Source organism: Rhyacophila brunnea, unplaced genomic scaffold (genome assembly GCF_057557595.1).
Source record: "Rhyacophila brunnea isolate RB1 unplaced genomic scaffold, BYU_Rbru_1.0 scaffold_12, whole genome shotgun sequence".
Classification (NCBI taxonomy): Eukaryota; Metazoa; Arthropoda; class Insecta; order Trichoptera; family Rhyacophilidae; genus Rhyacophila; species Rhyacophila brunnea.
The window spans coordinates 25,671,570-25,743,658 of record NW_028232774.1 but is presented as its reverse complement, the minus strand read 5'-3'; the positions used below and the strand labels follow the sequence as shown (position 1 = coordinate 25,743,658).

Sequence of the window (72,089 nt, the reverse complement as noted above, 5' to 3'; positions counted from 1 at the left end):
TGACCATTATATAGTCTGCTCATATTAAAGCTCTTAATGCAACAGCAGATTTTTTGCTTTGAGTGTAATGAAATCCAAATTTCGAAATAAAATAGACTGCAGCCAGAAAAATACCTATCTAAGATGCAGCCTGTCTAATATAACACCAAATTTTGATGAGCTCTCAAAGCCGGAGTAAAAGTTCACATTAATAAGATCAAATGCTGTTTACCAAAACTGTATTAATAAAATAAAATAAATTTTATTTAATAATATAATATTTTATTAATTTTATCTTGGGTCGCGAACCAAAATTATTACCTAAAATTCTCAGATCAAAAAGGTTAAGAAACGCTGACTTAAGCCTCCCCCAAACCAAAGCGAATATTCGCAGCGAATTCGCAACGCCCTCGCTATCGCTGTCGCTACCGCTTGGATTTGATGCGAATTTCGCGTTTGGCCCCACACCAAAGCGTCAGCGACGCAGCCATAGACTAAATAATTTTATTTACGCGCCAGATTTAAAATTGTAAATATTATTAATATTTTACGCCAATTATTCTATAATTTTTATGAATTAAATATAAAAAATACACGTACACTATAGCGCTTTCAGAATTGCTACAACTTTTACCCACTTTGCGTAAAGTGTATTTTAATTATCTGAAACAAGGTGGCAGCATTGGATGCAGCCATAGACTAAATACATATACGAATGTCAAAGTGACAGTTGTGTGTTGACAAAATGTACACGTCTTCTGAATGCTTATTACACGCTGAAGATATAATGAGATGGCGTGCGACAAATTACATCGACATTTAATATAACCTTACTTTATGACAGGGCAAGATTGCCATGGCTCATAGGTAAGATAGATTTACTCAGTTTCATAACTGCACATATTATAAATAAGCATTTACCATGAAGGGTTAACAGGATTTGAAGGTAATATGCTATTGAAATAACATGTCTCCGTTATTTGAATTGTAGGTTTTGACTATTTTGCGTTTCTACGCAGAGGGAGCGTACCAAAAACGGGTAGGCCAAGTCTTCTGCGCAATGAGCCAGGCATCAGTAAGCAGATGCATAGGAAACGTGTCCGATGCTATGATAGCAGTGCTTAGTAATACTTACATACAGTCGCCATACAGCGCTGACAGTCTTTAGTGTTGTGTTGATACCCTCTGATCAATTTATACAATATTACAATGTACATGTCATGTAACTAGAGTAACTGCGCATAGACACAACAAGTAAATTACCTACTCAATAAGAATTTAACGGGAATATTATTTTGTGTCGGTAAAAATATTTTTTAATTTCAGACTTCAAGAAAGGGCAGGTTTCCCGAAAATCATTGGGTGCATTAACTGCACCCATGTGCGAATATACCCGTCATACTTGGAGACTTTCAAAAATGAGCGCAGAAAATTTTCTGTAAATGTGAAATTCGTAATAAATATCATAACATGACATTTATTTTTATGCAGGTATCTGACATGTCTGACATGGACATTCTGGCAGTGAGTGCCAGATTTCCTTTGAGTGTTTATGACCAATTCATATTTAGTGGATCGTTGGTAAAAACTGAAATGAAACATCTACAGAACGACAAGAATTGGGAATTTTGTTTTATTAGGGAAGTATGTTAAACTTTACTTTACTATGGCAGTACCAGTAACAAATATTTTTGTTTGGTTTATATTCATCCGTATTTTGTACAGGTACTTCAAAGGAATCAAAATTTTGCATAGGTATGAATATGATATTTAATGAAACAGTTTTTTAATTATTTAAATCCTGATTTCTAATATTTTTACAACTTTCAGTCGAAAACATATTCAAATTAACAGACTGTGTATATTGAAATCATTCTAGTGCCACCATAGGCCAGCCAGACTCACTACACGGCTGCCCGCTGTTTGACCAGGGATGTGATTGAGTGTTTTTGGATAATGGACCACACCAGATCGCATAGCTACAGCAACAAGTGCAAGACCAACCGTGGCTATACATACAGTATACATGTATATATTAAATATAATTTATGTATATTTATTTATGGCTTATACACTGAAACAAAATATGTCACTTAACTGTACTTGAATTTTTTGCAGGATCATTCAATAAAAAATACTTGGCTTAGGTTAAGAAAGTTTTAATAATCATTTTTGCACAGAATACAAGAAAAATATTTATATAATTATTAGAATTACAATGAGCTTTAAAAGTAACACGATATTGTAATAAAATGGACAAATATGAAAAAAAATAACAATAAATTGTATATAGATAGGTGACAGGGTTCAGATGATTCTGGCAGTGCAGGCGACTCATTTAGGTGTCAGTATTGTTACTTTCAAATGACAATAACACCGTTCCAATGTGATTCGGTCGTGCCAGAAGACTCTGTCCTTCCTCTATTTAGTAACCGGGCGTTTTACAACTTTAAATGAAAATTAAGTGGGTATATAGATAGTATATTTTTTCTAGTATAATATTATTTAATTAGGTGACTTTTTATTTCTTTATTACTTGAAATGGTGTTTATATGGTAGATGGATTATAATGGTTTTGAAATATAGTTATTTTTGTTAATGAGTCATTTACCTTGACAGCTGTTTCGGCACATAAACTCATTTTCGGAACATTCAACAATAATTTGTGATTATAAAAGAGCTACAGGTCACGTAGCAAATTAAATACGCTTAGTTAAATAATAAATACATACCAAATATTTTACAAAATACACCACATACATCCATCGAATATGGTATATAAAATACAGATTCAAGTATCAAATAATTCTTGGATAAATAGATGTTTATGTAAGTATATGTTTTTTTAAATACTTACATGATACTGTGTTGTATAACATTTAAATTTATATTTTTGATTTTGATTTACATACTTAAATGTACCTACATAAATTTGTAATGTACAGTAGGTACTTAATTACATTTTTAACATAAGGAAATTACCATTATTCGATTCTATCCACCCGCCATGTCTATAATCACCCCAACGCTGGATAGAAAGAGACATCACACAAAATTGGCTGTTTGATAATAAATGGTAGTTGAAAAATATTTTAGAGTATGATTATGTCCATAGAAACAGGTTTTAAGTCATTCATATTTGTCCGAATAATGTGTAGCAGAAAAATAGAAATTTTAAAAAGGGTCTATTCAGTATTCACCCCATTCTACGGCAAACATTTTTCTTAATAAAAATAGGTACATCAATAGAGGAATCATAAAATGGACCTTGGCCCTCGCCCACGCCTTATTCATCCTTGTATATTATATTATCACACTTAATGTTTTGGAAAATTCATTAACATTGTGCACAAATGCCACTTTTGTTGATTGACACTTCACTTAGTTGATCTCTTTGTTCACGTGAAGTACAATAAAAGTATGTAGCAGCGAAGAACTAGAGACCGAAAATAGTAGAAGGAGCTAGAAGAGGCTTTCATCTAGCAGTGGAATGACCCCGACTGATGTTGATGATGAAATATTATTTTATTCCTGTTAATGCCGGGGATTTCATTTTTAATTTCTTCTGGTGCTTTGTACCTACGTTGAAAGGTTGAAGATCTTTGCTAAAATTAAATTCATCACAAAGCATTAGTATATCTCCAACATCATTCAGGTAGGTATCCATGATGATAATATAATATTATGTACTTAGAGGAGGTACCTGACCTTTATATTTACATGCACATAAAATTATTAATCTTATTGCCTAATGCAGACCAAGATATACCTACCTACATAATATTACATGAACAGAAGTTTAAGAACATCTCAATTAAGTTTAAAATGTTTGTAGGTAGGTATACAAATTAATGTGAAACAGAAAACATTGGTTATGTTAGGTAGGTATATGGAACATGTAGATATTATCTTGGTTCGCGGTCGGCACTGGGCAAAACCAGTTTATTAGCTCAATATACCTATACATAATGAAGGAAATATATACCTAGTAGGTATATAGGTACATAATATCGTTTTTGTGATTGAGGTCTCTTGAGATCAAAAAACAAACAACCTAGGTACCTATGTCCTACTGTAAATAACCCGATAGTAAGTAGTATGTAAGGTTTTTGGTCTAAAACCTTACAAAATACCACAATGACGACATGGAGTACCTACTTATCTACCTATATGTATATTATATCTTTAGCTACAATAGAAATGCTATGCTGCATAATGTTAGATGCAAAAAAATAATCTTAAAGACTACCTATCTAACCTAAAAAAATATTATCAACGAATATAAAATGGGTATTTACGTGACCGATACCGAATATGATTGAAGTAGGTATTGTAAATGATACCTAATTATAACATTATTGATATGACTGCTCGAAAGTCGAAACCAAAACGTCAAACGATCGCAATAAGTTAGAACTGTCAGTGCCCTAACAATCAAAGTTATAAAGTTTCTGTTATTAAAGGCTGTGCATGACGCAAATTAATAATATGTATTTTTTAAATATCGGGACCTTAGATTAAAGTTATTTATTTATAATAGCGTATTCATCCTGTCAAAAAACTTTACATACTTTGGTTAGACAAAGATAAAAGATATTATTATGACGACCTTCATACCATTTTCAACAATTTCCCTGCCAATTTCATCCCATATCTTATCTTTCTTTCTCATGTTTTGTAGTCACTGTCAGAGAAATTATAAAGGATTGGATATTTCCGGACCAACTCGATCAGCTGCTCAATGTCTTCGCCATTTTGATTTTACTAATTCCCTTGGCGAAATTGTCCGCCGCGAATAAATTCGCTGTCGACAGAGTTCCCGAAAATCGCAGCGAATATTCGCTGCAAATTCGCACTCAAGACGCAAGGCGGTCGCGCAAGCGTGCTCTGTCCCGTAAGCCAATACGAGCTTGATTGGCGAATAATTCGCGGCGAATATTCGCAGCGAATTATTCGCCAATCAAGCTCGTATTGGCTTACGGGACAGAGCACGCTTGCGCGACCGCCTTGCGTCTTGAGTGCGAATTTGCAGCGAATATTCGCTGCGATTTTCGGGAACTCTGTCGACAGCGAATTTATTCGCGGCGGACAATTTCGCCAAGGGAATTAGTAAAATCAAAATGGCGACGATTCGGACGATTGAAAAGCTGATAGAGTTGGTCCGGAAATATCGAATTCTTTACGATTTGTCTGACAAGGAGTATAAAAATATACGAAAGAAAGATAAAATATGGGATGAGATTGGCATCGAAATTGGTGAAAGTGGTAAGGATGTCGTCATAATATGTAAAAAAAAGTATTTGATTACCGTCGCTGCCTAACCTATCTACATTTATTTTGACAGCATGGATACGATAAAAAATACAATAATTATTGTTTCCCGATATTTATAAAATACACATTAATATTAATGTGCGTCATAACGTTATAGCTTTGTTAGTGCACTAACAGTTATTTATCTTATAAAGTTCAATATGGAGCGCTGCGATTGTTAACATTTCGGTATCGAGCATTCAAATATAACAATAATTTTATATCATTGATGCAATTTGTGTCCAATACTGCCATCTTCTTCGGTATCGGTAACGTAAGTACCTATTGTCATTTTATATTTGTCAATAATATCGTGATTTGATAGTATTCAAGAATATTTTCTTTAGGTTATGTAGGTATCTTTAAGATTTTTTTGCAGGTGCCCAACATACAGCTTTGCATTTTTATTGTATTGTATGTTACGCCGAATGTGCGAAATTGACTATTACATGAAATGGGCTAAATTTTGGCTAATTCATGTAATAGTCAAGCCTGTTGCCTTATTCATGAATTAGGTAAATTTTCTGCCCGAGTACTTACGTGAATTCGCCAGGGCATGGAATTCTTAAACTATCAACATGACAGTAGAAAAAGTAAATTTAATACGGATTGGATGGTTTTATTAGTTATAATTGGACATAATATAATATTATTCGGGGTCAATCCACTGCTAGATGAAGGCCTCTGCTAGCTCCTTCCTTCTTCGCTGCTACGTACTTCTATTGAACTTCACGTGAACTAAGAGACTAGCTAAGTGAAAGTGTCATAATATACGAGGATGAATAAGGCAAGGGTGAGGGCCAAGGCCCATTTTATGATTCCTCTGTTGATATACCCACAGAACAGATAATAAATAGAATACCGATATGCTATATTCAATTCGCCGCATGTTGAATGTGTGAGTGTCCTACGAAAATGAAGCACGCATTATCCACGTGCAATAGTGTGTGTGTAATACACCAACATTAAATGAGCGTAAATGCATAAACCGAGAGCCGTTTTCAGTATTCGACGTACAACGTATTCTTGACACGAGTGTAAGTTTAACCCGGATTCTTCCTTACTCTAGTCGGTTACCTGCTATCGTCTTACCCGTTATGCATTTCAGTTCCCATTATTTCTGAGTTCCCTGGATGTACCTATATTTATTAAGAAAAACGACTACCGTGGAATGGGGTGAATACTGGATAGACCCGTTTTTCCATTTCTATCTTCCTGGTCCACATTATTCAGACAAACATGAATGACTTAAAACCTGTTTCTATGGACATAAACATACTACATACCTGAATATCACCCCGCGCTCTCAATAGATTTGCCATTAAATTTTTTACAGTTCACAAATATTCGTATTCAACATCATAATTTTGGAAATGGAGACAGTGAATGCACTGAATCGAAGTATATTAATAATAATTTGTGGAACTTCTTTAAGGGCGACCTATTGCACATGTATTATGAATTTCGGAATGTTGACTGGGAAATTTTATACTCGATTAGTGACATCAATGCTGTAGTGAAGGTATTTTACCAATATATATAAGTATATATAATTTATTTGACAAGTCATTTTTTTTTAAAAAATCATCGGGCTCTTCGCGCAGCTACCCAAGATGGTTCAATTTTGATTTAATTAAAAACATACGACTAAACCACTTGCATCACAAAAAATGGAAGAAAACAAAGACATAGGTACATTGATAGTATTGGGGGGAAGTTAACGTCAGATCCTAAATCATTTTGGAATTACGTTAGAAGTACGCGTGACTCTTCTCCACAATTATCATCTATGTCTCTGGAAGGTAGTGTTTTGTGAACTTCTTGAATTAATAATTTGTTATGTACTCAACATGTCTTTTAAATAATTAAATAAACATTTTTCAACTACCCTTTACGGTATTAGCAGTAAAACAGCCAATTTTGTGTGATTTCTCTTCCTAAGCGTTGGGGCGAATATAGACATGGCGAATGAATAGAATCAAAACAACTTTCTTAGTGGTAAAAATGTAATTACTGTAAAATTATAAATTTACGTACATTTTAGTATGGAATTTAATAAATCAATGTATACATTTTACAAGTGCGGTGGCAAAAACATAACAAAATTAGGTATATATAAAAAGTTAGGTACCCACAAAATAAGCTTTATCATATTAGGAATAATTGTGTTTTGTATGTAGGATAATAATTAGTGAAGTTGTGTTAAACGATGCGATTTAGCCACCATATTTCAACATCGCCCATACAGATTACTGCACCAAACCTTTCTCGGATGTCAGTACCTTCGGCACAAACGGTTCAAGTCCTGCTCAGTGTCATATTTTAGTATCTATAGTAAAGATGTTTTCTAGTAGGTCGATATATTTCTGAGGTATTTTCAAATAGTGTACATTAGTGAATTCATTTTGTTTTTAATTTTTATAACAGTAATTCTAGTAATTAACAGGAGTATCCAAAATACTACGGTTATTAGTTTATTTCGGAATAAATAATTGGTCATGACCATAAATAACACAACAGGTAGGTAAAAAAAAACAAAATATCTATTTACATAATATTGAAATATATTTGCCAAAAATAGAAATGTACATGTTATACCAAGTTATAATATATATATATATATATATATATCATGTAAGTATATAAAAATAAATATACATAGACAAATTATAAAATATGATATAATTATAAGGTAGTAATAATTGTCAAATCACAATGAGATGGGGATGCTTTTGAAAATTCTTCTGGCAGACGAAGACTAATAATTCTACCTAGGTATATAAATAAAATTTATTCTGCTGTAATTTTTTTTCATATTTGTCCATTTTATTACAATATCTTATAATATAAATCTTATTATATAAATATTTTCTTGTATTCTGTGCAAAAATAATTAAAAAAACTTTATTAACCTACACAAGTATTTTTTATTGAATGATCCTGCAAAAATATTGAAGTAATAGTTATGTGACATATTTTGTTTTGGTGTAAGCCATAACGAAATATACATAAATTATATTACAACAATTATATCAGACACAATTTTAGACACTATTAATTATTGTTAAATTAATTGTTTTACTGGTAGGTACTTAGTATGAATCTATTTTAATATTGATTCCAAATTATTGTCAGTTTTAAATAGACGTTATGTGCACAAACTATTAATCATATTGAGTACCTATTGAAATATTATGATATATTATGTTGAATTTATTAGATATAGGTATGCCATATGAGAATGATATTCAATATGTAGTGACAGTAAGTTTTATTAAAGGCACTGCAATGCAGCATAACAGCACAGGATTAATCTCAATTTAACTTAAGATTTAAGGAGCTTTTTGGCTATACCTGTAATTTATTTTAGTATTCATTCATTAAAATAGTTTACAAACTTTTCTCGAGTAGAAAATGCTAATCTCGCTGCACGTCTTGGATCGTTGTTTAAATTAGTAAAAGCTCTAAGCTCAGGCTCCGGTGGCTCTAAAAATTCAAAAAACCGATCATTGCAATTTTTTGTTCGCACAAAATTATGTAAAACACATGTCGTTTTCACAATGAGAATTGTGGTGGATACTTTTGTTTCTATTGGTCTATAAAATATTCGCCATTTCTGAGCCAATATGCCAAAGGCATTTTCAACTACTCTTCTTGCACCGCAGAGTTTTAAATTGTAATTTTCTTTCAAAGGATCTGTCCTCGATTGCCTATATGGGAAGGGTCTCATTATATATGTTTTCAGACCAAAAGCTTCATCTCCGATTAAGACGTGCTCGCAAGGTTGATTCTGTCCAGGGAGATTTTCAGGTCCCGGAACATTCATTTTATTTGCTTCAAATCGTCTTCCCATGATGGAAGTCTCGAAAATTCCTCCATCGCTGTTCTTGCCAAAACCACCAATGTCGACGCATATGAATTTATAATCTGGTCCAACGATAGCCATAAGCACGATTGAAAATTTATTTAAATAGCACCAGTAGTTGGAGCCAGTTTTGCCTGGACACTTGATGGTGACGTGCTTACCGTCTACACTGCCGATACAGTTAGGAAATTTCCATAAATTCTTAAACCCTTCAGCAGATTGTTTCCAAGTTTCTGTTGTAGGTTGGGGTAAATATTCACTTTCTAATTTTCTGCATATAGCTTCACAAACTTGTGTCACGATTGCACTCACTGTCGAAAATCCAACTCGAAAACTATGGCCAATTGTGTAGAAAGTATCACCGGTCGCAAGAAATCTGTAAAATAATTATTTTTGTTTAGGTGAACAAGCCAAAAAACGATGGAAAAATTTACGGGACACATATGCAAAGGATCTCCGGTCCAGAAAAACAAAAACCGGCCAAGAAAACATATGTAAGAAGAAATGGATGTGGGCCGACCAAATGTTGTCGTTCCGACCATTTCTGACGTTCGCCAAAACATCATCCAACATATGCGAAGAAGTATGCGAAGAAGTATGCGAAGAAGTATGCGAAGAAATATGCGAAGAACCTGATGACATACAAAGTTTTGATTGGATGGCCACGTATCACGAAGATACGGAGATTGAAAAAATTGTTTTATCACAAGCAGGAACATCGATAACGTCATCAATCAGTGATCACCAGGCAACAGCCACAACACCGAAGACGTCGGCCGGTAAACATAAAAAGGATAATTCAAATCTGGAAAAAATGATACATTATCTCCAAGGGAAAAAAAGTAATAAAATGGACTCAGTGGATATGATTATGTTGGCTCATGCTGCAACAATTAAAACATTTTCCCGTAAGTTGCAGCTGAGTACAAAAAAAAAAATAGGGCTGTTAATGATAGAACAAGAACATCTTCACCTTGAAGAACAGGAGAAGCAAGCTGAGACTGACAATTTTTCGCTTGATCCTGCCTCTGGCATTTTAACAATTGAGTAAAATTTGATACATAGTAGAGCCGTGGCAGAGGGTGCAGGTAGGCGGTAGAGATCTGGCATAAATAGTACAAAGTCATATTTATTTTGTTATTTATTTAACTAAGAATACAAATTGCAGATGGTACTGCTTAGTTTTTCAGTTTTTAAAATTCAATTAAACCCCTCCTAATCAATTCATAATAGATGGAAGAATATTTTTATCTAATATCTATTATGGTCTACTTTAGGTAGGGCTTAACAAAATTAATTGAATCTTAAAACTAATCCACACCATGTGTAATTTGTATTCTTAGTTTAATGAAAACAAAATAATATTTATATGACTGACAAAGTTTAGTGTGCACCATTTATGTCAGATATCACAGACCACCTCCACCCTTCGCCACTGCAGTAGAGCTGTTCCATGTTTTTATGTTAGAATTTTTTGCATTTTCACACTAATTTCATCTCATAATTTATGTTCGCACATTAACTCATTAGGTGCTAACACCGCGACTGGCGCGTTTGCGTAAGTTGGCCATTACATATAATTAACATGATATTTAAATGTGGTAATTAAATTTTAATTAACAGGTCAGCAGTGATTAAACAGTGTGTTAAAGTGATTGTAGAGTTGAACTCGATTATATAGACTAATTTAATAGATTGGATCTAAACTAATAAAGTAATCTGTTTTACTATTTTTCATTACCTAGTACTTACCTACCTATATAATTTTTAAATCGCATCAACTTCTTACGAAACCGATGATCATATAGAATTCTGAATAATCGAGATTCTACCTTAGGTACCTATCTATGTATGTTGTAATAATTGTTGGGTGGGAATTAATCGCACATTGCAATAATCAAAATTCACAAAACTAACATTTGAAAAGTAGTTTTCACATAATATATTAAACGATTTCACAAAATAAAAATCATAAATCACTCATTGTAAAATATAAGTTAACTAAATTATACTGGCAATAATGTCACTATGTATTCTACATTTTATTCAACCGCCATTTTTTTGTTGATTATTCGTGTTGTGTTCCAACTTCCAACCTCATTTGTAACATAAATACACCGCCGTCACCTTCTTTTTTAATTCAAAATAATTATTGTTGAAACACAATCGTGATCGTGCATCTACGATGGCTTCATTACAATATGTGGACGTATACAAATGAGAGAGTAATTCCGACTCGATCCGAACTCTTTCTACAATCTGTTACTATGTACCTAGCGTTATTTTTGATTTTGTAGTAAATATTAATTTTGAATTGTTTTATTTTAGAAATCTATTGAACTAAAAATATGTCCAGATATTATTGTGCCCTATTATATTATGTTCTTCATCATGGAATTGCTTATTGTAATAGTCAAGAATTACTGTACACGCATGAGTTGCCATCATCTTTTTTCATAGTTAATGTTATGTATGTAATTAAACCCAATTCTCTAAACGTCTATACTGAATAGTATCTTCTACTTTGCTGTATATACCTAACTGCCTTTTTCAATCTGGATCAGTAGGTATTTATTTATAATTTCTTATAGTAATACTGTTCATAAATTTGCAATAATATAATATAATGATTATCAAAACGATCATTCAGTATTAATGTATTTAAAAAGAATAATGTAAGTAAGTACATAAATAAATTTTGTTTTCAATGTTATCATAATATTACATAATATACCTAAATGCTATGTTCACTTTCATGTGTGAAAACGTGTAATGTGTAATAACTTGACCGAGAGATGATGAGAAAAATGTGTGATCTTATAATGATTTATTTTATTGATTTACATAGATGCATGTTTAATATCTGTTATGCCAGGAAGTTGTATGTGTGTTTTTACTATTTACTGTTTCCTTGCCTTTTAATCTTTACTTAAATTACTTTTTTTTCATTTTACTATTTTTATTTCCAAAGTTTTGTGTTTATGTTCCGGAATTATTGTGTTGAATAAATTTATTATAAATTTTCAAGATATTTTATTACATATCTTCCCATCCATACACCTAAAACACACTATAATTTTTATTGATTAAATATTGTAATTTGCTAAAATGCAATGCCAACTGGTAAAGTAGTACAGTGAGTAGGTATAGACGGTACTGGCAAAGGGTGACTTTTGGAAAGAGGTAGGCTGTGGAGATCAAAGAAAAAGAGCATACTTGTCAGGTATACTCATGGGAAATAAGACGATATTACTACTGATGAATAGGTACACGCTAATGTCAACATCACACTAAATCGATGAAATTTTAATAGCTCACTGACAATATAGAATTGGGCAATGAATATAAATTATGTATTTTGCAAATCGATCATTTGACAGTTGTAGTTGATTTGTGAATATCATCCATTTCCGATGTGATAAACATCTTTTTAAATGTCAGTGCTTTGTGAAAACAGTCTATTGAATTATGCGAATATATATTCCCCATAATCTTTGTGATTCTATTTAGACATGTTGATAATAAAACTTAATTATATCATTATACATCATCTTTTTTTACCTCAATGCAATGCTTAGCCGTTCTTCAGGCGAGATGGCTTCTCGATAGTTGGTATCACATTTTCGAATATCATGCGTGATGGCGTTCAATATGTCATCAAAACATTCGAAGTTCATTCGAAAATAAATGTAGAACCGCTTTTCGTCTTTGCGCAATTGAGGCATCAGAGTGTGGTATTCTCCATACCTTCTTCTCTCTACATTGATATCGTGAACCCATTTTCTTTTTTCCCTGAGAAGAAATTAGAAAGAAGGTAAATTAGTCGAAAATAGTTTATGAATTGGATGAAAATAAATAAAACACGTAATGGTGTGAATAGTCAAACCTGGCATTATCATCCTCTTCCAAGCATAGTAACAAAAACGCTTCTTCGTCATCCGATGATGAATACATTTTGTTTGTTTGTCAAGACTTGTCACTTTGACATTAGTATTTAGTCTATGGCTGCATCCAATGCTGACATCTTGTTTTCAGATAATTAAAATACACTTTACGCGAAGTGGGTAAAAGTTGTAGCAATTCTGAAAGCGCTATAGTGTACGTGTATTTTTCATATTTAATTCATAAAAATTATAGAATAATTGTCGTAAAATATTAATATTATTTACAATTTTTAAATCTGGCGCGTAAATAAAATTATTTAGTCTATGGCTGCGTCGCTGACGCTTTGGTGTGGGGCCAAGCGCGAAATTCGCATCAAATCCAAGCGGTAGCGACAGCGACAGCGAGGGCGTTGCGAATTCGCTGCGAATATTCGCTTTGGTTTGGGGGAGGCTTTAAGGAGTATCCTCGCAGTCTAACACGCAAAGCACTGGGTCTGGGTTCCATTCGCTAGTGATACCACAATACATAATTTATGTAAGTAATGTATTTGTGTAGTCTGGGCGTTTCTGTGATTTTTATACTATTCTCTACTACCACACTAGTGTTATTTGGCCTCATGACATGTTATAGTATAGTGTTTAAAATGAAAGACTGGGGATACTTACCATTAAGATATCCTGCGCAAAGTTTGCCACTGATAATGTACTTTTCAAACTCGGGTGGAGAATTCTCTCTGCAATCTTTACTGGAGATGATCGGCATCGTAGTTGTCATTAATGTGTCTGATTCTTTTTGCACGTCTGCCTGCACCAGACCAAATCCTGCTACCTATAATTGAATATTTAATGGTCATTAAGCAAAATAGTTATAAAATCTATCATTCCTTATGAAAAGGATTGCTCGCGAAAAGACATGGAAATGTGTGTAGGTGTTAAAAGGATCTTCAGACAGAGTGTACTTTTTTTAGTTTGCATCTTAAGTTTGTTTTAATACCGTAAAACTATGTTACGTTGTAAAACTAATATTTTTCTTTTGTATATTAATTAATAACCATGTCTTTGCTTTTTCGTATAAGGTGGTTGTTAGTAATTTTGAACAATCACAAACACCCAGGCTTTGAGAAAAACACATAAATATTGTGTGTCCCGACCGGGAATCGAACCCAGGAACTCTCGGGTGGAAGGCAAGCGCCTTAAGCCGGAGCTCCATTGGCACGCAAGTCAGACGATTTACAGTCTTCGGACTTTTTTTTCGCGTGGAGCACCCCAGGTCTGCGGACTTTTTAATACGCAGACCAGGCTCGTTGGATTTCAAACATGTTTGATATTTTACTCTCCGAGTTGCTAGACTTCGTCCGTCGATCGCAATGCAAATTCGATTTGCCATTAATACGCAATCATTCGGACCGCAAAAAAATCTGTAATTGTTTTAAACATTTTCATTGATTTATTTGTTAATTTACACATTATAAAATGAGAGATTTACCAATTATTTTTTTATTTGTATTTATGAAATTCATAAAAGAAAACGTAAATCTTATGTTGTTTTCACTGCTATATTATTTTACGCAAGTCTACATATAAATAACACAAAATTATAGGGTTATCAGAAGACATTACGATAATCGCAATTTTTGACTTTTGACAGCTCGACTTTTTTATTCTTTCATTGATCAGTAGCAGGGCATAGACAAATCGGACGATTTATTGTCCTCGGACTTTTGGCTCGCCAATTGAGCGCTGGCATAAAAGCAAACGATAGTGAAGTCAGTGCTGCCAACTAAAATTTTCAAAATTAAGTAGATTTTTTGATTTTTTCTTCAAAATATCAGTAGATTGACAAAAATGTATGAAATTCAACGATTGTATTTGGTGAAAGCGTGCAAATTGACATAATCTCACAAGTGTCTTTTAAAAAATCATGTAAAAAGTGACTATTATTCATCACAAATATCATAATTTCTTCTTTACCCGACAAAAATTTCAGTAGACATGGCAACACTGAGTGAAGTAGCCGCTTACAGTAGTACCAACAGACTTTTTTCTGTTTCGTATTGCTTCGTATGAAAATTATGATATTAATATGTTCACTCTCCACAATCTAATCTCTTTGGCTAACATTTTTACGATTGTGGAATACAATTTATTATTATTTTGTCAGAGTCAATCAAAGAGATTAGACTGTGTGCAATGTCAATAAATAATTATTTTGAAAAAGTTTTTTAATAGATGAAGAAGAAGACAACATTTCACAGCTGTCATAAGTTCAGTGTTCTGAGCATAGATAATATACATAAAATATTAGTCTATGATTGCAATTTTATCCGTTTTCTGTCGGAAAGACTTGTTTCGTTAATAAAATGAAGAGAAGTATTGCATTTATAACCAGAAAAACTAACACCACTTTCAATGAGTGCTTGGGTGCTCAAAATCTTCACAAAAGTAAGACTTATAATTATTATGTTAAAGTAATGTGAACAAATTTTAGGTTAGATCATGAAAAGTAATTGGTATATTTCAACAGTACTTCAAGGTACCCGTATGAATAAAAATATTACGTTACTCTTCCAATATACATTTTCTGTTTCCCATATTAGTTTATATTGACAACATTTCATAAATTTTACATGTCAAAATGTTGTATAGGTACCTACATATTAAATATCTAGTATAAGGCATATTTTTTCAGCTAAGCCCCAAATAATATAATATACATTCCAACTTGGTTATTACGAGGAAGATGGGACTGACTCTGAATTTGCTCGTTATAAGCGTTACTCGTTATATCAGAGAATAGGTATTTTTAAATGAGCGATCACCATTACAAAAAAAGTCGAAAATAAAAATCTGAAAACCATCGTAAAAATCCCCGAAACAAGTATGGCATTCATAAACTACAAAAGAAGTTGTTTATTGTAATGAACGCTGGTAGGTACCTACGAACTTCACAAACCTTGGATTTTTCAACCATATGCGTGGATACTTTTTATTATTGTCGGCTAAACACCAATTAGGTAGGTACTTAGACACTTAACTAGTGTCATAAACGTAATCCGACCCTGGCGGCATCCTGTCTGATCTGATTTTATTGCTTAGGGTCGAAATGTTTTTAAACGATCGACACATTAACAGTATTTTAGCTCGCTATATCCGATAAGTTGCTCATTTATAACAGTAAATAAATGTATGGAGAAAATCATATACCCAAATGTCAATGAATGTTTCCTTATTACATCTGAGATTTCGCTATGTCCGAGATCATAATAACCGAGTTCAACTGTAATGATTTCTTAATAATTCTGTATGTTTATTATAGAGGTATTTACTTTCAGGATATTCAAGCTCAAATGAAGCAATCGAAAGAAGAAACCATCTTTTTAGCTTGGAACAAAAGAGACAAACGGAGGCTGTAGGAAGAATAGAGAAAATAGAAGTAAAATATGTAGGACTCCCTAAAGAAACAACTTTAATCATGAATAAAGACATGTCGACACCCTTTGACTGTGCGAGACGTAAGTATCTACCATTACTGGATGTCCAAAATTAAAATATTATACTTGGTATTTTTACTGGCTCAAACACAAAATGCCAAACAAAACAATATCGTATTAAGTAACTGAAAATGCTTATTTGTCATTGAAACTGCTCTCGGTCTGTAAATTAAAAATGGAAAACTTACTTATGACATAATTATGAACAACTATTTTATCAGCTCAATAGCTGTCCATACACGGCGAGTTCAAACCTCCCAGGTTGAGCATACTTCTGTCAAAAACTGTACGTCAGCGGCCACACCTTGGATCAGTTCAAACTGCAGTATTAAAATGTTTCAAACTGTCATCGAACGTATCTATGTAAGTACATAGAGTTTGTGCCAAGCGTCAGAAACGGTAAAGGTTAGGTTCGCGGAGATAATACACCGATAGTGTTTAAATTGTTTTTAAGTAGGGTATACTTGAACGATATTGATACACTAATACTTGAGTAGTTTGGTATCAAAGCCGGACAAATGCCACCCCCCTACTCCCTACTGGCCACTAAATTCATGTTTTAATTGATTATAGTTACAGTAGTGCAAGTGATACTCTTTTCAAAAATCTATCAAAGTATCAGGAACGGTGACCGGACATAACAGAACATGACAAAACAGAACAGCCAGGAGAAAAATGAAACATTAATTTTTGTGGAATCTATTTATTAATTAAATTTTAAACAAAATACATTTACTTATATATAAATATTTAATAATTAAAAAAAAAACAATTTTTAAGTGAAATCATCAAGGTATAATATGAGGCGTGTAGTTTCAAAAACAACTTACTCCACTACTTGACGAAAATGAGTTATGAATGCCAAAATCTAAAGGAGAAGTTTTTGAACAAGTATTTTTTGTATATAACGACCTAATAGCATTCAATCTAGTAGAAAAATCAATTTCAAAATCGCTATTGGTTACAAAAGAAACTTATTCCAGGAGTGTCGCAAACCATTTTTCACTTATTCCAAATTTACCAATAGGAAGACTGCATTTGCAATGGCGTCTTTCAGTTAAACAGTAAACACGGTACGAAATTGCTCACCAAATTTTAGATGAAAAAACAGTGTTACAAGCCAATTAATATAATTATTAGTTGTTTAATATCATCATGGATGTGCAAGCTTCACCTGTAATACCCGAAAATGCCAGAAAACGAATACGTCACACGGAAAAATGAAAAAGAAATATCGTCAAAATTCGACAGTAAGTTCCTTATGTTACTGTCAATGTACTCTAAATAAATAAGTGAGAGAAAACACATAATTTCCAGAAAGTGAACGAATGTTTGTTGAATTGTATGGAATATTTTGGGGTTTGATGAAAAGTTTTTATAAAACACGGGTAGGTACGGAACAAAATTATCCACTTTGGAGAATTTTAATGCTGATTTGGCCAAGTTTTCGTGTTATTTTTGGAAGTACATAGATATTATTATAATTATTTAAGTATTATTTTCAAGCGAAAAAACTATCATTGGTACCATGGCACTAAATTATTAATGCTTTCAGTTTACTAAGTATATAGGATAAGTATTTTTAGTCTATCTATAACTATTTAAATTTGATTAACCACTTATACTTTGTTTTATTGTGATAATTCCTTATTCTGTAATAATTGGCATTTTTACTATATCTATACGCACAGCGAAGGAAGTCACAATATTTTTATTTAAAGAATCCGTTCATCAGAAATAAATAATATTATTAATGGTACTAACTACTAAGACTTTCGTAATGCGATTTTTAACAATCGTATGTTTGAAAATATTTCGGGCGTCTTCACGAATTCCTATGCATCAACATTAATTGCACGTCGTGTTAATTTATTGATATTTTAATTATTTTTCGTCCGAGGGCCGTAAAATTTATTCTCAAATGAGGATAAGTAATATTGTTTAATATATATTTAAACAAAAAGTCAACAGAAGCTTGCTTCGGTGACAAGTGTCTTAGCAATTTTATGTTATTTCGTAATTTGAGTATCACGGGTTAGGTTATAACTACTCATATATTTTTTTATATAATATTATTATAAATTATTTACTTACCTAATTCTCATTGTAAAATAACACTTTCTTTATATTATATAATATTATAATATTGTTTGAGTACTATTTCCTAACTAATGTTTGTTGTTTTTGTTATAATAATACAAAATCGGTGCGTGTACTTATATACGCGCGTGCGCGTTAGAAGTTATACTTCTTTGGCGTAACAAAACAAAACGTGGTGACTTAGAATCAGGTTCATAAAATAAATAAAAAAAATTCTTTCGTTCATCGAACTATCCAAATTGTTTGTCTTATTGGTAGGAAGTTGAAATGGAACATTTCGAAAGTTTGGAGTAGTTTGTATTCTTTAATAATAAACACATGGTACCTACACTTTATAAATTAAATCTTCATTTTAATCCCCTAATTTTAGAGTACAATTATCTCTTGGACATTAAATTTCTTATTCATATTACTGTCTATATATTTATATATATATATATATATTTATTATGAAGGTTTTAATTATCTTGTTAAATTAAACACTCGAAAAAACGGGCCACTTATTGGAGTGCCACTGGTTTAAAATTATTTTATTGCGTTATTCTGTAATTATTAATATTATTCAATATTACTATTTTAATTATCTTATTAAATTACACACTCGAGAAAAAGGGCCCCTTATTGGAGTACCGCTGGTTTAAAATTATCTTGTTGCTTTATTTTGTATTTATTAATATTATTTACTATTACTATTTTAATTATCTTGTTAATTTACACACTCAGAAAAGGGGACGCTTATTGGAGCGTCGCTGATTTAAAATTATTTTATTGCGCTATTTTGTAATTATTAATATTATTCAATCTTACTATTTTAATTATCTTATTAAATTACACACTCGAGAAAAGGGGGCCGCTTATTGGAGTACCGCTGGTTTAAAATTATCTTGTTGCTTCATTTTGTATTTATTAATATTATTTACTATTACTATTTTAATTATCTTGTTAATTTACACACTCAGAAAAGGGGACGCTTATTGGAGCGTCGCTAGTTTAAAATTATTTTATTACTTCATTCCGTGATTATTAATATTATTTAATATTACTATTTTAATTATCTTGTTAAATTACACACTCAAGAAAAGAGGCCGCTTATTGGAGTGCCGCTGGCTTAAAATTATCTTGTCGCTTCATTCCGTATGGTGATAATACCCCGATCACGTGATTATGTCGCACTTTCGTAACGGTGTGCGCGCGCAGCTCTCAATTATTGTACCCTCTACTAAACGCGCCAAAAGAAGTATAACTTCAAAAATATTATTTTGTATCAAAACCATTTTAATAGGATGTCCCTATGCCTAAATGTCACAAAACAGTGAAATAATTTGAATGACCAATTTTATTTAACTAATTTCAAATATTTTAAAATTAGTAACCCAGAATAATTATTTTGAATGGGTACGAATATTCACGACTTTTCCTGCAACATTTAACATGACAATTTTTTTAGTGGTTTTTACAAACGCAATTTATTCCAAATGTGTTAGTTTCAAATATAACTTATTCCAAGTTTCAGAAACAAAAGTAACTTACTCCAAATACAATATTAGAAAAAACCTACTTTTAAGAACATTTTCATAGTTTTTAGCATTGAGATTTCCATTTCAAAGTGTAAACTACAATTTTCAACAGAAATAACAAAAAAATATGTAACATCAACACCGTAAACAGTTTTTTGTTGTTTGTCAACAATATGTAAAAGTGGAATAAGTTGTTTTTGAAACTACACCCCTCATATATACTTTCATTATTTTTTTTTATAATACCGTTATTTTGAAAATAATGCATTTTTTTAGTATATAAAATTGTATAATGTAATCACTGCATGTTGGCCATTTGACGTAAATACCTCAATTTATCTGTTTGATTTTGATAATCATGCATGACTATTGCCACTCAATTACTAAGTGTCTCATACTTTTTCTTTATAACTTCAATTGCGCAACCTTAAGGCGAAGTCTTCACTGAGCCTTTTTTAAAGAGGCACCTAGCGGAAAATTACAAAGCTTGCAATTTGAGACATTTTTTGATAATTTACAATTTCAACTGTATTAATGAATAAATATGTATCTGAAAACATTAAAAAGAAAATATTTTTTATTTTAAGTCTAGAGCTAGTAGCTAGTAGCTAGAATCTACTTAAAATATCATGGCTGCCGGCTTTGCGGTTGTGTGCTGACGTCATTCTAAAATAGAGGATGTCTGTCAGTTTTTTTCGAAATAAAGGTGTTGCAGTTCCAAAGGAAAATTATTAATTTTAATCAATAGAAATGGACTCGAGTAATGTTCGAAAGCTTCTAGCTAATCCCAATGAGTGGAAAAGAGCCAAAGAAAAGACATTAAAATTTCCATACACATAATTAATAGTTTTAAAACTTTCCATGTTTTCTTATTTTTATAATGAAAATAATTTTTGAACTACCCTAAAATTTTAATAAAAAAAACGACACTATATAAAAAATGGACACTTACAGGTCTGTCTGTATCACAAACGGATAAACACCAAAGTTTTTTTGATTTATTATATTAACTTTGATTTCTCGGATTTATATACAAAATATATCTGTATGACCGTCATTGCATATTGACCTGCAACCCAAACTCGCCGTGTACAGGCAACATTTGATTTCCAAGTAAAAATTCTTAAGTCGGGTTAGATACAGCTGAGATAATCGCATTTATATTATTATCACATCGCAGTTTTCCAAATACTGTGGTTTCAAATTGTCCCTGCCCCAGACACAGTTCGCAACAGGGTATCGCGGATTCTAGTTGGGAATCACTGACTGCAATGTAAAATGTACTTTTTTAAGCAAAATGTGTACTGTACTTATAAAAACTTAGAAAGAGCACTAATGATCATTTCATAATGCAATCGAAAGCAAACAACAACCAAAAAACACGGTAGATTATCATTTTCACACAAAGTTTTCTTTGCAGGTAGGTATTTTTTTCTGGTTTGGACCGATATCGTGTTGTGGCTCGCGTGATGAGTGCCAACAAACGTCATTGTTGAAAAATCTTTATTTTTAGATGTTTTTAAATCTTCTTCTAAATCAACTAACATTTATTATCCAATTTGATTTCAGATTTGGGCTCTGTGCACATGCAAAAAAGTGCATTGGCCCTAATAGATGGCACCACTGTATGGGACATGCACCGACCGCTCACTCAAAACTGCACTTTGGAGGTTTAACGCTTATTTATACATTTAATATCAATGACTTTCATTAATGTGTCCCAGTGGACACAAAGATTTTATATTAGAGGCAGTGCTTATTAATAACTTCAATGTTGATCGGTCAATGGCCATTGATTTTCTTATTATATTTGTTTTACAGTTGTTACACTTTATGGTGGCCGACTCTCTTCAATTATTGAATAAAGCATTTTGGCGGACCTGCTCCTTCGCCTTGGGAGCTGTGATTTCTTCAGCTTTCAAAAACGACTACGGAGTACAGCTTCACAGCTTCCCTGCACCAGACGGTTAGTCTACGCCAGCGTATTCCTGTTAAATGTAGTCACGAAATTCTTTTATATTTTGTACAACATAACAAAACCACGAACATACTTTGGCACATAAAAAATGTGCATAATTTTCTCTTATTTGTAGGTTTTTTCAATCAAAATTTTCATTTTTCCATAACTTGGTTGCTTCTCATTTTTTCATTGACTTATTCCTTTTTTCTACAAATTCAGGAAAGAAGATTTAACTGTTTCAGACATGTTTTACATTTATTGCTACATATTATATCTCCCAAAATGCCGAAGTGGTATTTTATTTTCTTTACTGTTCCAACTGAATTTAAAATGTCAATATGGTAAATCCTCGATTTTGCGATATCGATTAAACAGACAAAAATTTCCAGTGCATCTCACATGATTTATGTAAAATAGTCTACGCATTTAAATCCAAGAATCACTGCACTCGTAAACAATGTTCGGTGCATGATTAGCATGTGATATGAGATTGTGTACAAGAGCCCATACAATTGGGCTGCTTTAGATGGCTGGGCCTAAGATGGACAATTCGATTCACGCATGACAAAAATAAAAAGCCCAGTCGACCTGCAATATGGAGAGATGAATTTAAAGACCCTCAGTATTCCGGAGGAAAGGAGCTTTAGATCAGTGGAAGGCTGTTAAAATTCGACATAAATAGTGAACACTAAACTTTGTCAGTCATACTTCTTTGTTTTCATTGATTTAAGGGCGGACGTGCTCAGCATGGGTCAAAATGGAACTTCTATTTTCAAAGCATGATCCTGAACATTCCTTAAACATTGTAGATAATCTATTTATATAATTTTGAAGCCTTATTATCCTTTATATTTATTTTAAACATTTGATGACTGCATAAAGTATTTTTATTACATAAAATAGTATTCTTTTAAACCTCTCGCTCTAATGTTTTAGAATATAGTCATATTTCAGTACATAAATGTGCAGTGGTGTTAAGATTTTTTACATTTATTAATTTTTAAACGCATTTATAAAACCATCAGTATAATTTATGTCGACATTATTATGGTGAAATATTTACGATTAAAAATTATATTGATAATCTCTGTGATCCCAAATTTGACAAGAATTAGGCATTTTATTATTCAAAAAATGGGCAAGATTAACACATTTGAAGATAATTCTAAAGATACTGATTATAAGCTATGTCTTTGACCATTCAAATGTGATAAACATCCTGCGAATAATGATTGCTTTATAATAATTATTGACTTAAGAATAAGGTAGTGTTTTTTTCAAATACGACATTTCTTTTGGCATTCCCCAGTGGTTAAGCTACAACATACGACCGTAGCCATAAATTGACAAACTAAAACTGAAGTAGGGAGTAAGATCATGATAACGCGCGTGTTTGAACATGTACCGTTTAAAAAAAAAGATTTTTTTTTCGGTTAGGTACATGTTCAAACACGCGCGTTAACATGTTTAAAGAATGTCCAGGATCATGCTTTGAAAATAGAATAAAAGCTCCATTTTGACCTACGCTGAGCATGTCCCCCCCTTAAGAATACATATTACAGATGCTGTTGGTTAGTTTTTCATGGTTAGGTAAATTCATTAAGGCCTATGGGTTCATTCGTAAGAATCAAATTTGACGTAAGAGCCACAACAAAATAGCAATACGCGGAGCGCGCATAAAAAAACAAACAGCTTCTCTGGGAGTAGATACGAAATCAGAGGTTTTAAAAGTGTTGAATTAATAATATTTTTTTTCCTAACAAATTTTATAAACATTTTTGTGGTAGGTAGAATAAATTATAAGAATAAAAATAGTAGACCTCCAAATAAGAACCTCATATTATTGATATGCTGAATTTGTGAAGTGACACCTTTTCTTGAACCTATCATATTGTGGGTTCAAATTCAAATATTTTTCAAAAAAAAATCTAATACTTATGTATGTTTCTGAGGTGTTTCAAATTGGTATATTATTTATATATATCGGTGTGTATGAATACAAAAGTTATTCATTTTTTCATGAGCTCACATTACAAATTATAAGTTTAAAACATTCACAAGATGCATAAAAGATTTCTGTTATTATTGCGTTTTTATTGAATTATAAAAACATGACTCATAAAAGAAAGCAATTCAATGAATATTTACAACTTTTTACAATTTTTTTTAAATTTATTACGCAACAATCAAGATTTAAGAAACCATTATTATAATAACGTGTATTTGACGGCAGTACGTTTTGGTCGCCGCGGAGGATTTCGGAACATTAGTGTGTATAGAAAATTAATAATTGGTTCTTTAATTAGTGTACAGGCTTAACGGTATGTAATGTGTTAGAATAACTATTATAAATTATTATTTTTTATTATTTTTTATTTTTTTTTCTTTTCTATTGATAGCATCTAATATAATTATGATATTGAGGGTTTCTTATATCCATCGACCGTGTTAGTCTAGGATCAATGAGTTCAGGCAATATACAATTCATATAAATCTTGTCAGTTGTGATGTAAAGAGTAATATTGTTTTTATTATTCAATGAACTAGGTTCTTACCTCAATATATTTTTTACTTGTGTTAAATAATTACTAATAAATGCCTAAGGTGATTCCATTCAATTCAACTCGGCATTAAATATATTAAATTCTAATGGATTTAAGTTTTGTACTATTTCATTTGAGTCGTTTTATGCGATCCTGGTTTCGCCTTTCGACATCGTCAGGCACTATGCGCACTCATCAAATACACACTGACAACGAAAGCAGCTAATTCTCACTTAACAATAAATTAATACAATAAAGTAAGGTAAAAACTTTATCACCTACCTATTAAGTCAAAGTGCACAATGAAAAATTTAACAAACAATTAATTATGAATAGTTGAATTGTGGCAGTATGAAAAAAAAAGATTTTACCACAAACCATCTGAAAAATACATACATCATAAAACATATACGTGATTTTCTGCCCCAAAACACTTATTTTATTATTATTTTGACGATTAGGAAAATTATGACACATGTTTCAGTGGCCATTACTATGACAGCATTCGAAAACGTATTTTACTTTAAATTTTCTACAAATTTACTATTTGTGACATAAACCACTTAAGATCGATAATAAATAGACCTTGAAAAATAATATTATTTTGTTTCTATTGATAATGCCAATAAACATACTCCTGGATACGTCCCTTTGAAAATAACAAAACATGGCGACCCAGGTACATAAAAACTGTATTAAGTACATGCAAAGTTTTTCAAATCGTTTAAAGCCCAACCAAGTAGGTATTTATCAAAATAATTAAAGTCCACCTATATTTTATCTAAACTGCTCAAGTCCAAAATATTTTTTTTTATAAATGTTGCACCGAACGAATACCTTTAGGACTTCTTTGTAGCCATCGTGGTTATAAGATTCAATTATCTTACAATATCTCACATGCTGCAACCATTTGTATTACAAGATAATAAATAATATAATATAACTACATTTTTCTCAGTTTGACATTCACTGGTATTTTATGATGTTTGATTTGTCAACACAAATTATAACACCTGGTCTACGTCATGTGGTCTTGCCAATTTGATTGTTACTGCAATGCGAGTAAAGGTCATTTTTCTATGAGGAAAAAAAAGACGTCCTCACCCGTTGAAATTTAGAAGCCTACTAAGGTTAGAAATGAGAAATTAGAAAAATTATATGGATTAATCGATCAAATGGTCTCTTTTTGTTAATTTTGCAAAATAATTATATATCTAAATTGTCTGAAAATAGGATAAATACATGAAAACGTACGACGTGTTTTGGTAATATAGCGTCACTAATTGTACCGAATTTATAGGGTTTTATTTATTTTTTCATTGTTAATTATTATTTATAGTATTACGGAAATGTTATATTATAATAAAAAAATATTTTTATTGTGCAGTATATATTATTTTGTGAGAAAAAATCATTCAAAATTGGCTGATGTATACTCAAACTAAAATGGCTTTAAAATCTTTATTTTTCTGAAATTAAAAAAAGTACGTGAGTTAATCAATGAAATGTATTGTTTTACCCATTTCTTTCATACAATATATACCTGCAAAACTATTATTAAGTTCAAAAATTCACTGTGGCGTGACAGTCGTTTTGGCCAATTTCGAAAACAGGACCGACTATTTGTCATTTATTTTAAAAAGTAAAGCGAATCAGAAAATTTTAATGACACAAAAAGTGTTATTTGAATATTATTTATTAGATTTTAAATAAATAAAGTGTTTATTATGTGTCAATTCGTGTTAAACGTCCTTGCCATTTCCACGATTCTGAGAAGACAGGAAAAAACGGGTCCAATGGCCTTAAGCCCTGCCTAACCAAACCATAATTGATAAAAAATATTCTTCTATCTATAAAATATTTTTTGACTATTATCTACGATGGCTTGGTTAGGTAGGGTTTAATTGAATTTAAAAACTAACAAATACTATCTACACATTGTAGTCTTAGTTCAATGAAAACAACTACGTTTGACTGACAAAGTTTAGTGTACACTATTTATGTGCACAGTGAACCGCCTACCTCCGCCATTCGCCTCAGCTTTAGATAGACTTGGGTGGAGGCGGATACCAAGATAATAATGGGCTTCTAGCGCCAAGAAAAAGAATCTGACTTCTAACAGCAGCATTTATTCAGGCATACATATCAGCTGCGCAATAGAGATGTATAATGTTTGACATGTTTGCAGTACGCTCGGGTTCATTCGTGTACGATGCGCAGCTGAGAGGTCTGGAGGACTGGAAACCGTCACAGCTGGAGTTGCGCTCCCTGAGCGCGTCACTGGTCAAACTGGCCCGTCAGGACCTGCCCCTGGACAGGCTGCGCGCGCCTAAGGATGTGGCCCTCGCTATATTCCAGGACAACGAGCACAAGACCAAACAGATTCCGGGCATCGCTAAGAAAGATGAAGGTCAGTAAGATTAATTTAAATACACCTGATTCTCTTCTTGCCTTATGCGCACATGACAATAAACAGGCAGATATTAATATGGACTAATCCAATGGGGTGCAGAAGATTAGGCCGGCCAAAAATACGCTGGCTAGATGGAGATACTCTTTTTACATGTTTTTTTGCAATGATTTTAAATAATATTTCGATCTATTAATTATATTTCGGAATACAACAAAAATGCTAGAAATGTCAAATTCATAATACAAGTAGAAAAGTCTTTAAAAATGTTTTATATTTTATATGTATGCTTTATAAACAGCGCTCGAAATGGACAGGAGTGCACCGGAGTGCCAAACTGGGTCGTAAAATCACCAACATTGTCGTTCTGTCTCGTGGAAAATATATTTTTACCATTTGAACTAGAATGGCCATATAACGAAAATCTAACACATTTATTTGTATAAAACACATAAAATTAGATATGTAACTATTTTAATATTTTCAGAAAATTAACGAGCGCTCCGGTACGTAAAATTTTCCATTTCGAGTATTTTTATACGATATATAAAAGTATTTTTTTTTTAAATGTTGCTTATATACTAATAATATATAACATTTTTTAATACTTTATTTTGAAAGTATACCTATAAAAGAGAAATCAGACATTTTAATTATTGACTTACCATCATTTCTCAAAAATGTAAACTGCCGTTTAGAGCCCTCATGTATAATTCCATATAGATTATTTTATTCATGATGCTGTTTTCGTTTTTCGATATCTCCAGACCCGTTGAAGTGTGTTGTTTCAGTTCGTATCAGATCACTGAAGTTTGAAAGCTGTTTCCTCTCGCATGCTAGCATTCCAAGACTGTCTTCTTTTGTCAACCTCAGTTGTTACAGCTACATATTCTCTCTAGTATCTAATACTTATCATCACGTATGCCGTACGGGTCTCACGCAAATACTCCACCACCCTTCCTTCTTTGAACATATTGTGCTCTCCATAATTCTATAGTGAATCTCCCCTTTGGTGACTTAAACTGTGATCTTATTAAAATGCAACTAAATACTCTGTGATTTTCAGGATATGTGACATTATACCGGGTCGGTGACCACATAGACATTTCCCGTGGGCCCATGGTCGGAAATCTGGGATTGGTCGGGCGAGCTACCATCGCGGCCGTGCATCAGATGAAGAAGCAAGATGGCCAGGAGCCGTCCGACATGCTGTACAGATTCCAAGGTGTCGCCCTACCAACTGGAATCATCATCAATCATGTTGCTTATAACATTTTGGAAGAACGAGCCGCAAAACTGGTCAGTTGATTTATTTCATTATATTATTTGTATTATAAATGCAAACACCAACCCAACAAACAACAGTACAGCGAAAATGCCAACTGTTGAGAGTAGCATAGATAATCTTTTCATACCATATACCTACATACTTTTTTGCATTATTTCAGAATAGTACAGCTAAAACTAAAACATAAGTAAAGGCAAAACATATTCTCAATCGTATTAGGCTCGGTTCAGACACGGCGGATTCCGCCCGGAGTCAATTTGTACTAGCTTTCGGATTCCGCGCGGGATCCATTTTTTGCAGTTGACTAGCGGATACAGAAGCTAGTTCAAATTGACTTCACGCGGATCAAACCGCCGTGTCTGAACTGAGCCTTACAGTAGTAAGATGAAACCCTGGTACGCACATAAAATGCTTGATAGGGAAGGGAATTGAAACAATTAATCTCTGTAGAAGTAATCATTACAATCTTTCAGCATCCATAGCTCACCGAGGTATGAATAATGATTCTAAATGTGAATGTTGAAGTGACAACGATGATATAAATTACATTATACGACTATGTCCGCTTCATGATAGTCAAAGACAAAGGCATCTTGAAAATTGAAGAAGTCGACATATCAGGTAGTTTTGAGAAAAATGAGAAAAACTCATACATCTATTAAATCTGTGAACTTTATGTATTTAATATTTAATTCATACATTCTAAAGAGTATTTTGGCTTATCCATTTTAGGGGTATTTGAAAACCACACCCAACCATTTTAGCGGGTTTTGAAATTTACCCAAATTTTTTATCATACGTATTGACGGTTTTTGGCGTTTTTGAAAATTCAATCTTTGGCCATCATAGGAACAAAAATATCCTTCTAAATACATATATAATTCAAAATCTTTCTAAAATCGTTTTAGGGGGATTTGAAACTAGGCGCTTCATATGCATATGTGATTTCATGAAATAGATTCGTATTGCGGTTTTCTGTTACTATTTTCGTGCTGGGATAATTATTCAGTGGCTTGATTTATATTTTAAGGGAGAGAACAGAGTTTTTAAGTCATAATTTAGCAATTTTGTGTTTAAAATTACTATATAGCGTGTTGAAATTTTTGTTGCGGAATCAATGTCATACCACTTAACGAAGCGTCGTCCGTCTGATGAATCTGATACACAGTTGGACAGACGTCTTGCGAAGTAATATTTTTAATGTAAATTGTCTCGTTAGAGATTGAATTTCAAAATAAATCAACAAACAGAATAGGTTATCTATAGTTAAATGTTATTATGATCTAAAAAAGAGACTATTACCGCTTTTGTTCATAAAATAACCCTTGAAAATTGGAAAAATAAACAAATTTAAATATAAAAATATTTTATATTCATATAAAAATTACTATCTTTTGAAAGATTCATACAATATTAATTATTATGAAAACATGTGTTAGTTGCAAATTTTTGTGTTTCACTCACAGTACCCTCTCAATAATTAGTGAAAAAAAGTATTTTGTTTACTTCTCATTTACAACAGCAAATTTATTATCAATTTTCAGAATCATGCCAGATCACCTTTTGAATCTTCATCAACTGAAGCAGACGATGGACAAATTGCATCGCGAGCAGTTGCGTGATTGGAAAAATTTCAGTCACCCCACTGAATACAATAGACATTATAGTTTTAGAATGTGAATAATATGTGTGATACAATAATTTTCCTTTTTTTACGGAACGTTGAGAACCAAATTTTAACAATCCTACACCATAGGTAGGGAACATGTGGATCATCCTAATTTTGCATTTTTTTAATGTTAGTATACAGTAGTAGAATTTTTGCAATATGATGGAACATTTTGAATTGCATCTAATTGAAGTTTCTTGAATGTGGCTTCATTAGGTTACAGCGAACTTATTGCAGCCTTCCGATGAGAAATGGTTCCGCGCCCATGCCCTACACTATATTAATATTATGTATTTGAAATATTTATAAAACTTGAAAGCATAAAGTATAAACACCACATTACCATGAGGTTTGATAATTCTAACTGAAAACTAGACATAGTTAAAGGGGCGGCGCCAAGTGAGAGAAAGTAATGCAATATTGTTGATCTAAATAAAGTCTATGAAAACAGTCGTAACAATAATTACATTTGCCCTATGCTGCGCACTTAAAGAAATCGCGTCTGCACATGATCATGGTTAAATTGTTCCATTATAATAGTGCCTGTACACGTGCATGGATTTACTGGCACCGATAGTGTGTAAATTACACTATCGTGATAATAACTGTTGACACGTGAAAATGCTGACTATTTCGTTAATATCATTCTTCAAGCATAATCAAGACGCGCTGTTGTTGTGCGGGTGCTATCTGTCAGGTTGTGAAAATCAGTTTACGTTAAAATGCGATGTAGTTCTTATTTTTTCCGTTGGGTTCGCCACTATATTTCTACTGCGCATGCGCAGATATCGTCCAAGTTTCAACAGTCACATGAAAATTTAGAAGCCGCTGAACTTTTTTGATCCATGCATGCAGTCTTGCAACTTGTAAGATAATAAGTGTTTTCACTTGTATTTTTTTGTTATTGCTGCGATAATATGTACTGCCAGCAGTAAATCCATGCATATGTAAATGGAGTATTATAATATCGTAGAAATTGTAAATGACTACTTAATAAACATTCGAAAGATTGTCATCCTTATCAGATACTATCATGAAAACAATCTGTTATTACACGCTAATATTCAGTTATTGTTTACTTTGAATTTAATTTAAATTTAATGATTAATTGATTATTTTTATCATTATACTAACACTGACGATGAGATTGCAATAACATGAATGCATTCACTCAACGGTCGGTTGTGGAACCGAAAATTCGCTGTGTCCTGTATTCAACAACGACAATAGGATATCCATTCAGTATTGTGTAAGTGCATCACGGTAATTATTCATTGTTTAATAAATATAAGGCAGTTGTTGATGTTAGTTGATCTGAATAAAAATAATCTGTTAATTTCGATGAAATACTTTTTTTATTATTTTTGACCTCTATCGATACTGTATACATATACATTTATTGTATAATACAGGGATGGCCAATGCGTCGATCGCAGACATAATACTACTCGACGTTCCAGCTCTTAAAATTCTTTGGTAGTAGCAGATGTTTTAATGAAACATAAGAAACCCTTCGAAGATGGTGAATTATAGAAAGAGGGTTTTATAAAGCCGGGGAGGCATTATTTAAAAAATTTAAAAATAAAACTGAAATAATGTCAATCAATGACATATCATTATCAAGAAGTACAGGCATGCGAAGAACACAAGTGAAGCTTAAACTTGAAAGAAATCCTACAGGAAAACATTAATAAATGTCAATTCCTATCCTTGCAATTTGTAGATTACACAGATATTGCACAACTATGCGTTGTTTTTATTCGATTGGTTTTTGGAGATATGTCTGCTTCAGAAGAATTATTAACAATTTTATCACTGAAGGAACGAACCGGAGGAGAAAATATATTTAATGCATTTAACCCTTTCTAAGCGTTACGAATCCCGACTTAGTACAACAGTGCGCGTTGTTATTTCAAGCATCAATAAATCGTAATAAATGTCAGTCAAACATACACAAATAGAGTAGTAAAAAATCGGAGTCAAGTTCAAAAATGATTATGACAGAACCTAATATTTTATGTGACTCTAAAAATAAACATTCGTCGCCTAAAACTGATAAGAAATCACGAACAAGATTTCTTCATTGAAAAAATGCCGGCTTACTCGAGCGGCGCCATGACACTTACGAAATGGTGCTGGACTAATGCGTCGATGACAGATTAACAAGTGTAAGAACAGTTCAGTATTATAGTCTACGGCTACGATTTCGACAAATATGTCATACACATAATGAATAATAATATGGTTTATGACTTTTATGAGCATTTTTGTTGAGTGTGTTAAAAAAATATCAGTCATAAATAGCTCATTTTTATAGCATCCAGGACATCTCAAACTGTGTAACTTTTATTTGAACTCCCATACACATTGCAGCACTGCAGGTCGAGTATAAATAAATCATCCTTGAGAACTACTGGCTATTTGAGAGTAATGTACTTACCACCAGTGCCTGGTTTGTACCTACCATTGACCCCGAACTGAATGGAATCGAATGACACATAGTTTATAACAAAACGGTTTATTTTTCGAATACCTATTAGGCTATTACAATTCGTAAAATATTAAATTTCAAACACTTTTTGCACTTCTAAATGCTTTATAGTCACCACAATTTTATTTTCAAGTTCATTTGTTTTTTTTTTTATTATATTACTTCAATAACCTGTGGGTCTATTCTATACTTATCGAACACTAAAGTGATAAATAGTATCAAACTTAGGGTAGGTTTGTATCAAAATATTAGCACTTATTGTAACAATTACACGAAGTTGGTTTTTATTGTTGCAATAAGTGCGATATTTCAACAGCAGCAAGATAGGTGCTGTTAAAATATAGCACTTATTGCAACAATAAAAACCAACTTCGTGTAATTGTTACAATAAGTGCTAACATTTTGATACAAACCTACCCTAAGTATGATAATATTTATTACTTTATCACTTTAGCGGTCGATAAGTATAGAATAGACCCACTGGTACTAGAATAGGTAATCTCTTATTTTATTATAATGACATGATAGTAAGTAACTCGAGTTATTTTCGACTATAAATATAAGAAGAATTCTCCATAAAAAAAAATAGTAGTCATGAATCAAACCCTTTTGAATAGTGTTACGAAAAAAATAATTCTCAAGTGTCTGTCTCACACCAGCAGACGATGATTTGCCGCGCAGTGTATAAAAATTCAGTAGCGCGGGACCTGGTGTAGCGTAATACGACAATTTCCGCATTTATGCGGGAACGGGCATCTGATTGTTCGTGTCTTTTCTTTATAAATGGCTGATAACTAGGGTAAATAAATAATTTTTGTCTGTTTCACCTAATTCTATAACCAGAAAATAGTATTTAAAAATGTTAATCAATGATAAACAAAGAGACATATTGAATCGCGGACTCCTAGGTATATTTAAATGACACCTTGTTCAAATTATTTTCCGAAACTATTTACTCGTGGATAATATAATAGCAGATAGGCGAATGAATGCAATCTCCAAAAGCATTCCTTTTGTAAAAATATTTTGTAAATTCACTTTGATCAATGTAAATTTCGAATATTCTATTTAACAGTTTACGCACCAAATAGTTTTTCAATCATTAAAAAACAATATAACTTATTATATCGCAAACTCGTATCGTTACAAACACGTCAGTCAAATGTCTTCGACGCACATGCACTAAGAAGCGATAAGACACTATATACGCGGCAAATTTGAATTGGCCCGATGACTGATATTTTTTTATTCAAGACACGCTCCCGAAAAATATTTATTTAAATTAGATAGAACAAAAGTTTAGGCTATCCATTGACAGATGTCAAGAGAAGGATGATTTCTGAATAAATTAAATCAATGTTCGAATTATTCGCGCCTGGCCGAAAGGAGTACTAGGCAAACGAAAATCGAAATGACTTTAGTCAGCTGACGCGCGGATGACTCGCGCGTATAGGCTGACTAAAGTCAGTTGCCGCGTTAGAAAGGTTAAACAGAATTGCCCTTGAGAATTGAAAACATGATTTTTTTATATGTGGTCCGGAATTGTTGGTCTACTAGCAATATACAAAGGTCGCCGACAATGCTTGTGTCAAATGTAAATGGTCTCTAAATTAAATTTAAATCGTAAACACGGTCGAATCCTGGGTCTGGCAAGTACACAAATTGTTTTTCAATTTGTGTGTGTCAGGGTATGGACCTAATAGGTTGAGCAAGTGGCTGACATCCATTTCTCGTAAAAAAAACAAAATCTGTCAATACAAACCTCCACTCTGTGTAGGCCCATATGATCCTATCAGGATCGGACATGGTCGAAAAAAAAAAAATATAGGTAGGTACGTAAATGTTACTAAATTCAATTTGTTAATCAGCTGTTTGGGAGAAAGTATTACAACCAATATGATGGTGACATTTTCAATTATGTGGTTGCCACAATACAAACTTAATAATATATTAATAACTTTTTAACATGAAATTTTCCGAGAATTAAACATACGAAGGATGTTGAAATGCATATCTACCTACATTTTTATTTCATGTGCTATCCAAAAAACATTAATAATGAATAGTATTTATTTTTAATGTGTAGGACCTACATATTAAAAATAATAGGTACTTATTGCGCAATTTTACTTTTATACAACTAGTGAAACAATAGGTAGGTAGTACCTACCATTATTGTATGTAAAGCCAATGGACGAAATAATTTATATCATGAGTGCCTAAAAATAATTATTAACATACAGTCACCACACACATTTATTTTTTATTCGCCAGTCGGGCTGGCAGGTAAAAAATAACGTCAGGGCTGTCGAAGACGTAATTATTTTGTACTTTTTAAGTTTTATTTATAATATTTATATTATTTAAGTTTTGTCCATCTAATATCCACTATGGTTCACGTAGTGGCATGGGCCTGTTTTTCTGGGGTCAACTAATTCAAAAATTAATTACCCATAATAGAATTTTTCCAGTTTTGGTTGCATTATATTCCAACTCATTTCCGATTTTATTAATGGAAATTTCTCGGTGTACATAGTAAACAAACCTACGAAAAAAAAAGACAGGAAGGAACACAGTGATTCATCGCAGTAAAAACTGGCAACCAAATTCGCCATTTTCGAAAGCGACGATTTTGCATAAACAAATATCACGTGGTCTGCACGTGTGCGGTAAACTTCGTATGTGTTTGTAATTTTGTGTATCATGCATTGTCGGCCATATTTTCCGGCCTTTCTGATTGCCGTGATTTTTTATTCGTAGAAACAAACAGCATTTTCTATTAGTTATATAAAGTCAACTTTGAGCTTTGAGCTGTGCTCACTCATGAATGTAATTCTTCATTTAAGTAAGTATATATAAATTTTGATTTTATCTTGCAGAGAAAACAGTTATCTGACCTTTTCACTATATTATATACATGCAAATATAATGTTTTCTAATAATTGATATGGATTATATAATATATTCCATCGTATTATTTTCTCGAAATCATAAAGATACTATAATAGTATTTGAGTATCAACCTATGTTCAATTTGAATTGGGTTATAATAATAATATACCCGTAGATATATCAATAGTATGTTTGCTACGATATCCACCCAAGTTATCAGTATGTACTTGCACAGGTTTGATTAAAAACTATGATGAAATTAACATTTTACAAATATTATATTATTTTGACAGCACTGTTTTCTGATCAGCGGACACGTGCAGGTGTTTATCAAAATGTAAGATTGTCGACAATAATAATAATGTAGGTTGACAATAATAATAATAATAGGTTTTTTTTTAAACGTACGACACCGAGGTCTATTTTATACTATATTTGAATACCGAGCTCTTCAGCCCCCCTTAATCGTACTCGATTTCCTATTCGTAAACTAGTATCGGTAACGACTGATGGAGCTATGCCCACTTTTATCAGTCATCATTGCATTATACACCAGCAATGGTTATGTTCAAAAGTGTTAAACCTGAATCACGTGATGGAAGTTGCTTTTATAATTGTGAATTAAATTCATGGTAAAGCTTTACAAAGAAGGCAATATTTCGATCATTATTAGAAGAATGTGGATCGGAAAATGGTGAACTTAAGTTGCATACAGATTGTAAGGTGGCTTAGTCGGGCTAAGTTTTTGAAAAGATTCAGAGATATGTTACCTGAAATTAAACAGTATTAAACAAAGAAGGGAGCATAATATCATCAACTACATGAAAAAATTTGGTTGCTTGATCTTATCTTTCTCTGTGACATTAGAGAATGATGGAAATATGGATTTGGATGAAAATAAAAAATTAATTTTAAAATTTCTAATATTCGATATACAAGTAAATTGTGTAACTATATCGAAATTACAGTCAATCTGTACTTATTTTTTTAGAAGTTGAAATACATAATAATTATTATAATATTATTGTCGTTAATTCGATTTTTTCGTATCGTTATTTTTTATATGTATAAAATATCTGTTTTTAAAATACGTATTTGAATTATAAAAACTGGGTTTTTATTGTTCTCGCATGATATAATTACAAGCAATATCAGTCGATGGCCATAAATAATTTTATCAACTAGTTGATTGATCCTAGAAAAAAAAGTGTGGCAAAATATATATGTACAAATGACGAGGGGTGGAGGTAGTCTGTTAAGATTCAACATAAATAGTGCACACTAAACTTTTTCAGTCATACATATTAGTTTTCATTGAACTAAGAATACAATTTGCAGATGGTGGTTAGTTTTTAAAATTCTAGTCTAATACCCCGTTTACATGTGCATGGATTTACTGCTGACCAACGTTCCCTCTAATTTTTATATTGTTTGTGCGGATTATCAACGCATCTAAGCAGTGTCACTCGTCACCCAGTGCGGTAAATTTACACCCACCACCCACAAACATACAGATACAATTTTTCATCAAAACTTATATTTTTAAGATATTTATTAATTTTGTAATTAACGTACAAAATTAGCATTTTTTGCACAGATATATCCGTACTTTCATCAACAATTAATGTATGAAACCGAGACTTCCGTAATTTGTCAAAAAATTATTTTTTAATGACTGCATTATAATGTATTCGACAAATTCGAATGCATAATTTTTACTATGCCAGCTTAGCTTTCGGGAATATCTGTGTATTTAGATACGTCATGATTATGAATATCTTGTGCAGAAAGCATGGAAGCATTTTTATTTTTTAGCCAATTAACATTTTGACCAGAATTTATGCGCTCAGCGATCTCAATCCTATTCTTTCGTTCTCCGGGTGTTTCCGTCATTATTTTCAAAAGTCCTCCTCTTTTCAAAATTTTCAATTTCGTAATAGCATCCCGGTGTACTTTTTGACCTATATGCATTTTAAAAGATACAACCTCCATTCAATCCACTTCTTCCAGACGTGAATTCTCCTTGCATTTTTGCTGCGGAGCATATGATGCATTTGACCCAATCATCTGTTTCCGAATGAGCAAATATATCACCAATTCTTATTTTTTGGAAATGAATTGAAGTTGGCATTTCTGTTTCGACGATTTCAGAGAGCCATTTCGATTTAAATTTATCGCCGGATTTCTTCTCAATGATCGCATTTGAAATATCACATCCACTCCTTTTTGATATTTTTAGGGGATAAGTTTTCTATAATAATTATTTCTAGATTAACACTATACGGTCCGCGAATTTTCGCGAAGAACCTACGCCAATATCCGGTATTTTTTAATGAAAATCAACAAATTTCGATCGCGATGTTAAAAATGATATAACTTTTGAACCTATTGATATATTTCAATAAAATTTTCAGAAAATACTTAAAATATATCAATGCATCAAATTGTGTCATTTATTCAACACTTGTTAACCTCTGGCCCGCGTTCCATAAAGGTAAAGTATATAATTTGTAAATTTTCGTATATTATTTATTATATGTTATTAGATTAGTTCAATTTGTTAAATATAATGTAAAGGAAACAGCCTATTGATATGAAGCATCACAATATATTATTTTTTAATTAAAAAATATAATAAAATATTCAAATACAAAATGTTTTACACCGCTATAGAATACGTATCAATTCATTTTTAGCGCTAGCTACTCATATCTCTGATTATCAAATATAATAAAATAACAAAGACTTCACACAAACTGTGAAGTGTTTAAAAATAAATGCACATTCATTCCCGAACTAACACTTACTAGAGATTTATTGGTTTTATGGCCTAGCCCAGTGGTCGGCAAACCATGGCTCGCGAGCCACACGTGGCTCTTTGGCCCTTTGAGTGTGGCTCTACCACAAATGACCACGTATGGACTAAAACAGTGAAAGATAAATCAGTCAAAATGTCATCGATTATAACCAATCAGCATATCGAAGATCTTAAATTGGTTTCAACTTTATTAATAGTAGTTGACGAGTTTTGTGACATAAATGATACAGGACAAATTTTTACGATTTATTTCACCTACAGGTAATAAAGAAGAACTTTTAGGACTATTGCCTCAAAGGTCAAACACGTGGAGAGGATATTGCAAATGCTGTAATTGAGTGCATGGAAAAACGTCATATTCCACTCGATAAAATTGTGTCAATTTCAACAGATAGGGCGAAAAGTATGACCGGTGTAGGAAAAGGGTTCGTTACTATTTTGAAAGAAAAAAATAAGCATATTGCATCATTCGTCAAAAAGCGCTTTGTGCGCAGACATTTCCAAAAGAAATTTGCAAAGTTAGCTCTTAATTATTGCCATTTTTTTTAGTTAGTTTAGTACGCAGATCTTCTGCTGCATAACAGGGTACGTTGGTTATCAAGAGAAAAATGTTTTAAAACGTTTCGCTTCCTTAATAACAGAAATTAAAGCATTTCTCCTTCAGAAGGGTGTTTGTTCACTATCCAGAAATATGGTAATGGACTATCAGTTGATCCAAAAATTCTATTTCATGGGAGACGTTACGTCTCATCTAAATTAGCTTAATCGTAAACTGCAGGGGGAAGGAAACACATTTTTTCGATGTTAGAAGAAGTTATTTCATTAGAAAACAAAATATCCCTTTTTGCTTAAGATTTAGAAAGAGAATCTTCGATTCATTCAAAGCCTGCTGACACATCGCTACGAAAATAATTCTGATTTTGACATTTGCTATTTCAAAACAACAATTTTAAATATGAGGGAAGCTTTCCTCAACAGGTTTCATGAATTCAGAAACAGCACAGCGACGTTAGTCTTTGTTAAAAAAACCTCTTAATGCTACGGTAACAGAATTAATTTTTTCTCCCTTTAATGTTGACATTGGCTACTTTGAAATTTTGAAATGCAACTGCTGAATTTAAAAAAATGAAGAATTATGGAGCTCTACATTTCAACGCCTCTGTGCTGATATAAACATATTGGAGAAAAACAAATATGAATATGGTTCATAGCACGAGTAGTCTTCTTTGAAAGACCTGGAGAAGGAAGACGTGATGATTTTTAACACCTGGAATAGTATTCTTGACTCATAATATGTTCTATTGAAAAAAACTAGCGTTTGCTGTTCTTTCCCTTTCCGGTTCTACATATTCATGCGAACAATCTTTTGCAAGCATGAACCTTATCAAGAGTAAGGTCGTCTTATTGATTAAAACCTGGAATCGTGCCTAAATTTAAAAACAACAACATACAATCCCGACTTACCCAAACTTTTCAAGGAGATGGAAGGCAATTGTTAATTTAAAGAGAATTTATGACTTATATTTTTATCAATAAATAAGATCATTATTAAATAAGACATCAAATTTTTTTCAGTGTACCTACCTATAGTTTAATTAAGAATTAAAACTTTAATTAAAGTTTATTAAGTTAATAATCAGTGTACCTACAACTATAGTTTAAGTTGAAGAAATTTGGCTCTTCAAAGAAATCGCAATCGTGATATTTGGCTCTCTTGACTAATGAGTTTGCCGACCACTGGCCTAGCCGATAAAGGCAGTGCAGTGGCGTGCATATTTTCGAGTAAATTCAAATAAATAAAATGCACGCATATACATTCCCACCGCTTATTAAAATTTGGTATTATTGTAGGAATTGAGACAATCCAATAACAGTGCAGAGGCGTGCGTAAAAAATTCATATTACAAAATCTATGAGCAATAGGATTGTAAAACAAACATCTACATTCCACAAAAATATTTGAATCAACACTCAATCTTATGGATAATACCTTTAGATAACTGGCTAGGCACGAAATAATTATTATCACACTAAAGCTGAAATTATTTGAAATAGTTTATGAAACTATGAATGTAAAATGAACTAACAACTAATACACTTTTTTTTAAATTATACGAAGAAAACCAATTACCAATATGTAGATGTAGAGGTACTTTACACTCTTTGGACATGTAAATAGTTTCTTTTCAAAGTTTATGTGAGGAACACACTTTACACTTTCTTCTTAAACGTTTATTAGTTGCGGAAATCCCCGGAAATATTTGATTGTGATTGAAAATTACACTAAAATCTCCGATATCTTCAGTCACTGGGAATATCTGACATACAATCCGCATAGTTTTCCTCTGTTTAAAAACGAATGGTCCTCCATTTTAAAAAGTTTTTTTGGAGATAAAACTAATAAAAAATATATATCCTAGCTAAAATATACTTAGATTAATTATTTTTTCAATGAAATTAGTGCAATATAAATAATAATAGCTATTATTTATGCAGTTACACAAGCAATAATCTCCCGAAAAAAGCGAACGAAAATGACAACGCGATACAAGTTCACATTTATAACTGTTCTCATTTTCAAGTTAAGATTTCTATCATGGATGATGAAGCATGGTGGATGTTTCATGGGTAGTAAACCATTAAAGACAAATTATCAAATATGATGCAATTTCATAGCTAAAAATCGCGTTCATTTAAAAAAAAAGAATGCAGGTTCATAAATGGTAGACTACCACTGAAAAGGGTCGACAATTAAATTTCAAAGTTGAAGTGACGACACTGGAATATAACATTGAGTGTTTATTACCTTAAGTGTTAATAAGTATAATTGTATTATATATGTAACCGTGCAAGCAATCGTATTGTTCACTTGAATTGTTTATTACGTACACTGAACACACCTGTAGTTATTACTAAAATCTGGCAAAGGAAACTTTGCAACAATATTTTTGTATGAGGACTGTGCGGGGGATGAAAAGAAGTGTGCGTAGTGTGCACACCTAACAGGGAACATTGCTGCTGAAAGTACATATTATCGCGGCCATAACAAGAAACTGCACGTGTTAAGATGTACACCCGATCCCCTTTTAGCACGGTTTAAAAAAAGTACCGATTATTTTATATTTACACTGATTTTTTTGCTTTAACACGGTTTAAAAAAACTAAAAAGAATAAAAATATGTATGTATGTACATATTTTATCAAAAAATAGAGTTGCTATGGACTGCACGTCACTGGTGCATACATATGTTGTCACCGGATGCTGCCTAGACATACATGGCGCCACTAGTCAGTCACTTCGGGTTCGATACACGCCGCATGCTTCGGCGTCAGCGTCATTAAATATTTCCAGCGATGAGTGATATTTCGCTGGCGAAAAACAGCAGTAAACGGGCACGTTTATTGTCAGGTGGCGACACTGAATGAATATATTTCTCCATGTTAAATTTAATTTAAATCGAAAACTGTATTTTTATGTTTAAATATTTTTATGTATAAATAATAAATAAATTCGATATATTTTTGAGTTCAAGAATTTCGTATTTTGAGTTGATTTTAAGTAATGGAACCTATCTAACATTTTTGTATGGGCACCTTAACTTTTTTTACATGGTTTTGTTTTGCACGGTAGTCTTTGGTATGTATGCCCCGTGTAAAAAGAGGATCGCGTGAATTACCGTGCAAGATTGCATGCATGAATCAAAAAGTAAATTCTTATAAAATCATATTGGTACAAGTTACATGACAGACCCTAACGACGACGCTTGTAATATTTTCGATGAGACATCAATTTTTGGCCAATTAACGGCCCACGTGCTCGTCGTAGGTCAAAATTGAGTTTTTATTGTATTTTTAAACCATGATCCTGGACACTCCTTAAACGTTGTAGATAATCTATTTATATAATTTTGAAGCCTTATTATCCTTTATAGTTATTTTAAACATTTGATGACTGCATAAAGTATTTTTGTTACATAAAATAGTATTTTTATAAACCTCTCGCTCTAATGTTTTAGAATATAGTCATATTTCGGTACAAAACTGTGCAGTGGTGTTAAGATTTTTTACGTTTATTAATTTTTAAACGCATTTATGAAACCCTTAGTATAATTTATTACGAAATAATTTTTGTAAAATATTCACGATAAAAAATTATATTGATAATCTCTGTGATCCCAAATTTGACAAGAATTAGGCATTTTATTATTCAAAAAATCGGCAAGATTAACACATTTGAAGATGATTCTAAAGATACTTATTATAAGCTATGTCTTTGACCATTCAAGTGTGATAAACATCTTATGAATAATGATTGCTTTATAATAATTATTGACCTAAGAATAAGGTAGTGTTTTTTTGAAATACACCATTTCTTTTGTCATTCAAGTCATGTCAAGCTACAACATACGGCCATAGCCATAAATTGACAAACTATAATTGAAGTAGGGAGTAAAATGATATTGACGCTGATACCGCCTAAACCATGGCATCCTCAGAGGATCCAAGGCCATGAGGCCTGAATCATCATTGGGCTGATTCATGCAAACATAAACAGATCGACTGCGAGGAAAATTTCTAGCCCGTAAGCAAATAGGTAGTAATTATTAATATCATTTTTTTAATATTATTACCTACATTAGCCTTCATCCAATTTTGACCAATAGGTATTAAATTCGTACACTTACCTACATAAATATTGAAAGCAAAGTTCCCAGCCATACAATGTACCTAGCACCTAGAATATCTGATTTGAGATTACTTTAAAAAAAATATGTATTTGTACCTAGTTCAAATATTTCAAAATATGTACCTACCTAGCAAAGAAATACAGCCTTTTCAAAGCAGGTACCTAAAAAAGGTCTAGCTGACTATTTTTCTGTGGTGAACGAAATTCTCAGAAATAAGCCAGGTACATACGAGGGTGGGTCAATAAGTCCTTAGAAAAGCCGACAGGTGGCGCGACTAGTACTGTAAGCGGTTTGTTTTCATGCAGCGGCACTACCGATTCAGTATGCTGCGAAGTTTCAATCAGATTGGTCGGGTTGTTGTGTGTTTCTCGTACATTTAAAAAAAAAATTTGCTTGTGGAAAATGGAAAAATGGAAAATGGAGAAAATTGAGTTCAGAGCTGTTATTAAACATTTTAATATAAAAGGGTTAACAGCAAAGGAAATAAAAAATGAGTTGGATTTAGTTCACGGCATATCTGCTCCTTCACTTGCAACTATTTATAACTGGTTAAATGAATTTAAACGTGGTCGTACATCAACAAAGGATGAACCACGCTCAGGACGTCCTGTAGAGGTGACTACACCAGAAATGATCAATAAAATCCACGATATGGTGTTAAGTGACCGAAGATTAAAGTTGAGTGAGATAATTGAGGTTACAGGGATCTCAAAAGGTAGCGTCATTTCTATTTTACATGACAAATTGGGCATGAAAAATATTTCTGCAAGATGGGTGCCGCGTTTGCTCACAGTCGACAATAAACGCAATAGGGTGGTGACCTCTAAAGCCCTGTTGTCGCTCATGCAACGCAATCCGGATAAATTTTTTCGTCGCTTTGTGACTGTAGATGAAACATGGATACACCACTATACTCCCGAGACGAAAGAACAGTCAAAGCAGTAGATTGCGAAGGCAAACCATGTCCAAAGAAGGCGAAAACCGTAAAATCAGCTGGTAAGGTTATGGCTACTGTATTTTGGGATGCACGTGAAATTATTTTCGTTGACTATTTGGAAAAAGGAAAAACAATAACAGGGGATTATTATGCATCTTTATTAGACCAGCTAAAAAACAAAATTGAAGAAAAACGGCCTCATTTATACAGGAAAAAAATCCTCTTTCATCAGGACAATGCCCGTGTTCACACATGTTTACGATCAATGGCTAAAATTGAAGAATTGAAGCTCGAATTGGTCGACCACCCACCATATTCGCCAGATTTAGCCCCCAGTGACTTTTTCCTTTTCCCAAACTTAAAAAAATGGCTAAGTGGACAACGTTTTTTTTCAAATGAAGAAGTCATCGATCGGACAAATGCTTATTTTGAGGACCTTCCGAAAACTTATTTTTCTGACGGTTTAAGGGGGGACATGCTCGTCGAAGGTCAAAATTGAGTTTTTATTGTATTTTCAAACCATGATCCTGGACACTCCTTAAACGTTGTAGATAATCTATTTATATAATTTTGAAGCCTTATTATCCTTTATAGTTATTTTAAACATTTGATGACTGCATGAAGTATTTTTGTTACATAAAATAGTATTCTTTTAAACCTCTCGCTCTAATGTTTCAGAATATAGTCATATTTCGGTACATAACTGTGCAGTGGTGTTAAGATTTTTTACATTTATTAATTTTTAAACGCATTTATAAAACCATTAGTATAATTTATTACGAGATAATTTTTGTAAAATATTCACGATAAAAAATTATTTTGATAATCTCTGTGATCCCAAATTTGACAAGAATTAGGCATTTTATTATTCAAAAAATCGGCAAGATTAACACATTTGAAGATAATTCTAAAGATACTTATTATAAGCTATGTCTTTGACCATTCAAGTGTGATAAACATCTTATGAATAATGATCGCTTTATAATAATTATTGACCTAAGAATAAGGTAGTGTTTTTTTGAAATACGCCATTTCTTTTGTCATTCCCTAGTGGTTAAGCTACAATATACGGCCGTAGCCATAAAATGACAAACTATAATTAAAGTAGGGAGTAAAATTATGTTAACGCGCGTGTTTGAACATGTACCTAACCGAATTTTTTTTTATTTTTTTTTAAACGGTACATGTTCAAACACGCGCGTCAATATCATTTTACTCCCTACTTCAATTATAGTTTGTCAATTTATGGCTACGGCCGTATGTTGTAGCTTAACCACTGGGGAATGACAAAAGAAATGGCGTATTTCAAAAAAACACTACCTTATTCTTAGGTCAATAATTATTATAAAGCAATCATAATTCATAAGATGTTTATCACACTTGAATGGTCAAAGACATAGCTTATAATAAATATCTTTAGAATCATCTTCAAATGTGTTGATCTTGCCGATTTTTTGAATAATAAAATGCCTAATTCTTGTCAAATTTGGGATCACAGAGATTATCAATATAATTTTTTATCGTGAATATTTTACAAAAATTATCTCGTAATAAATTATGCTAATGGTTTTATAAATGCGTTTAAAAATTAATAAATGTAAAAAATCTTAACACCACTGCACAGTTATGTACCGAAATATGACTATATTCTAAAACATTAGAGCGAGAGGTTTAAAAGAATACTATTTTATGTAACAAAAATACTTCATGCAGTCATCAAATGTTTAAAATAACTATAAAGGATAATAAGGCTTTAAAATTATATAAATAGATCATCTACAACGTTTAAGTAGTGTCCAGGATCATGGTTTGAAAATACAATAAAAACTCAATTTTGACCTTCGACGAGCATGTCCCCCCTTAAAAAAAATTGAGAAACGTCTAACCAAGTGTATTGAGCTCCAAGGAGATTATGTTGAGAAATAAAAAAAAAATACAAAAATCAAAACTGTTTTAATGCTTTTTTCTAAGGAATTATTGACCCACCCTCGTAATATGCAGAGTGTTTTTGTCATTTTTCAGTGACAGAATTTAGAGGTTTTATTTTATTCTTGCCTAGAGTTGACCTGCTCTCCAAAAAGGGATTCATTCGGTTTTTGGTCTCTCAGGACGCCGGCCGCGCTCGCCGGCGTCCGCCGCCATTTTAAATTTTTTTTTTTTTTTTAAAATATTTTTGTTAAATATTTGTACGCTGTACTTTACTGTATTTATATTCCGAACAATAAACGCCCTGTTTTCGCCTGTACTTCCGCGTTGTCAATCAACATAAACATGTCCCCGAAAGAAGAAGCAGACGATACCACCGTGACTTGACATGACATTACATCATCAGGGGGGTCCAGCGCTCTTACCTACCCACCCCCTCCTTTCGGAGGTGACAACGCGCGTGTTTGAACATGTACCGTTTAAAAATTTTTTTTTTAAATTTGGTTAGGTACATGTTCAAACACGCGCGTTAATATAATTTTACTCCCTACTTTAATTATAGTTTGTCAATTTATGGCTATGGCCGTATGTTGTAGCTTAACCACTAGGGAATGACAAAAGAAATGGCGTATTTCAAAAAAACACTACCTTATTCTTAGGTCAATAATTATTATAAAGCAATCATTATTCGTAGGATGTTTATCACACTTGAATGGTCAAAGACATAGCTTATAATAAGTATCTTTAGAATCATCTTCAAATGTGTTAATCTTGCCGATTTTTTGAATAATAAAATGCCTAATTCTTGTCAAATTTGGGATCACAGAGATTATCAATATAATTTTTTATCGTGAATATTTTACAAAAATTATCTCGTAATAAATTATACTAATGGTTTCATAAATGCGTTTAAAAATTAATAAACGTAAAAAATCTTAACACCACTGCACAGTTATGTACCGAAATATGACTATATTCTAAAACATTAGAGCGAGAGGTTTAAAAGAATACTATTTTATGTAACAAAAATACTTTATGTAGTCATCAAATGTTTAAATTAACTATAAAGGATGATATGGCTTCAAAATTATATAAATAGATTATCTACAACGTTTAAGGAGTGTCCAGGATCATGGTTTGAAAATACAATAAAAACTCAATTTTGACCATCGACGAGCATGTCCCCCCTTAAGCGACGATTCTGATGTTGGTAAGTGTTAATAGTGAATTATTCTTTGTAATTATCATAAAACATAGACCAATGCTCACGTAATTTGTATAAAGATAAATTAGGAGAATTTTAATATTTTGTTACATTCATACATTTTATATACAGACTCCATAAATTCTTACGAATGAAAACAATTTGTAATTTTTCCTTCAGTTTATTGTCTGTTACTATGTTAGTATGAGTAAATTGCTTCAAATTACTGGTCACGATAAGATTTGATTCCATAATACACAAAATAAATATTCCATAGAAAAAAATAATAGTACATTGTTTATATATTATAGGTAATTCCACATCAGTCAATTAATTGTCAATGCTATTTTACAGTGAGATATGAGAGAAAATAGTCATCACACTTTTAAAATTGACACTAATAACATTTTTTTTTTTTAGATTGACAATGAATATAATAAGATGTAATTAAAACAAATCATTCCGGTTCCACTCTGAAGAAAAGGTTGATGCAGCATAATTTGATGGGTATGGAAGGTAACCCTGGTGGCGTTGAGAAATCAGATCGGAACATCTCTACTCGGGCTCTGTATTTACCTATCATCTCTTTCTTGAGCTCCACACCGGAAACGTCGGCGGCTTGCACTTTCTCCACATTATATATATCCTGGAATGAGTTATTCAAAATTTATTTTGCATCTTATAAATTTAAGATGTCCACAACATGACATAAAAAACAAATAATAGTGTTGACAATATTTAAACAGAAATCAGCATAATAGGAGGCATGTCCAACGTGTTTATCGTGATCGAATTGTTGATTGTGGGCTGGATTTTGGTCGTTCGCACCATATGCCCATAGTAATTGAGAATTATTGAGAATAATAATTGAGAATCATGAAAATGTAAAAAAGTCTGCATTCAGTTATAAAATAATATAATTTCAATGAGATTTTAAAACGGAGTTTTATTAATCATTCATATTTTTATTTCCTTAACCTTCCCTTTATGATGCTAATAACTTCTGTCCGTTCTGGTGATGTCAGCTTGGGTTACCATATAATATTGACAATATTACAGTAGGTAAAAGGGAAATGCCTATTTTGGCAACATAAACAAGTCTAATAAGGTTTCGTCAAGTTATCTGTTTCATCTACTTTTAAAATAATCAAAATGGCATTAAAACTTAATTATACACATTTCTATACATTTTTACAGCGTACAAGTCATAATACTATCTTTATCTTACCCTAACTACCCTACCCTTTCTCACAATATGAGTATCTCTCTCTTTGTATCATATACTTTTAGATCTATCTTTGTTGTTCGTAATGGAATGCGACACTCTGTTTGCAATGTGTATTTATAATTGATGACACGTAAATTAAATCTGACAGATATCTATCAATTGTATGTATGTATCAACACCAAATGTACCCCTCCATACAGAATGCCCTCCATCAAAAATCTATATGAATATCTAAATGATATAAAAATTGCAAAAAAGTTTAGAACTTCTGACTCACAAATAAATATTACCAAAAGCAATCGAACGCACAAATTGTTACACCCCTTCAAAAATAAATATACTTGAGCGCTTTTAGGTAGTCCGACATTTGACCTTGAAGACGCACTGAGCCAAATTTTGAAACGTTATTACAACGGGACTTTTTGGAAACCTGAGAAGATTCTCGAATATTCTTTACTTCTTTACTTCCCCTTGAGATATGTTGGTTTTTGAATATGTTCAGCAGTTAGAAAAATACACCGAGCCATGAAGGTGGTGGTCAAAAAGCCATCGATGCGATTTTTGCGTCAAATAATCCCTCACGTTTGTTCAAAATTTTCTGACAGTCCTAGTTAATATCGTCACTGTTCTGGCAGAAGACACTAATTCGAAAAAATTACATTGAGTTCAAAATGTTCCTTATTTCAAACTTTACCGTCTGGAAACCTTCTTAAAATAAAGACTGTATATTTATTAAAGTCATCCTTTTTACGATTACTTAATAAACTCACATGATAGACCATTTCAAACATTTTAACAACTTCAAAGTCAAATTTACTCAAAACTCGTATTCTCCAGTTAGTGTGTTCTGCCAGAACAGAGACGATATGTGACGAATATTATATAATAAACAAGTGACACCATAAGTGAAAATAAATTAATCGAATTAACAAACTCTTTCCACCTATTCTAATTCTATGTAACAGTTATGTAAACCTCCATTTGATTTATGTGCTAATACAATACTCTACGCTCTTATAAAAAGAAATATTGTGTTTTAATTCTACATGACAAAAATATTAATTATATTAATTCATCTGCGCCTATCTCTCACACTAAAACACCAAAATGAATCTCTCCAGCCCACCACGAAGCCTTCTTACGGCCGGCAGGAGGTATTAGTGTTTAATGCATAATGCTACCGTTTTGGAAATAATAACATTATTAGATGTGATATTGATGATTCTAGGAATAGCCAAAATATGAAAATGACGAAGTGCATATTAACTGAAATATTTTCAAAAACGGGAGTGTTAACCAGCTTACATGAAAGTCGTTTTAACCATAAGGAAGTCCGCGTGACCTCGTTCTATTGCCACAGAAGTGAGAGAAAGAGAAGATGTGCATCCCCATTCTTTAAACTGATACAGTTATTCTGCACTGCTGCGTAGTAAGTGAATATTTTGATGACGAGTGCTCAAAAGATCAAAACTCATCATTTTCACAATGAATGGGATATTGAGTATTTCTTTGTGACGGTAAAAGATAAGTGTTCTTTAATTTGTAACGCCTTAGTATCCTCACCAGAATATGATACAGGTTCGAGTCCCGTCAGGCGTCATTATTTTTTTAAAAAAGTTTTTTTCTGGTAGGTATGCTTTCGCCTCTAGCCTATCAATCTGTTGTGAAATATTTCTTATAACTACGATTTAATTGAGTTATTTTAAATTACACCAATCAGGAGGCAATCTGCTTTCTAATCACATCATAATATATTACCGTATTTCCTTGATTATAAAATGCATTTTTTTTTCCTATTTTAGTGTCTCTGAATTCGGGGTGCGTCTTACAATCGCTGTGAAATTCCGTGGTTATGTGAATCATTGCTGATTACTAGTAGTGAAGGGGTCAGTTGGACCAGCACGGCGGCGGTGTAGGTAGTCGAGTTACAGTAACCACTGCCTAAACACATTTGAGTTTCAATAAAAAATGTGTCCCTAATTACCATTTAAAATGTCGGCAAGAAGACTATATTATGATTCTGCATTGAAAAGATCTGTCATTATGACGACGGATATCTAATTTTCTAAGACTAATATGCCTATTTTTAAATCCTTTTTATTTTGTTTGTATAACTTTGTTTCTGGTATAATAAAGTTTACAATTATTTTATTTTTTATTAAGAATTAATAAAATTAAAACCTTTTTTATAGGGCATTTTTTGGGCGGACGTGGCTCAAGGTTCTGCAGGTATATCGACCATGGTTGATTATCTTCACCCAGCTTTTCGCACAAGTCTTTTATTTCATATGTCAGCACCGGCATGTAACTGTTTTCAGATACCAACCTTTCCATCTCGATGGTAAGCTGAAATAAAAACACGTTTTCAAAAGACACATTAAAAAAAATTATGTAATATGGTTTACGCAATATAAACTATAGCTAAATAACTTAAGCACGGACTTGCGCAGATGCGCACTTACTTTCGCGCGTATAGGGTAGGTGTGTAAACACTGCGTCTTTGAGTGTAAATGCTGTGTCTGTGTGCGAAAAGTCTGTTTTACACATATTTAGTTTTACAATGAATACCCCATCTTGATCAAAAACCTTTACAAAGAGACGAGCACGAGAAATTATTGTTTTTAATGTGACCGAATATTTAAAATTGATGAAAAAACTGTACAATTTGAAATATAATATTGTTAAATCGGCCAACGAAGCAACTGGCATACCTATTACCACCATTCAGAGAGTAATGCCGGAAGGAAAAAGTTATATATATGACTTCAAATTTTTGGTCGGGAATTCCTTATTATTATTATTATTACTATATATATTACACTCCGAATAAATGGAAAAAAATGCTGTGAGTACGATATAAAAATGATTTAGGAATAGACACACATGAAAAATTTGATAATACTCATTGTGGTGCGGAAACGGATGGCAGGGATGATTATTATTTTCACAACAGACCAGTGAATCAGATGAGATGTCATAGTAATGCGCGATTTATAGTGATTAATTTAAGAATTCATATTGAAAGTCATTTTAACAATATGCTACATGTAATACGGGCTGTCGTTTTCGTTGACTAAAAATTTGCGAACCCACCCGAACTTCAAAAACGTCATGGTTATGTTGTCTAGTTATAGCAGGGCTATTTCAACATAACACATACTATGCTATGTTGTATTCCAAGAGTTAATTATCTTGAGATATGAACTATCAGGCGTAACAGTTTTTATCGCAGACCCGCTAACTGGTTAGAGCAAGATGGAGGATGACAATTACATCTTGGGAGCGACAATTTGAAAAATGAATACCCACTAAATATTGCATCACCACGCGCCAAATCAGGGTTGTCGTATTACATGCTCCGCAAGCTGTCATTGATTTCACTTTTTTTGAGGTAATTGTACCTTTGTACAATGTAAAAATGTAATGTAATATAATTATATTATAAACTCCTTATATAATACAATCAATAACCGAGATAAAGCGCATACATAATTCTAGTTATTTTTTTAGGTTAAATAAACATCAAAGTGATTTAATAAAAAAAATGTCATTGGCATGGCGTATGCGCACCGGCTGTGATGTGTTAATTAGCAATTTAGATAACCACTGTTATTGTGTTAACTAGCTGGAATAACCAATCCTGTAGTAGTGTATAGATCGCGCCCCATCATGCCACTTATTGCTGCTCGACTTTCAATGAAATACCGTAAACTGCTTTCACCTGTTAATAATTCTCATATCTAGACAGACAACTTTACTTGTGCATATAATATCATGCGCTTATTAAAAAAAAGTATTAGGTACCTAATTACGCAAATATAGCATCTGTCTTAACCAAACTCGGTGTAGGCATTTCAGATATGCTTATATGATGCGTACGTGGGACTTGAAAGCCAGTTTGGTAGGATTCAGATCACGGAGCACATTATGGAGTCCGGCAACATATATGCCTTCCCTGGATGAGTTTCAACCACGATAAACTGGAGGATGTTGCGTGAATTAATGCCTTACCGGTTCCAAAGTGACAATTATTATGTGACTAGTTCAGTAATTTTGTTTTCTGATGTTTTTTTTTATCGATTTTTTTGTCTTGCTTTCATCATATGATTATATTTATTTATGTGTCGATCGCATGACACTTCATGTAAATTCTATATTACAATATTATATTTTTTATAGAATGAGAAATATTGAAACCAATGAAAAGAAGTCCTCACTGCTTCCATCTATTTAGTGATGTCATATCGAAAGAAAAGGTATTGGATACTTGCTATCGTTATCATATCCAAGTAAAAACCGTATTGATACTTATTTAATATTCCTACCCGCACCTTACTTCAGACAGGAAACACACTAAAAATAATTATAAAATATAATTCTATTGGTGAAATAGTACTGCAGGTGACTTTTTTTACTATTAAAGCAAATTTGTGGTGTGTGTTTATCTTACTTAACTGGTTGACACGTCATGCTGAACCCTGTCAGCCTCCTCCCTTGTGGGTGCCATGCTGTGAGTGATTACAATATGGATTACGGCAATGTTACTGTACTACTATTTTTATAGTATGGTTCCACAAAATAAGTTTGCACTTGGAGCCTCCATATGCCTTAGAGCCAAGACACAGGTGCCGCAGTTTAAATGAATTTGCAGCTGGGCCCCAAATCTACCATTTCAAATCTAGCAAAGAAGTCAGTGGTTATGATATAATTCGATTTTTAGACAAAATTTCTTGATCAGATGTGAATAGATCCAAAGTCAATTCATTATTAACAGAAAATTATGAGTAAAAACCAGCTCTGGTTATACAAAGATAGAAAAATTGAAACTTTACCCGAAACGGTGCTCTTTCGATGTCGATTTTCAGATCAATCTCTCCTTTGAGGCGAATATTTGTGGCATCCGACATATACAGCTGTACCTTGGTGAAGTCAATATCTTTATTAACAAAATTACTGCATGATGTTAAGTTCTCCCAAATCACAAAGAAACGTTTCTGAAACAACGAACGCACATAGTGAAAAAAACCATTTCATCAACTGACATGTATTGGGAATGAGTATTTTTTTGTTAGGCCTACAGAAAACCTGCATACTTCGATTACAATTATTTTAGCGATGGGAAGTATGTTTTACTCCAATTCATAATTCATGGAAAGGTAGAGGGCAGCAGAAACGTAGCTAGAAGAAGATTCTCTTGGCTACGCAACCTCCGTAAATGGGTCAATGTCGTTAGGAAATTGATACGATTGACACAGGAAAGGGAGGTATTCCCCAAGTTGGTCGCCAACATTCGATAGAAGACATCTTCTCACAATTGTACAATTATTTGTAAATTTTTGCCCCAACTCAAATGCAAACGCAGAAACTCTTTGTTTCCACATAACATCAAATTAAATGTATTTGTTCTTTTATCAGTGCATTTTCACATGTTTTCCATCTGCAAAATACATTGGAATACAAATAAACATGAATGTTTGTATAAAAAAAATTTAATCATTTTTAAACTTTTATTTTCTCGGCATCTGTACTAGGTTGGTTTTTATACCAATCCAATGATTAGTAAATTAAAAAAATAAATATGTACCTATATTGTATAAAGAACTTAGACTATACATAATAATATATGGAACGTGGTTGAATTGGCAACCATAGAATTTGTATTTTTACGGGCAGATGTATGTAGGTTTATGCTACACTTTTCCTTTGCATGTTTAAAAACCGTAAAAATACATTATACAAACAACAACACAGGTGTAATAATCGATATGATAATAATGATTATTATTGGCTTGCTACACATATATGGTAAAAGCTTCAATATCCGGACCTCAATCATCCAGATATTTTCTACATAATCATGTTTCGTATGACTATAAAAAAAATGTATGCTCAATAAAAATGTAGTTTGTAAAAAAAGATTTCGATTATCTATCTTCATCCCCAATTAGTTCAGATAATCGAGTTTCTACTTAAATTATACATGTAAATAGAAATGAACGTTTTAACAACACAAATGATTCTCATTTCTCGAGAAATTGTAAATGGGATTCTTGAGAATTTTTCACCGCTGTCTACTTTGAACATTCAATCTGATGACACCCACAAAATATATATAGAAGAACTTTTGGAAAAGGAAACCTATGAAGAAAACAAAAAATAACCAGAGCTCGAAATAGAAAATCTTACGAACCGGAGCGCTTAATACTTTTCCAAAAATATTAATGTGTGCTTGATTTTTTATTATATACCAACCTTGGACGAACAAATATCTTTAATGCGCACATCTGTTGAAGATGTGGACAGGCTCTTAGCACTGCATGCCAAAAGAAGTCTTATAGATATATTGTCACATTGGCGAACGATTTAGTTAGCATGCGTTGATGAAACAGACTTTTATTAGGAACACTTTATAAAAAACATTGCTGAAGGCCGAAATGTAATAAAATCTGTTATCACAAAATAGGGGGTTTACAACATGTCATAAACGTATTATTTTTTACCATGCGTCCTATAAGTTTCGGATTAAACAGGAAAAAATGTGTAAAGCAAATGGATGTAATTATTTTCCTAATAATTTATGAAGCAGAAGGCTACTGTAAATTTTTCCGCAAGACGTAGTAGTGGTTTCGAGGATTTCAAGAACCAGAGCCGTGCTTCGGTCTGCTCTGGTCTATTTCGAGCACTGTTTATAACAAATATTTTCCTCACGAAAGGACCTTAAATTTTAATCTTCAAACCATTTTCATCCCACAAAACCACTTTTAAGCAGAAAATTTGATTTATTTACCTATTTTCTATTAAATGCCTACTGATTTTAATTTTTATCGATCAAATACAGTAGACGCTCGGTAATCCGGCGTTCACCAATCCGGCACGTCCAATAGTCTGGCATTTTGCAACTCAGCTCTCCTGCTCTATAATTCGGCAGGTTTCACGTTAAACTGCCGGATTACAGAGCGGAGAGCCGCTCGGCAGTTTGGTGCCCGACCTTGACAGATTATTATTGTCTATAGAAATTCAACAATCCGACATAGGTGAAAAAATATGGGTGCCGGATTACCGAGCGCCTACTATATATCATATAACTGGATTTTTAGAAAAATTTACATGTCATGTCCATTATAGTTGGTATAGTTGTCGATCAAGTGACTTTCTCGTGAATTTGTGATAAATTCTTGTCTTGACCAAGTTTCTATCTTTGCATAGGAACTTAATCAAATACTCGCCACGGAAACAGTAAATGGGGCTCATATCTCTTTTTTTTATATATGACTCAACAGTAATGTTTTATTAAAAAATGAAAACAATTTGATAATCTAGTGCCAATATAAACTAATTATATAATATAAATGAAATTTCACATTACATTTGCTTTAGTTTCCACGCATATTAAAACAGCGAAACCACACATTATTAAAACACAACATTTTTCTAAGAACATTTTGTGACTGGTGTCTCATTTCCAATCACAAAACATTAAATATATCTCTGAAACCAAACCAATCATGATTCAATGCAAAATTCCACTTATTTATAGGCAGCTATCAAGGTATGTTTAATTCATACAGGGTTGGCACAACATCTTCGAATAAATTCCCTATTAATTACATATCTGATAGCAGGACTTCTAAGGACTTTTAAAAAAATGCATGATGTGGCTCAACCTCATAAAATGTTGGAAAAGGTTGGTGTAGATGTAGGTATTAAGCTAGTACTCTCTGCGTAAGTGCGGAGAAATTAGAATCACTGTAAGTTGTGTATCTTGCAGGATTCACCTCTGTCTACCAAACATGCCAGAGGCGTTGAAGTCAGTTGTTGTACCTCTAAATGAAATAACACCGGTATGCTGCTTTTATCCTGATATCAATTCCAGAACGTTTCTAGTACCTATAGTAAAAATGGTAACTAGAGAAAGTCTGCATTTACATTCTTTGTAAACAAAAATTGTCCTCAGTTTTGACGATTGACTTTGGTTACTTACTTGCAACGTAAATAGCATACGGTAACTTTTACTTGTTGGAATGTTATTGGTAAAAATCACATAGATGTCCATCATACAATAATTGCACAATAAATTTTTAAATATTTATTACTATGTTATAATATTACATAGTACTTTATCGATTCTATCTGGGGATGCTCCGAATCTTGAGCATCTATGGACCACATACCTGTGGTACTTACTAAATAATGATTTATCTGTATAAAATCATTTTATAATACACCCATTTTAGGGTTGTATTACATTGTACGATGAGTGTTTTACATATTTGTGCAACAGATATGTTTTTAATGTGTTTTAAATCATGTTAGAATGTTACAATGTTTATTTAACTTTTAATAAACTATTTCTTTTATTCAACGAATAAGACACAAGATTTGAGAATGTAACATTCTATATGTGTTGACAGATATCAAACGTCGTAAAGTCCACTGAATGTCAAACTGCGAAAAATGCAGTTTTATCATATCTTGTAATACAAATGGTTGTAACATGTGAGATATTGTAAGATAATTGAATCTAATACCCACACGTTGGCTACAAGGAAGTCCTGAAGGTATTCCTTCAATGTAACATTTATAAAAAATGTTTTTATTTTGGACTTATGCAGTTTAAATAAAATACAGGTGGACTTTATGAGTATTGATAAATTTTCAGTTGGACTTTAAGTGGTTTGAAAAAACTTTGCATGGACTTAATTATGTATCCGGGTGGCCATTTTTATTATTTTCAAAGGGACGTATCCAGGAATATGTTTATTGGCATTATCAATAAAAACAAAACAAGTTTATTTATTATCGAACTTAGGTACTTAAGTGGTTTTTGTCACAAATAGTAAATTGGTAGAAAATTTAAAGTAAAATACGTTTTCGAATGCTGTCGTCGTAGTGGCCACTGAAACATGTGTCATAATTTTCCTAATGGTCAAAATATTAATAAAAAAAGTCAAGTCTTTTGAGGCACAAATAAAAAAATCACATATTATGTTTTATGAGATATGTATACCTATATTTTTAGATGGTTTGTGGTAAAATCTTTTTTTTCATGCTGCCACACTTCAACTATTCATAATTATTATTAATTGTTTGTTGCATTTTTATCGTGATCCTTGACTTAATAGGGAGGTGATAAAGTTTTTAAAACCTGCTTTATTGTATTAATTTACTGTTAAGTGAGAATTAACTGTATTCGTTGTCAGTGTGTATTTGATAAGTGCGCATAGTGCCCAAAGATGCCGAAAGGCGAAAACTGTATCGCAAAAAATAACTCAAATGAAATAGTAGAAAACTTAAATCCATTAGAATTTAATTTATTTAATGTTGAATTGAGCGGAATCTTAGGTATTAGTAATTATTAAACTAAAGTAAAAAATATATTGAGGTAATAACCTAGCTCATTGAATAATAAAAGCAATATTACTGTTAATTTTAAGTACATACGACTTGATTGACTACATGGGTAAATTTGCATTGCTCCAATACGGCCCTGTCTCACAAGTTACAACATACTGTAACGACAAAAACTGAACTCAGTATCAAGTAAACTCAAAATTTCTGTGTCTTGGCGGCATTTTTCTTCTTAGCTTCGGTGCTCGACCTCTTTCTGGCTTTGTCTGGATCCACAAAATCCACTTCTTCATCCGTTTTATGTTAATATTGTTTAGAAATTAAGGAAAATGATAGGTGCCGTCGTTCACCTTTAGCTTGAAAGTAGAAGAATGGCGACCATGATAGGGTGCTAGCTTGTCAGTGATTGGCCCGTAGGGACTTTATGGGGTTAGATAAAATACGCTTGTGGACTTAAGGTGGTTTGAAAAAATATTGATCTTTCGAAACGTGATTTCATACGTAAACAGTGGACTTTTGGGGGTTTGCAGTATACCATAATGTGCAGATTTGCATACTCTATTAAACGTATATCAAAAGTCATTTTTTTCAATATGTGGACTTTACGGCGTTTGATATCCATCAACACATAATTTGAAAATATTTCATGCATACATTAGAAAAAATCTTTTTTGTAGAAAAAAATACAACACCTGACGGGACTTGAACCTGGATTCACGCCAGTGTGCTTTTCCAATTAAGCTACGGGCATACTACTTAATTACGACGATTTCAACTAGTAGTTGTTACATGAAATGCTTATCGAATTGAGTTATAATGTTGGCTATCGGTTTTAGTACCTATATTAAATTAAGGTAGGTATCAATTAATTACTAAATATTGTTAAAAAAATATTGACTTAAGCATCGATATAATTCTTTGAAATTGTTGACGTTTAACAAAAGATTAATTAAACCATCACTATTTGACAACTCATCCACACATGTAGTTATTACTGATATCCTGTGACTTGAAAAATGTATTCGTCCAAGTTGTAATAATTTCCAATTTCATTAAAAGACGCCGGCTAAAATCAAGACTTTTTAAAAGATATGCAAAGAAATGGATCATTCATTACAGGGGGTGTCATGTCCAATTATTATTAAGTCGATGCTCGATGCGCTGTAGAAGTTTGACAGATCAAGTATGCTACATTTCGTAAAAAGGTTGATAAAGACTAATCTACGGTATTCATGCGGCATCCTGATAGTTATCAATTTCTGAATCTTATCATTGAAGGGAAGATCTCCGGTAAGCGAAGCCCTAGTAGAAGAATGTCCTGCCTCAAGAACCTCAGAGAACGGTTTGAGCTCAGCGCTCCATCCCTATGTATAGCAGCGATGGACAAGGAGAAAATGACCAAACTCATCACTGACGTCCAATAACAGATAAGGCACGAACAGAAGAAGAGGATATGAATATCTCTAAAAATAAACATTTTAATAGTATCTAATATTTTCACTCCCTGATTTTCAATGACAATAATAAGGCACGTAGGTAATGCAGGTAATGCAGCAATATTTCCAATCTAATGTCCACGCTATATGAATATAATAATTATCAAAACAATGGCTGTCAATAATGGCTTATTAGAAACAAAAAGCCAGCTGATAAATATATTTTATGTATGCATGACATGCAGCTCTCAGTGAATGCACTTCTATGATTTTTTTATATTCAATTTGAATAATCATGTTCATCAAACAATTGTATTACAATACAATAACTGCCATTAAATATGTGATTAATTAAATTTAATTGTCGATCACTAATCGTTGGTGGATTTACCGGTACTTTGAGTGCGCACAGAAATAGGCACCGCTCTGAGCCCCCAAAATAAAAATAAATCAATAAATATTAAGCAAAAATATACGTTCTGTAGTTGCCTCTCGTAGTCATCTCTGTAAATAATATTCAATTCTATGAAGAAAAACCAACATTTTATATTTTCTTTGTCATTGTTTTGAATTTTGAAGGGGGGTCACAAAAATACTGGTTGCTCCGGGCCTCACGTTTTCTTCGAATGGCTCTGAATATGACTAAGCACAGGGACCTTAGATTTGCTAATGTTGCACTTTTAGAAAATAATAATTTATTGAAATCGGTTTTTCATAGCATTATCCATTTTAGATGGTAAAATTTTATTCGTTATGTTTATCTATATTTTATATACTACATTCCCAATTGGTTATATCTGCCCCTGACAAGAATGACAGTTATAGAAAGCTTTCTTTTGGACATTAGGTATAATAAACAAAATTTATTAATGTAGGTACCTACATAAAATCTTCACTGACTTAAATAAGCAGGTACCTATTTATTCTTCAATTAATAGAGATGGAGTCGAATGTATGAGATTGAAGCTAAAAAAAGGATCCCGGTCCACCGATTAAATAACTACATTGCAGGTTTATAGGGTTATAGGTATAATGACATTTATTTTCCAATTTGCAAGGCAGGGAAGAAGACAATCCATCATTCAAACATCTAATAATACTCACTACGGCATTAATATTCTGTTGAAAAATCCTGCAAAATTTGTGTTAAACCGTTTATAACTGCAGTCTAGTATATAATCACAATGAACAATAAAAAATGGCAGCCAATTTAGGTATGTAAGAAAATCAGGATGCCAACTGAGCGATGTTAATATTTGTGAAGTTTACCAACTTAACCATGCTTCATGCAGTTGCTAAATAATTTCAAATGTCATAACAGAAATAACATAAGGCTCTTTCTATTTTAGTCAAAATTCTTTCCTAACCTAACCTGACTTTTAATACCATTTGCCTTTGATAATGGAATAAAAAACAAATTAATAAATCATTTTTAATATTCATTATTAAAGTTTTTCTTTGTTGGATACATAAAAATAAAGACTATTCCATAATATATTATGTAGGCAGAAATGAGATCTGCAATGTTTTATATTATGTTTGCTTCTGTGCTAATTTTATTCACAGTTATGATGTGAATTTGAAATTTGCCATCATCTACAAAAGGATATGTCAACTTCAATAGTAAATGATATAAATTCACCCTGCAATTTCCTAAATATGTTATTAGAAGTAAACAAAACAACTTTTTAAAAATATTTAGTTATAAATTTTATTCATATGTACAGGCGGCCTTCAACTTTCGCACGTAATTGGTTCCTGAAAATATGTTCAAATGTTGAATGGTCAAAAGTAGAAGGATATAAAAAAAAACGTCAAAAAATGTACTTTAAAATATATATTTATCAATGGGTATAATAAAGTTAACGAGGCGTATTAGCAATCAGGTGTTTTCTTTATAAACTTGTCAAAAGATAGTTGAATACCACCCTTTTACATATTTGAGAAGGTGACGAGGAGCGGGGCAGAGAGGAGCGACTGCATAGAAGCGCACAGTTTTTGCATTATCAACAAAAATGTAAATTTTAAGAAATGTATGAAATAGTGAATTGTGCGAAAGTAGAACATTCGAATGTTGAGGGCCGCCTGTAATTTATTCCACAAACATTTAAAATACATCCAAGATGACCATTATCAATTAATTGAAACCAGTCTTGGTTTAATATTTGTACATACAAATAAATCTAATAACTAAATATTCTTAAAAAGTTGTTTTGTTATTTCTGATGACATGTCGTTCCACCAATAATTAACAATAAAAATAATTAATAATATCAACAAAAATTACAAGATTATTTTATTTTTCTTTTCGTGCTTTTCTGAATTTTTTACTTGATGAATATACAACGCTGCCGAGTTGCCAGTGGAGGTGTTCAGGCCTTTCACTTTGTCTGACATTAGGCACAGACGGCTGTCGGCAGTGTGTAGCCGTGTCCGGAGTCGCCTTCCCTTTGTTGACTCCGCTTTTAGTAAAATTATTTCTGAAATGATGTTCAGTCGGTAATGCAGACTGCGAACAGTCGAAACTGGAGTTACTATTGCTATTGTATTCATCGATGGCCTGCTTTTCCAATTCGTCGAATCGTCTATTAATACTCTCGATCGACGGATTATATTGCTCCAACGCTTCCATTTCCAGAGTGTCGAGATGCGACTCGGAAACTGTCATTTGCAGATTGGCTTTCGGTAGGATTTTGTCATCGTTATCTTGAAGAGAAGAGTCGGCAGCCGTGGTAAAAGAAGTCGAAGTCATAGCCTCAATGGGATTATCCAAATTATCCTTCGAGGCATTGCTCAGCACGGCACTATACAGTCTACGGTTAGGACTCACCGAATATTCTACATTTTCTGGAATAAACAATAAATCATATTGGTGCTTCCCTGATAGTTCATTCCAATGGACATGCGGTTTGTTGATTTTCTTCCCAGTCTCAGATACCTTTTCTTCAGTAGTCAATAACATATCATTGGTATTACTGAAACAGTCGGACTTCTTATTTTTTTTTCCACTTCCTTTATTATTGGCTTTGTTACAGACAATGTCTTTGTAAAACTTTCGACAACTCTTCTCAGGTTTAAATCTGTCCAGGCTTATGTTCGAATGGAAAGATTTATCATCAAGCATTGGTTCTCTTTCTCGAATCAAATCACCGTCTTCAATTTCGCCCAATGTAATTGAATCTCTTATATCCCTTTTAGATGTTGTAGATTGACAAGATACGTTTATCTGTGTATTTTTAGGTATTGTAGTTGTGACCGTCGGCTTCGGAGATTCTTGACATATCTTTATTATCATATTTTCAGTTGCGCTATTCTTCTGCTTGCGATTCATTATTGTGTACTTCCGTCCGGAACTGGAATCGTTATTGCCGGCTGAAAGATTCTTTTGGCATTTCATCATTCTGTCAAAATGCATTAACGTTTCTCTATTTTGGTCAGACAATTCACCCTCAATACTGTGAGAAATTTCTTTGGAATCGTTGTCATCATGAAAGTTTTTTTGTCGAATGTTCCAGTGATCTTTGGTAATGACGGCTTTATTTTTGGTAATTCCGCTGTCACCTTTCGATGGTTGACTTTGAAGTGAGCAACTTCTGTAGCACTGTTGCGGACTTAATCCGAAGATAGCTTTTTTATTTGCATTATTTGTCAATAGAATCAGATTATTATTATGACTCTTTGTAGATTTGTAATGCCTATTAGAAGTCGTCGACGCTTGATATCTGACATTTTTATATGATTTAGCATTGTACGATACTGGGGGCTTTTGATAGACGGGTATTGACTTAGCGGTACATTCGCTAACATGACTATTCTTAAGAGATATATTTTTTAATTCATCCTCCGATAATGCAGAATCATGTGTATATTTATTGTTACCAGTGAAACCTTCTGCATTGTGAATTTCAAATGCCGTATTAGAAGTTTCATAAACTTTGACGTTATAATTATTGGAAGCATATACCGGTTGGCAAATGTAGTCATATGGCAATAAATTCTCTTCCTCTTTCTGAGCAGATTCAATGCTAGATGTAAAATGATTAAGACTGTTAAAATTGTCAACGTGGCTGCTACCCGATTTCATTGTTACGTTTCTATCATTTTTCGTCTGTGTTTGATCAAATTTCTGGCCGTATTTATTGAGGCTGGCAAGTGTGCTGTTGTTACCAGTGATTTCTTTAATCTTCGGTGCATTATGTCTTCGACGGTTAATTATTTTTCTGGTTCTAGACAAACAAGAAGGTATTACGCTTTTCAATTGGCCATATGGGTATTCGTTTAAATAAACATGCTTCATGTGCGAGTTGAAGCTTTTTATTGCGTTTTCCAACATTGCTCTAAGGTCAGATATTGAGAGAAACAATGGCATTTTGCTGAATTGTTCGGTATCTATCAAATGTTTATTTCCAGGCCTCCATAAACTTTCTATCTCAATTGAAAAAATCTGCGTATACAATAGTTTCTCCTCTTCGGTTTCTATAGATGAGGATTTGCATCCCGTTTGACTCTCTGTGAATTAAAAAAAACACGAAAGACATTACATTACACACTCGGGTATCCATTCTGATTGTACTAAAGTTAATTGCTATCATTTTCATTATATATGCTTTGATGGATCATATTATGGGACTCTCAATGCGCAGTTATCTTACATTACACTTTACAAGAACTAGTTGATATCGATTTTCTCAACCAAGGGTTGAATGAGGAAGGAATATGGTGAGAACATCACAAAAACCGATGCCACATAAAATGTCCCAACCTGGAAATGAAACTGAACCCACCGAAAGATGTTGCGTATAGAAGATCTACAGCAGGGGTAATCAACCTGGCCCTACCGCCCCCTAGTGGGCGTTTTAGCTTCAATGGCGGGCGGCAGGGGTTTTAAAAATTAACAGATATCCAGTACTTAGTTTCGCAGCATCAGCCTTATGGTTCTCATTAATAATTTAATTAGTTAAATGTATTTTCATCAGACTTCATGCTTCTACGTGTGCAAAGTATAAATAAAAAGATAGATTTAACTACAGTAAGTTGTTTTATAAAGATTTATTCTGCCAAACTTAACGAAAGTCTGACATGAAGCATTTGGTACTTAATTATTATTATATGCTGTAACTTTGTTTTATAAATTTTATGAAGTAAAGTTACTTGCCTATTTTATAAATCACCATTAACTGTGGAACCGGTGGGCGGTTAGAAAATTTTACTACTAACAGAGATACAAAAGTGGGTGGTAGGTATAAAAAGTTTGACTACCCTTGATCTGCCTTGTGGTTTCCCTATCTAAATCGCGGAAGCAAGTTAATTTGTCATAAGAGCAATGCAACAAAAATAATGAGTTTGTATGAAAATTAGCAGATCTTTTTGTACTCCACTTTTGAAGACAACTTTGAACTCACCGCACCAAAGATTAGGACTAGTAGGTACTCAATTTACTACACTAATGCATGCTACAATGCTGAGCGAACTAATAGTAACTCAGATAGAAAAATGCAAAACATTTTTTTACTTCATTTGAATTAATGATTCCATAATTAAAGTGTTTATTGTCCTCTATAAACGGACAAAACTCTGCTCCTGATTATTTTGAGGAATAAGTACAGATTTATTTCAATTAATTCATTATTTTTCACCAAAAATAATTGACAGTTTACGTTTACTGTCCAACATAAAGATTTAGGCACAAGCTGGAGGGCGCTGTTGTCGACTAAATGGGAGGAGCTTGTTAGTTTATAATGGAAGTGCGGTTAAAAATGGGAGGAGCTTGTTAGTTCAGTTTTAACACGTAGCCAAGAAGATGTTGTTCGACTATACATGAATAATATAACATTGAAAATCACCAGTGTAAATGTAATTTCGATGTAAAGTGAAATGACACCATGTGTAACTCCATTATTAATAGGAATTTCTAGAATTAAACCTATTATGTTGTAGTCCAATAGACGACTAACAACTACCACATTAAACTACAGATAACTTTAAAAGTCTACGTAGAACATGCATTTTTGTTATTGAAAAAATCTATTATTACCTTTTAGTAATGTTTGAAAAAAGATTGAGTAACTTTTAATTCAATAACATGATAAAATGTATAATAATAAAATTGTACCTACTGTAAGTTAGCCATGACATTAAATAGTTTATACCAGACTTGTCCGAGTTATGTTTGTTAAAATCCTGTTGTTGAACAAAGTAAGAAAATGGGGTGTCAAGCGTTCCATTGATGAGAAGATCACTTAACTTCAATTCGGGATATATAAAATCCAGCCAGAATACCCAGGGTGGAATATTTTTGTCTGCCGGCATAAAAGAATGTTTATTTGGTGATTATCTATATTTTTTTTAATCAAATTATTTATTTAAAAAATATATGTATCACACTTCACCACATAAAAAAAACATTATCAAACTAAATATAGTATCTAATTATTTGTGTGTAAAATGTGTCTAGTAAAATCTCTTATCTTCCCGATGTGCATAATTATAATATGTCTCTGAGACTTGGACACGAAACGCAGGAGAGGTAGAGGCTAAACACTTTTTAAATGTGGTGCTGGGAGTGGATGCTGAGAACTTCATGAACGTACCGACGACCACATAATAAGCAAACTCCAGATTCAAGGCAGACTCTCCTTTGTTCGCTTTCACCTGTCTGTCAAACTTGTGATGTTGGACAGACGGACAGTGCCACAGGTTTCACATTAACAAAGGCCCTGCATGCTTCTATATGCCGAGTGGGATGTAAATTGTCGTAAAAATTAATTATTTCGGAGATCTACAAAATATTTCAAAACTTTTCCGGATGGTATCGGTCCAGTATTTTATACTGTAAAATAACTTCAAATAGTCATCAACTCAAATTATTCCAAATTCTAAAGGAGAGACCCAATCCATATCATCAAACATTATTTGCTATATAATTACAATTTATCTTCAGTAGTGATTGGTCAGTTGGCCAACTGTATAGGTCAGGGGTCGGCAAACCGCGGCTCGCGAGCCACATGCGGCTTTTTGGGTATTGGCGTGCGGCTCTTTGCCAAATTCCCAATTCACATTTTTTACAAAAAAGGTATGATTGTCGTCATTTTAAATCCGCCCATTGCAAAAGTCGACAAATTAAATTTATCTCCATTTCATATTGACACGAGCACTTTTTAAATAATTTTTTTTTGGTGGATTTAACAAGCAAAGAGTTATGTAGCTCCAAATTTGTAGGTCTTGGCACCAAAAATGAGGATTTGGAGAGAGAAAAATGCAATTAAATTTCACAACACAGCGAAGCGCTCTAAAAGATCTACATAATAAGGTAGATGAACAATATAAATAGCATTTAGAGAAGCCAAATAACCGATAAGAATTTGGAGTCACGCCTAAAATTGAAAACTACTAGTTACATACTAAACATACAGACACTCTCTAAAGAAATGCAAGGAAGGTCATTGTTCACATTAGTTTTAAGGAATGCGTGAAAATTGTATTTAACTCATTTTCTGTAAAAATTGTATTTATAATGTCAACAATAAAAAAACTTATATTTGGGTTAGTTTTATTCGGAAAGTCTTCTTCACTTGATAAATAAACAATAACATTCACTGAAATAAATCATATTTATAAAAATATATGTATGGCTCTCGAAAAAAAATTTAACCGTTGTGATACTCATATTTGGCTCTTTTGGTCCAAGAGTTTGCCGACCCCTGGTATAGGTAAACAGCGGTGAATATATAAATTACGAATTACCACCGAGCAAAATCCTGAAAAGAAAATTACTTATTAAATACAAAAAATGTATTCCCAACAATATAAATTCACAGCTCTGATAAGCCACTGCATATCCAGATTTATGTACACTAGCAAATATCCCAAACAATCGGGCAATTTTTAGTGGAAATGTTATAATAGCATCGTCACCTTTCATTGGCTCTGGAACCTCCCTGCTATACCTTTGTTTGGGCATCCTCTGAATAATTGATATCTACACAGGAAAATATGTTTATTCCTACCACAATTATACATATTGTAATATCTACAGAATATTACTAATTATGGCAAACAAGTCATGAAAATAATACATCATAATTGAGTCGCTTAGTCGCCAAACCCGCTCTGGGCGATTTTTCAATATAAATAGTTTTGAATGTATGTATGCGCTATATCGATAGGTCTACAAGCCTATCGAGGTGCGAGTTTTAAATTCCGCCGTTTCGTCAAAAAATCAAAATGAATATTGACTTGAGTCACCAAAATCCGCTCTACGATAAACAACATGTTAATAAATCCGCTCTACATAGCCGACCAATCAGATGTCGCGATTCAAACCATGATTTTTAGCATACGTTTAAATCGCTATACAAATGTCACCACTACTAGCATCAACATCATCGTAAATGCATAAAACAGTTTCTCATGATTTACTCGAAATTCAAAAAAACCTCCAGAGCGGGTTTAGCGACTAAGCGATTCGTATTATGATATAGTAAAAAGCACAACAAAATATGTTCTCTTGTTACTACTGTAATTAGTATTCTTTATCGCCAGTCTATCTTGTAAAACTAAATAGGAGTTTATACGATATTTCTGCATATTTATGACATTTGCAAGAGTATCAAGCATGGCAAGCAAAAATATTAAAATCAATCAGTTGCCATTCCGATTTTCTTACATACACCGTGCCTGCCATTTTTTTATGTTCATTGTGATTACTTACAGTGCATAAACGGTTTTACACAAATTTTTCAACTAAATAATAATGCTGAAGTGTAGTATTATTGGCTGCTATCTACTCATTGTGACGGGTTGTTTTTTTATACACCCTGCAAATTAGCAAATAAATGTCAAAGCAGTAGTGTGAAGTTCTCTGCAAGTGAACCTGCAATGCAAAGTGATTTGTAACTAACTTAATCAGTACACCTCACCTCTATAGAATGTTTTTTCAACACCTTTGGTTAAAAATGACCACCTGTTTGAATTAAAATGTACCTATTTCTTTATTATAAAAAAATATCATAATATCTACCTTTTCTTGTGTGGGTGTCAACTGTGAAAAATGTGCTTCTGTCAATTGTCTGTCTATTTTTAATCGGTTATCCGGGTCTATAAAGGTAACATTAAATAATTAATTTGTAAAAAGAACATCGCAACTGGTGCTTCCTGGATTATTCTTTTAATAATCGAAAATAGTTTGAATTAAACTATTACTTATTATAACCAATTTGTTGATCACGAAATCCCCTTAAGTTGAAAAATGATGGAATCTCAGGATTTCGAGACCAGCTTTCATATTTTCATAAAAAGTAATAATTTTGTGAACTAAAGACGTATAGACCTAAAGAACGTTCCTACTTTCGCAATGTAATCAATCAGTCAATATAAAAATACACAGCAGTGATTTTAATTCTTATACATTTGACCTATTGGTGAAACAGACATTCTTTATAAATATTGTGTTATTACTAATAAGTATATTTTTTATAAAAACAAAAAAATCACTATGTAGGCAATGAATATCTAATCATTAAATCAAGCTAGACTTTCAAAATGCTTCATTGTTGTAAAATATCCTCCAAAAATGTTGGCTACATTTTTTGAATTACTTTATTATATCTTGCGGAACCTTGTTCGGGGGTAATATTTATAACTCTGCAATAGTGACCAATGAGAAAACAAACTATGCTTAGTATTTATAAATAGTCAACGATATTATATATCATTGTGAATACACGAGTATGCAAACACACAACTGCACAACTTACACTTCAAATCTGCAGTTTCAGACGACACTTGAATTTCATCGGTCACTTTATTCTTTCCAGATTTTTTGATGTGGACGGTAAAATGTTGAGACTGAGGCTGATAAACACTATAAAAGTCACTAAAACTATAACGTTCCAGAGCCCATTGGTAAAAATTTGAATAACTGGATGAATCAAATGATTCTTCGAGAAGGCTTGTATTTGAGGAGTCACTCGTTGAACTTGTGTAACCCTTTTCAGTTTCAAACGGTGTTACATAATGCCTATATAAGGCGGTTACCTGCAATGAAAATTAAACTATTATTATGCGATTGTTCTTTAGGACAAAAATAAAGATTTAAAAAATTACACTGATGAAAAACACGCAAATCTTATGCAAATCGTGCACTCTCGCAGTGGGTACAGTAATTTTAATACCCAAAAATATTAAGTCTGAGGAAGTAGCAAATCATTTTAGTAAAATAAACAATATTGTAAATAAAGTATTCGGAACTAGTCCACTATTGTGGGAAGGGAAAAAGATAGTTAAATTGAACACAACACAATACGCCCTGCTCTCCGTCAATAATTTTATTAAAATTACGTACATTCAATTTTAGTTTTTGAAAATTAGCTATCTTAGGATCGTTTTGAAAATGAGTTTTTAGCAAGGACGTTGAACCTTCTTCCGGATGGAGGCTTCTGTGATTTCCCTACAAAAATTACTGACGGCAATTTCAGCTTGATGTAAGCGATATTTTTTAACGCAAAAAAAAATATATCAATGCGCTCTTTCTCTAGAGTTTGTATGAAAATTGGTTGTACTTTTTTTGTCATAACTTTCATACAAGGTTTTCTTCAACATTATTTAGTTTATAGCCCGAAACAACTGTCAACACAAATATCATAGAATTAACAAAAATAATAGTTTTTAAAACTATTTGGTACCTACTTATTTAAACCACGTAGTCAATTCAGCCAATAAAAAAATTATAATATTCGTTTACTCGGTGGCAATTCATGATAATTTACAAAATGGACCTATCAGTTGCAAATTCTTTAATACACGACATATTTCGCTCATTTAGTACACTAAATCAAGGATAATTACTCTATTTTAAATTTGTCAAAAATTATGATTATGAAATCTTGTACAATAGGCAACCTTGATTGACAAGTGACATGTATTATCCGTTCAATGGACATAAATACCGTTTATGTTAGACTTACCGAAAATGCTTTAGATTTTGAAGTTCGCAAAAATAAACACAAAACAATATTCATCAATGACATGACAGCACCCTCGCCTGACTCGGTATCGACTACGGTCACAGACAGATTTATCGTCATAGACCAACACTTTGAAGACTGATTCAGTTTATGACTCAGGCTAAGAAATCCAAGTAATACACTTACCTGAATGTTCTCAAATATTGCCAGTATTGAATGCGAATTTCGTTCACATGACAAATTTTAATGCATATTATGTAAACATAACTTGAAAATTTCTCCACACTCGAGAATTAAACCTTGTACCTCACCCAAAAGACAGCCCACTTCCCATTATAGTACAGCAAACATATTCATCTATATTACTTCACAAATTACCTCAGGCAACATCCAGCATTCAGTTTCATCGCCAATATCTGTAAATGTATATCCATCAAGTATGTTGCATGTTGTACATTTTTCTCCCCTGTAATGTCAGAAATATGCAGACACTGTTTGAAGGCATTAAAATTTTGGAACAGCATAAAACAATAAAATCAAAAACTACAAACAAAAGTTATCAAAATAATGATTTTACCGTTACTGTGTAATTTTTGTTCTTATCAACATACCGTTCATTGTCATAAAAGAAGGATCCATAAAACCGTGCTAATCTGGACTCCGGAATAACATCTTGAACACTGAGGAAATGCTTATCTTGATTAACAGTGGCATCATTTTCTACAATTTTCAATAAATAGCGTCGGTATGAAATATATCGAGGTCTGAACTATATTATACTATCATAAAAATTATATTCTTCCGTGAATGTTGGGACATCAGAATTTTAATTAAGAGTATTTTTTAAATAATTTGGTTTCTTATCCAAGGTAATAAATACATTGATATTTGAGTAATTTTAATAATTTCCCAATCATGACCCTCAGCAACATTAATTGATTGTGGTAAATATGGCTTTTTCTTCATAGCAAAAATACTACTTCATTCAATCAATTAGCTTCAAATCAGTATACAAACATTTTAAAATTACGAGTATATAGTATTCATACGTTTACAATGATGCTTCTCAGTCAAATTTACTTGGTTTTGTTTAGCAACCTCTTCCTCTCTAAGGTGTTGCGACCAAAGCCTCTGAAACAACATACCTTTGAGCCAAATTCATATTTTATATTGCCAAATATAACGCAATTACAGTATTATTAGATTTTATAAATACCTGACCTGTCGTTTCATACAAGAATGAGAATTTACCTGATTAATAAGTATAAAGTCATTGTCAGCGTGCAAGGCCCAAGTGGGATTTGCATAAAATTTTACTCGGTCCCAAGAAATCAAAGATTGTCTGTTTTCATTTGCCATTCTTAAATGGTATTGCAAAAATGAAACACATCACTTTTTTATTTACTGCAGTCTACAAGTCAAATAATAATATACAGCTGTTTTTTTTTTGTATTCCAAACAACTGAATTGAAATTCTTTTTTTAAGTGACATTTGATGTTAGCTTTTTTTTAATGTCTATAATATAATAATATTATTGCAAGATGAATTTGTATTTTATAAATTGCAATTATAAATAATTTACTGCTAACTAAAACTATAATTTCTGCAATATTGTTAAATAATAATCACCGACATTATTTTATTGGGAAAAAAAATTCAATCCTCATGGCATTAATTACACAAATATAACACATTCATTTACGAAATGATCAAATATTTAATTTCATTTTCCTATAATTTCGACTGAGTTTACTAGTTTCCCTAAAAATGGTGATTGACCAAGAAAAAGTTGATAGATAATATATTTTTCTTTTCATATGGCGGCAACGTACATGTGTTGAATCAAAACTACAGCCACTAACACCAAACTATATTGTCTCATTAATGTATGTTTGAACAGTTTCATGACAATATAGCTTGCAACAAAGTTCCCGAAACCGGGATATTTGGGAATATACAGTCCCATTGTTAGACCACTAGATGACTATTTGGGTGCCGCACATCAAATCAATGTTTTTAATTCAAATCTTATACATAAGGCTATTGATATAAAAGTTACATCCTACATATATTATGTACTATCCCATCACAACATAAACTATCCAGCTCCTTTTACTAGTAGAATATGTATGTACAT

General features: G+C 32.5%; 1 protein-coding gene and 1 long non-coding RNA gene across 3 annotated transcripts; both read left to right on the top strand.

The window, feature by feature from the left end:
• The first annotated feature begins 698 nt into the window (after nucleotides 1-698).
• Nucleotides 699-2,135, top strand: LOC147077986 (uncharacterized). Of its 2 annotated transcripts, none has more exons than XR_015069244.1 (2): nucleotides 699-846; nucleotides 1,471-2,135. It is a non-coding gene; the product is annotated as an uncharacterized LOC147077986 (long non-coding RNA). The 2 variants fall into 2 exon arrangements; XR_015069245.1 differs by having other exon boundaries at nucleotides 705-925.
• Nucleotides 2,136-15,344: 13,209 nt separating this feature from the next.
• mRpL39 (mitochondrial ribosomal protein L39) lies at nucleotides 15,345-31,366 on the top strand. The gene is made up of 7 exons (XM_085961094.1): nucleotides 15,345-15,483; nucleotides 16,374-16,553; nucleotides 21,719-21,819; nucleotides 21,971-22,115; nucleotides 26,841-27,062; nucleotides 28,129-28,361; nucleotides 29,895-31,366. Exons 1-7 carry the CDS (start codon nucleotides 15,402-15,404, stop codon nucleotides 29,970-29,972), a joined length of 1,041 nt encoding a protein of 346 aa, XP_085817220.1. The 5' UTR covers nucleotides 15,345-15,401; the 3' UTR covers nucleotides 29,973-31,366.
• Nucleotides 31,367-72,089: the final 40,723 nt, after the last annotated feature.

Bases quoted from the DNA above. Each gene is read 5' to 3' on its own strand.
- mRpL39 (XM_085961094.1), top strand. From the start codon at position 15,402: ATGAAGAGAAGTATTGCATTTATAACCAGAAAAACTAACACCACTTTC. The intron at 16,554-21,718 runs GTAAGTATCTAC...ATTTGATTTCAG, and splicing joins ACCCTTTGACTGTGCGAGAC to ATTTGGGCTCTGTGCACATG. The intron at 21,820-21,970 runs GTTTAACGCTTA...TTTGTTTTACAG, and splicing joins CTCAAAACTGCACTTTGGAG to TTGTTACACTTTATGGTGGC.